Consider the following 72,089-nt stretch of genomic DNA (forward strand, 5'->3'; position numbering starts at 1 on the left):
AGGGTCTAAAGCTTTGCATTGTCACCCAGCTGGCTGTCTGTACCTTTTAGCAATTACTTAGAGGTAACTGTTACACCTCTGCCAAGTTTCACAGGCTGTATGGTTATTATGTTTATCAAAGAACACATCCTATGCTAGTAAAACTTATTACCACAGTTAAACCTATGGCTAAAGTTTTCAGTGAAACATTTCATTTTTTTACTTGCTTTTCTACAGTTGGTTATTTATGATAGTGGCCCCTAGAGTGTTTAAAGGTTTTAAAATGCCTTTTGATTTATCTTGACATCAAAGTTCATCTTTCTTCCTATTACCATCCCTTCATCTAATGGGTGAACATAAAGAAAGAGTAAACAAGGCACTGGATCAATATCTAGATAGCCATGTCCCAGACTTTAAATCGAACATGATTGTATATTTTCCCTGGTCAGTATACACCAAGAACAAACATACAGTATCTGTGCCTGTTACACTTTTTATGGTACCTTATACAAGGGCACAGTTTTAGTGACTGTTATCTAGAGTACAAAGAAAGACTGAATAATCCTCCCGAAATTATAAAATATTGTCTGTCTTCCTTTGCCGTAAATATCCAGCACGAGAACTTCATGAGATTGTGTGTTTATCCTCTAAGGATTTTCAGTTAGGCATTAGTGACATGCTTTATAAAGACAATGTAAAGATGTAGGTGGTCTTTTGCATTTTCCGAGGCATTGTTCAGCAGTTTCAGATTTTACCATTCCTTTTTATGTTTGCCACTGTAAATCAGTACTGCTCTGGTGCTTGCCTCCAGGGCATTCCAGTTTACAACCTTCTTTCATGACCAGCAGGCACATAAAAAAAACACAAAACATTCTCATAAACATGCCATCGACTCACCTGGTTTTTGGCAGCAACAGTAAGACAAAGAAAACTGAGGCACAGCATTTTGTGCAAAACCTATTAGGCCCTATTGGGAGACAAAAGCAAATGAATGCAAATCATAAAAAAGGCACAAAAAACTGTCTCTAAAATGGCATCAAACAGCTGACCCCTCATGAATTTGAACAAACTGAAGCTATTTAATTACAGCAAAACTGAGAAAAGATTCACATATTCTGCTGAAGTAAGGAAACAGAGCAAATATTTTGTCCCAACTTACATTTCATAGCAGCCATGCATCTCGGGTTGGCTAACACTGGGTATGTCAAAATGGCTTTACAGAAAAGGCAGCACATCTTCTGCTTGCTGTTAACATGCCTTTGCACCACAATGGAGCAACAGTTGGCCCATTAGGACTGACATCTGAATCATTTCCAAAAGACAGGCTTTGACACTTTACTTAATCCTTGAGACCTGGCAACAACAACAACATTTATTTATATAGCACATTTTCATGCAAAAAGTAGCTCAAAGTGCTTTACATAATGAAGAATAGAAAAATAAAAGACACAAGAAAACAAAATAAGTCAATATTAATTAACATAGAATTAGAGTGAGGTCCAATGGCAAGGGTGGACAGAAAAAACAAAAAAAAAACTCCAGACAGCTGGAGAAAAAAATAAAATCTGTAGGGATTCCAGACCATGAGACCGCCCAGTCCCCTCTGGGCATTCTACCTGACATAAATGAAACAGTCCTCTTTGGATTTAGGGTTCTCACGAAAGAACTTGATGATGATGGTCACGTAGACTTCTGGCTTTTAATCCATCCATCATTGTTGGAGCATCATGATGCTTTGAGTAGGTGGTGGTGGCGCAGGCCACCACCATAAAGAAACCAGAAAAAGAAACAGAAGAGAGAGTAGGGGTCAGTATGGATTTTAGAGCCACCATGAATAGTTATTATGATGAATTGAACATACAGAGTATCAGGATTAAGTTAAAGTGAAGTTATAAAAAGGCCATGTTAAAGTAATCTGTTTTCAGCAGTGTTTTAAAGTGCTCTACTGTATTAGCCTGGTGAATTCCTATTGGCAGGCTATTCCAGATTTTAGGTGCATAGCAGCAGAAGGCTGCCTCACCACTTCTTTTAAGTTTTGTTCTTGGAATTCTAAGGAGACACTCATTTGAGGATCTGAGGTTACGATTTGGAATATAAGGTGTCAGACATTCCGATATATAAGATGGGCGAGATTATTTAAGGCTTTATAAACCATAAGTAGAATTTTAAAGTCAATCCTGAATGACACAGGTGACCAGTGTAGTGACATCAAAACTGGAGAAATGTATTTGGATTTTCTTTTCCTAGTTAGGATTCTAGCAGCTGCATTCTGCACTAGTTGCAAACGATTTATGTCTTTTTTGGGTAGTCCTGAGAGGAGTGCGTTACAGTAATCTAGTCGACTGAAAACAAACGCGTGAACTAATTTCTCAGCATCTTTCAGTGATATAAGAGGTCTAACTTTAGCTATGTTTCTTAAGTGAAAAAATGCTGTCCTAGTGATCTGATTAATATGCGATTTAAAATTCAGATTACAGTCAACAATTACCCCTAAGCTTTTTACCTCCGTCTTGACTTTTAATCCTAATGTATCCAGTTTATTTCTAATAGCCTCATTGTATCCATTATTGCAATCACTAAAATTTCAGTTTTCTTTATTTAACTTGAGAAAGTTACTATTCATCCATTCTGAGATACAGTCAGACATTGTGTTAGTGAATCAAGAGAATCGGGTCATCAGGTGCTATTGATAAGTACAGCTGTGTGTCATCAGCATAGCTCTGGTAGCTCATGTTGTGCCCTGAGATAATCTGACCTAATGGAAGCATGTAGATTGAGAAAAGCAGCGGACCCAGGATAGAGCCTTGTGGAACACCATATCGGATATCATGTCTCTTTGAGTTGTAATTACCACAACTAACAAAGAATTTTCTCCCTGTCAGGTAGGATTCAAACCAATTTAAGACCGTGCCAGAGAGGCCCACCCATTGACTAAGGCGATTTCTAAGAATATTATGATCAATGGTGTCAAATGCAGCACTCAGATCTAAGAGGATGAGAACAGATAAATGGCCTCTGTCTGCATTCACCGCAAATCATTTACTACTTTAACGAGTGCAGTTTCTGTGCTGTGATTTGTTCTAAAACCGACTGAAATTTATCAAGAATAGCATGTTTATTAGGTGGTCATTTAACTGCATAATGACTGCCTTCTCCAGAACTTTACTTAAGAAAGGCAGGTTAGAGATGGGTCTAAAATTTTCAAGAGCCGAGGGGTCAAGATTATGTTTCTTAAGAAGGGGTTTAACTACAGCAGTCTTAAAACAGTCTGGGAAGACCCCCGTATCTAATGACGAATTTACTATGTCAGAACATTATCAATTAGCACCGATACTTCTTTGAAAAATTTGTTGGTATTGGATCAAGGACGAGGTGGAGGGTTTTAATTGAGATATTATTTTTGTAAATCAGGTAAATCTATCCTAGTGAAAGAGTTTAATTTGTTTATAACAGAAGGCTGGAGTTTAGAAGGATCCTTAGTGTTGGGGAGATATACTATGTTATTTCTAATATCATTAATTTTTTGATTGAAAAATACAGCGATAGCCTCACAGGTTTTACTGGAAGTACTTAGGAGGCATTCCTTTGAGTTATGTGGGTTTAGCAGATGATTTATAGTAGAGAATAAGACTCTGGAATTACTAGCATTGTTATTTATAATCTTAGAGAAATAGCAGCACCTCTCAAGACGGACAGTGTTATTGTATGCTGTTATTTGAACTTTTAATATTTCATAGTGGATAGTTAGTTTAGTCTTCCTCCATTTACGCTCAGCTCTACGGCATGTTGTCTTTAAATCCGACACTCTTTGGGTCTTCCGTGGTATAATAATGCTAGAAGATTTTTTAAGTGTCTTTTCAGGTGCAACTATGTCAACAGCAGCTCTCACTTTAGTATTAAATCTTTCCACCTTACTATTTACATTATCCTCGCTATTATAGTTGGCACTATAAACGGACTGATTGCTTAGAATGTTTGTAAGTTTTAAAGCTGCTGCTGAGTCAAAGAAGCGTTTTTTAACAATATGCTTCTCATGGGTGTTTTTTATCATTATTTCTATATTAAAAAGTTGAAGAAAATGGTATGATAGTCCAATATCAATGATCTGCTTTATGTTAAATTTAAGTCCTTTAGTAATCACTAAATCTAACGTATGACCTGTTTTATGGCTGCTCTGTTTAATTTGCACTGTGCCTTTGTTGCTACTGTACCATTACGGTAATTATGGATCAGTATTAGTCTTCATGGACTTTACGATTTGCAAGCCACTTTGCATGAAAGCATCTGCTAAATAAATAAAAGGAAATGTAAAATCCTTTGTATTTTTCAACATTAGAAAAGCCCTGACATTCTAATGTTTTACTTATCATAAAGTGTCTCTTCTAAATAAATTTTTTTATTCAGGTAATTAAGTTTTATAACATGCAAATAAAAATCAATGCCCAAGTAGCAAATTAAAGATTTTAAAAATGAACGGATGAATGCAAATGTACATAAATTGTGATGGTTCACCTAGTTTTTGCAAGTCCTATTCCTTCGTATACTATACAGTAAATTAAGTTGGTAATAAAATGATCTATTGGGTCTTAATCTACCGTGTGCAATTTGCATGACACTGACTAAAAGTTGAGCATGTAGGTGTCTATTTCTGACAAGGAATAAAGTAGTAAAGGAATAATTGAGGATACGTGCATTTTCATGCAGAAATTAATGAAGAATGACTACATAAAGAAACCACATTTCAAACACAATGTATTGTTCAGCTAAACATACATAAAGACATTTTAAGTCTATAGTTAGATTAAAATATCTTCCCTATTGACAAAGTGGAAGATTTTTTACAGACAGACATCACAGGAAATTGTTTCCTAGGCACTTTTCAGTTTCTTACTCACTTTCAGATAACCATTCTGTTATTTGCTTTTATGATTAATGTTGTATTATATTTTGGGAATATTCTGTCTCGTAGGAATACTCAAAAGCTTTAAAATGAATTGAATGGCAACATTTATTTTTCAATATTTTACTGTCTGTGTGGTTCTCATTCTCCCAAGTCTAAATGGAGTTTTGCCCAAAAACTTGTGTTAGATTTAAGTAATCTAAACAGGACTCTAAATAGGCCCTCTCCAAAGAACAGAGTAAGACTCCATGACTGTGTCTAGTGATGGACGGGCAATTTATCCAGGTGTGATTCTGATGCTGGTGGATTATATCCTGAACTACATGATTTTGAAATAGATTACGTTGGGTCAAAAAAATGTATTAATGGGTGGATGAATTAATTGTTTGGCTAATACAAAGGAAAGATGTGAAATGGGGTGCAAAATGTATTTATGAGGGAAGAAAGAAAAAATAAATAAAAAAGAAAATATTTCTACATGTTGTTACTGTTTGTTACTTGATATAACCAACTGTATCACTTGTGATGTGATAGGACAACAACAAAAACAATTTTAATACTGCTACTGCTACTATGAATATTAAATACATACTACTACTACTACTACTAATAATAATAATAAAAAAAGTACTAATACTACTACTGAATGTGATTAATAAACTTACTTAATGCATTAAATAAAGGGTCAAAATGAAGCTGAATATATAGATATTTAAAAATGAACATGTGAAGATATCACCTACACTTACAGTGTGAATTTATATAAACTTCATTTTGTCTTTCCAATGACAGCCGATAGCAATAAGACATTAACTAAATCAGTAGTGTTAGCTGCCAATAAATGTAACCAAAAATTGAAGATAATCGGAGCTAATTGCTCATTGTGTATGTCAAAATTGCTTGTACAGTATGTTCCTTTCCTACAATTCAGCCAATCACTAACTAATAAGCTGAGAGCATGTGTGTTGGTGAATTTTGCAAACATGTCCTCAATGCAGCAATAATCAGAGCACTTCATATGTTGACTAACATTAGCAGCCTTCAACAATATGTGTAGGACCTGAGGTCTAGGTGGTGGTAATTAATAATCCTAAACCATGTGTCAGCTAGATACTGTAACATCATTTAATATCTGTTAAACACTCTATAGCAAAACTTTTACACATAACGCGACTCCATTTGTCCAGTAAGCCACTAGCTTTAGTGTAGCGGCAGTTGATGTAACCTTGTCTGGCTTACAGGGAGTTGGACAAATTTAGATTTATAAACACCAGTGCAAATACATCATGAGCTGCTTTGTCATGCTTTTGCTTATTTCATTTTTCTATTTCTTTTCTATGCTCCTGACTGGTGTTGTCTTGAAGCCATCTCTCTGCCTGGTAATGGAAATTATTGTATAATAACAGGTGACTGTCAAAGATACTAATGTTACAATTCATAAAATAACACCCCAACAGAATCAAGATACAAACCTCCAGAGCTCCATGCCATTGACGAGGTTGTTGCTTTACATTATACTTTACTGATGTTACATGATACGCATAGTTACATTACAATTAAGATTAGAATTGTGGGAGTTATTTGACTCAAGTCAAGCAAACCAAGCAACAAAAACTTACAATCCAATTGACTGTTCAGAATAGCTCCTGAATTCCAGCGATCTGGAAACCCCCATAGGGTTCCCCACATCTGTCCGCTGACCACAGTCTCCACACATCTTGCTTGATCTGTGTATAGGAAGGGGTGGCTCTGACAAGAGCATATCTATATATTTTTGCTGACCATGTGCACAATATGACATTTTTTAAATGAATGCATGAAAAACCTCAAAGAACTGCATATTGCTATACAGTCAGTCTTAATGTTTCGCGCAATATATAATGGCCACTAGAAGAGCCTAAATATGGATAAATAAATGGAAATGTAGCATACTGTTATACACTGGTGTCGCTTTGATGGATATATTTTAAGTTGTACCTGATGGTGCTAAAATATGCTCCAATGTACACACTTAATGTATGGCCTTGTTCCATGTTCAGGGCAGATAATTTCATTAAGATGACACTGACAAAACAGTAAGACACCATAAAGCTAAAGTGCATAGTAAAGACTTCTACCATCAACTGAAAGAAGCAAGCCAGCCAAGGACTGTTCTTGGGCAGTTCTTGGGATTTGACTGATAAGTACTAAACAGTGAGCTACAGTTCATAAAGCTAATAGTGTGGGAAGAAGCCATTGAAAATGATTGTTTTACAGCCTAAAAGATGCCCTGGAATACTCTTCAGTAAATGAGGAGAGGAAAGCAAGTTAAAAAAAAGGATTATTCTTATCAAAGTTGAGTGTTTAGAAATATAAAAATTGTAATAAGCATTTTAGGGAAGTAATAAATCCAGTGTTATAGCTTTTGTTATACATTTACTGTTGAAAGCCATAGATATAATGGAATGGATGTAATATTTTTGCTGATGTTAGATTAACTATCGCCAGTGATGCAGTGAAGGATGAGCTGCAGGTTCAGGTAAAATACTTATTCATCTAATCTTTTTATGTCACCATCTTTATCTATGGTTGTACATTATGGGATGTAACCCAAACAATAAGAATGTAGTTACGAATGGCAAACATTACACAATTTTTGGACTGACTTTCCATGACAGGTTGAGTAGTTCAGATGTTCTACTGGAGTGCTTATTGGAGAAGTCAGTTATGTTGGGTCACCTAGCTAGGATGCCTTCCACTGTCAGTGCAGCATTTATGATTCACTTAAAGGAAAGTACGAGTCAGACTCAAGCCATAAAATTAGACTTTTTGTATTTGAATTCTGATATTACTGTTTTCCCCATTATAGCCATAATTCTATATTAAAAACAATTGAAATGTAACCGTCAAATATTATCTTGCAGTGATCTACTTTTTTCTAGTTTACACAAGTTAGTTAATTTTAAATAATTATTGAAAATAATGGAAATGTGCAGTAATTTTTTATCAGATTAGGCATTGTGATAGACATGATGTGGCATAACTAACATAAAAGTCATAAAACAATTCATTCTTTTTATTAATTTTCTGATTTCAGCTGTGTGCTAATTTCATATGCCTTGTATAAGCAGTGTTCTATTTTTAACTTTTTTTAATTTTGTACAATTGAGTGGAATTCAATGTATATCTTTATAAGTTGCATACATTGCATTCTACTTTTTGTAACAAACAAGTAACTTAAAACATTTTGTGCAAAAAAACCCTAACCCTAACCCTAACCATAATCCTAAAATAATATGTCTTTGCTATATTTCCTTGTCTTATTTTACAGCTTTTAATATGTGAAGGATATTTATTGCTGTGTCTGCTTTTCTAGAATAATATTCATTTTAAATTCCAAGAGGGTACACAACACACAACACTCTGTAACTTCTTTCTCACAGTGTGATATGTTATATTATCTTTAATATTTTCCAGTAGCATTATTCTTTGTCTTTTGTGCAACTTTTTCTCTCTTTAATCCCCTTTTAGTTTCTCTTACCAGCCCATCATGTCTAAGTGCACTTTCCAGCTTTCTCCTTTGCCTCATTCAAAATGTTCTAATCAAAGCCCTTTCCTCTCCTACTCTCCTCAATACCTCCTCATAAGTCACTCCTTTCATCTGACCTATTCTTTCTATTCTTCTCCAAAACCACATCCCACATGCCTCGAAATGTTTAATATCTGCCTTGATTAAAGTAAACCAATCTATATTAGTGGTTCTGAAATTTGCTTTTACAGTTCTCCATTCAATCCTTTACTGAAGAGGACACTTATCTCTCTGAATGCATCTTTGACCATTGCTTCACAAAGCAATGCATACAGATTGCAGTAAGCCCCTACACATACTCTTTTGATTTTTATTTAATACAAATTACTAGGCTTACTCTTTTGATTTTTATTTAATACAAATTAGTTTTTTATATACTTTACTTGTGTGTACTATATTGGGGCATGTGCATTTTCTGTCATCATTTGTGTTTTACATCCAATTTTGTGCAACTCAGGAGTAAGCAAATGGAAACTCTTTTTATACCCGTGTTTGCAAGTAAGTTAGCTGAGATGGTAACAGCTTTAGAAATAAAAGTACAGTGAAGGCTTTCTTTTACAGTCTTTCTTTTTATACTGCAAATGTTCAGTCACCCACGGCCTCCTTTTTCATTTGTAAGATGGCTATTATGGGTTTTTAGTCACTACTTCACATTGCCACCTATAAAATGTCTGAAATTCACATTCTTGTCAAGTAGGGCTATTTTAAAAGTTCTAAGAATCATTCAGGCAACATTAAATACACAATTGAAACGTTTTTACAAGTCTAAAATTTACAAAGTAACACAGTTCTACAATAGCCCTTAATTCAGTATGCTCTTCACTTTTCAAGTAATTTACATAATATAAGCGGCAATGCTGCAAGGAAGCCATAGATAAGGAGTTCAGTCCTTTGTAGGCTCACACAAGCTAAGGCATATACGCTTTCAAACTTGGGCAATTTTCTGTTCCTAGTCAGCCAGAAAGTACATTTGGATGTTTAGCACTGGTTTTACAATTATTTCTACTAATAGCCCTGTAATGAATCGATAATCAATATTGTTGCATGCAACTTTCTTCAAGAGTTTATAAGAACATATACAATATATGATTTTTACATTTTACCTCATGCCATTAAAAAAAGAAGAATATAGGATGCACGTTTAATGCATATTTGTCTTGAAAAAGAATTTGATCTTTCTAGATTTCCTCTGGTTGTAGTCATTACTACTAATACCTACAGAGAATGCAGCTTGCTGTGTTTTAGTGAAACATGGCTAACGTCTATCATCCCAGATGCTAACGTGGAGCTACCCGGGTTTAGCACAGTTAGAGCGGACAGAGAAGCAAGTACCTGTGGAAAGAAAAAAGGAGGAGGACTCGCTCTCTATGTCAATACAAAGTGGTGCAACTCAGGACATGTAAACGTTAAAATCTCCACTTGCTGCAGGGACATCGAACTGTTGGCCGTAAGTCTGCGCCCCTATTACTTGCCCAGAGAGTTTGGACACGTGATTGCTGTTATTGTTTACATCCCCCCTCAAGCGAACGCGGAGATAGCGTGTGACATCATCCATTCCGCAGTTGCTAAGTTACAAACGCAGCACCCTGAGGCACTTGTGCTAATCGCTGGAGACTTTAACCATGTAACGCTGGATAAAACATTACCTGCCTTCTTCCAGTATGTGGATTGTAAAACTCGGGGAAACAGGACTATTGACCTACTATATGCAAACGTTAAAGACGCATACAGCGCCACCCCACTGCCTGCTTGGGAAAGCAGATCATAACCTGGTTCTGCTTCAGCCTCAATACAAACCAAGAGTGAAGGCGCTACCTACAACCACACGCTCATTCAGGAAGTGGTCCCCTGAGGCAGAGCAGGCTCTGAGAGACTGCTTTGGAACTACAGACTGGGATATATTGCTGAGATCACATAGTGAGAACATTGAAGAGGCTGTTGAATGCACAACTGATTACATCAACTTCTGTATGGACATTGTAGTTCCAGTAAGAACAGTATGCTGCTATGCTAACAACAAGCCATGGATTACAAGTGACATCAAGGGCCTTTTGAACCAGAAGAAAAGGGCTTTTAAAGGTGGTGATAAGCATGAGCTGAAGTGCGTGCAGAAGGAACTCCGAGTCCAGCTCAGGGGCGAAAGAGCAGTACAGGAGAAAGCTGGAGCAGAAGTTGCAGAAAACAGTATGAAGGAAGTGTGGGATGGGATGAAGATTATCACTGGCTGCAGCTCGAAGCGGGGTGCCGCAATCGAGACAGACGTGGAGAGAGCAAACCAAATGAACAACTTCTTTGATCACAGTAACGCACGCTCACCTCGGAGTACTGCATCCTCCAACCATCCTTCTGCTGATACCAGCATAGGTGAGACATCCCCACCCACAATTACAGCAGCCCAGGTGAGCAGAGAGCTGAAAAGACTTTGTGCCAGCAAAGCAGCGGGTCCAGATGGTGTATCGCCACGATTGCTGAAGGCCTGTGCGTTGGAACTGGGGAGTCCTCTACAGCGCATCTTCAACCTGAGCCTGGAACAGGGAGAGTCCCGAGGCTTTGGAAAACATCTTGTATCACTCCTGTCCCAAAGGTATCACGTCCTAGTGAGCTGAATGACTTCCGCCTGTTGCTCTGACGTCACATCTGATGAAGACCATGGAGCGGCTGCTGCTTCACCACCTGAGGCCACAGGTCCGCCACGCCCTCGACCCTCTGCAGTTCGCATACCAGGAGAAGGTGGGAGCGGAGGATGCCATCATCTATATGCTTCATCGATCCCTCTCCCACCTGGACAGAGGCAGTGGTGCTGTAAGAATTATGTTTTGGACTTCTCTAGCGCCTTCAACACCATCCAACCTCTGCTCCTTAGGGATAAGCTGACTGAGATGGGAGTAGATTCACACCTGTGGCATGGATTGTGGACTATCTTACAGACAGACCTCAATATGTGCGTCTTGGGAACTGCAGGTCTGACATCGTGTGCAGCAATACAGGGGCCGAGGGGACTGTACTTTCTCCGGTCCTGTTCAGTCTATATACATCAGACTTCCAATATGACTCGAGTCCTGCCAGTGCAAAAGTTCGCTGATGACACTGCTATTGTGGGCTGCATCAGGAGTGGGCAGGAGGAGGAGTACAGAAAGTTAATCAAAGACTTTGTTAAATGGTGCGACTCAAACCACTTACACCTTAACACCAGCAAGACCAAGGAGCTGGTGGTGGATTTTAGGAGGCCCAGGCCCCTCATGGACCCTGTGATCATCAGAGGTGACTGTGTGCAGAGGGTGCAGACCTATAAATATCTGGGAGTGCAGCTGGATGACAAATTGGACTGGACTGCCAATACTGATGCTCTATGTAAGAAAGCTCAGAGCAGAATATACTTTCTGAGAAGGTTGGCATCCTTCAACATCTGCAGTAAGATGCTGCAGATGTTCTACCAGACGGTTGTGGCGAGTGCCCTCTTCTACGCGGTGGTGTGCTGGGGTGGCAGCATAAAGATGAAAGACGCCTCACGCCTGGACAAACTTGTTAAGAAGGCAGGCTCCATTGTAGGATTAAAGTTGGACAGTTTAACATCTGTGGCAGAGCGACGGGCACTAAGCAAACTCCTGTCAATCATGAAGAATCCACTGCATCCACTTAACAGTGTCATCTCCAGACAGAGGAGTAGCTTCAGTGACAGACTTTTGTCACTGTCCTGTTCCACTGACAGACTGAGAGATCATTCCTCCCCACACTATGCGACTCTTCAATTCCACCCGGGGGAGTAAATGCAAACATTAATTTTATTGTAATTCTTTTCATTTTTATTACTATTTAATTTAATATTGTTTCTTTGTATCAGTTTACTGCTGCTGGATTATGTGAATTTCCCCTTGGGATTAATAAAGTATCTATCTATCTATCTATCTATCTATCTATCTATCTAATAGTGGCACATGCAGTTAGTGCAAGTTGGTGCTCTGTTATTTGTTCACTTAGGTGCACTTTATTAATTACTATGTTTTGGTTGAAAACATCCAGTGTCAAAAACTTGCAATAGAGGAAGTCAGGTAGGGGAAAATATTTTTTTCATGGCACAGTAACAGAAAGATCTTCCCCGTGAGAGAAATTATAAAATAATAATTACCTCATGCCAACTGGTTGGTAAATGTATTCCTTTAATTTGAATAAAATGAAGAGTAGCAACAAGCCAAAACCCTAAACCTTACTCTAATTTAACTGTACAATATTTGTAATCTTTTTTGTTTTTCTTTGATTTCACTTGTCTCATTGTCAGATAGATTGTCAGACCTGGCTATAATTAGGCATTCTTTATAAACTCTATCTTTTGTTGCATTGCATCACTTTCCTCTAAAGAGGGCCTGTAACGGCTGAAATGTTAGTTGGTTGTCCAGTACTTCTTGTCACAATAACTTTTTTAAGACTGCTAATATGTTTTAAACATTTTAAGCTTGGATTTAATAAAGTAATCATGTATAATTTTACCTGCTTTAGAAAACATTTACCAGTGTATTTCCCTAGGGGTTTAGGTTGCATTACCATAGACTAGTAAGTATTTTGTTTTTTATTTTAAAGTGTACTTCTTTTATCACAGATTTTTTCAGCATTTTTGCATACTGTTTATAAAAATTCACATTTTTTCACTTTAAATAACTTGACCTATCCAACCCGCGATATCCTAACTACAGGGTCACGGGGGTCTGTTGGAGCCAATTCCAGCCAACACAGGAAGCAAGGAATAAGCAAACCCTGGGCAGGGCACCAACCCACTACTGGACACACACACTCCAAGGACAATTTAGAATTGCCAATGCACCTAACCTGCATGTCTTTGGACTGTGGGAGGAAACCCACGCAGACACGGGGAGAACATGCAAACTCTATGCAGCCCACTTGACTTATTAAAGGACTTTTTCCTTTCACTTTTTGACAGGTCACTTATTTCATCCACTTTTTTGCACTTTAAACAAAATACTTTTATTCAACAACCTTAGCCAATCTTAACATATTTACTTGGAAATAGGTCCTCTCTTTTTCATCTACATATTGAGCAACATTGATAAACAATGATAAATGTATGTTTTTTTTATTTTGCCAGTTACAAATATTATTTTAGGTCCCTTATTTCTTCCTTTTTGTTGTCTTAAAAGTTTAAGAAGGAAGGGCAATCCATTTTTAGTATTTTTGTTATCCTTTTAGCAAATGACATTGTTTGTGTGACTAGACAAGGTATACTTTAAATTAATATAAGCAATTCATCACCTGGAGATGCTTCAAAGAATGAAGAAGCCTAAAGGTATGATAAATCAGATGCTACGAGTATCTTTCTTTATAAAGCCATACTCCCCAAATCCTCAACTTCCTAACTGAATTATGGTTAATACAGTAAAACAGATGGAGGGCATTTTTTTTCTCAAGGGTCATTGTACTGAAACTACTGACCTTCTCTAGGTTGATGAACTTGCAATGAAAAAAACAATTCCTTTGGCACATTCTAGGTACAGGCATAGACATAACTGCTGCTTCCATTATGCACTTTAAGTCTCTTATCAATGATTGCACTGTTGACAGAGCTGATTCAACTTCTCCTTCTATTAGGATTGGGATATAGTGATGGACATATCTGAAATTAATGCAGAATATTTGAAATTAATGTAGAAAGTGCTTCCCCTTATCCTTTTGCTTTGCTTTTTAAAAACTTTTCAGATGCTATGTTATATAATGTAGGTTGATGCAATTATAAGAATATACAAATTCATATTATACAGGATGCCATATTACAATTCATAAATTGGCTTAAGCACCTTATTTTGTGTACAAAAATCACCAAATTATTTTTGCTATCGAGGCAGTGGGCTGTTTGCAATAAAGGAATAGTTTTAGTGTTGTTACATTGGTTACCTGTGTCCTTTAGAATTGACTTTAAAATTCTACTAATTGTATATAAATCATTTTATAATCTTGTTCCTTGATATGTTTTGGAGTGCCTGTCTTCCTACATTCCAAGTTGTAACCTTACATCTTCATATAATGGTCTGCTTATTATTCCAGAACCAAGCAAACAAAGTGGTGCTGTTCTGCACCAAAAATCTGGAATACTTTACCATATGGTAGGCTAACATGGTGGATCTTTTCAATAAAACTCTTAATAACTTACTTTTTTAATTTGTTTTTTTTTGTAGTTACATTTTAGATCCTCTCCTAATAAACTAAATAATCATAGTATTATCATTGTTTTCAGTGGAACTGTAATTATTATTAATCTTTACTTTCCTGTGTTTTCTTTTCTGGTTCTTGTGTGGCTGTGTTCTATGCCACTAGTATCACCTAATCGAAATCCTGTGCAACCATCTGTGTGACTCACGCTGTCTCTCTCTCTCTTGCTCGTGCACTCGCGCTCTCTCTCTCTCGCTCGCTTGCTCGTGCACTCTCTCTCTTGCACTCTCTAAATGCTTCCTATACAATCACAACTCACGTCGTACACGGGGCAAAACGATTTTCGTGATTTTCTTTGCAAAAAATAGGGTGCATGTTTTACACGAAGGCACGTGCTACACGAGTAAAAATGGTATTTTCACAAATACTCAGTGTATGAGAGATAACCTTTTCAATTGACAGATTCCAGGTAATTGGCCTAAGCCTGACAGTTTTGTCATACTGAACAGGATTGTGACAATGTGGGTTCGACTCCATGCTCTCATCGGCTGTTCGGGAAACCTTGAACCCAACACCGTCAATAGTTATAACCGAGATGAGCTAGACAGTGGAGGCAATAACAATTGAGCAAGGGGATGGTTCAAAAGTGCAAAAGTGCTTTTATTTAAAACAGTCAACAAATCAAAAACAAAGTGTCCATAAAGTGCAGTGATTCAAAACTGTTCAAATAAATAATCCATAAAAGAAACGTGGAGATAAAAACAGAAACAAAAACAATCCTTAAAACCAGAGGTTAAAACTTTCCTTAGGAAGCATTCTTTAAAAATCAAAAATGACAAGCCTGGTGCTTCTTTCCTGTTAGCATTAGCGTCTCACCTGATTCTCCCAACTAGGCTTTGCAGCAGGCGAGACGCTCTCTGCAGCTGCCCTCTTCAACTCACACGCAGGTCTGGAGACCTCCCGATCCTGGCTTCAAGTCTGGCACTCATCCCAAGCCTGAGACTTGGTTCACCTCCAACGGCCAGGACGCTCACTTTGGGTAATCCACCACCAAGCCTCCCGACTCCCGCTGCCTTTCCGGCCTTCCGCGGCCAGTCGCCTTTCCCTGGTCACTCCCGCTACCTGATCGCTCAGCGAGAGCGACTTCAACGTCAACACCTGGGTGTCGGCCTAACACCCAGCTTCCTCGCAGCTGCCCACGAGCGCTCGTTTGCCCGCCCACACACACTCACCATGTGTCTCTCTCTTTCTCTCTCTCTTGCACCGACTTGCTCCCTAGCTCCCTGTAACCTCCGTCCTTTCTTTTCCTTTTTATTCTGACCCTTCTCAACCAACTCACACTTCTTTTTATATTGTATGGGGCCATAGCAGCTGCAGCACATTAGCCATGGGAACAATCACAGATGTAGGCAGCCCCTCACCTATGCACTAGGTGAGAAACGCCCACACTGCAGATCGCCCCGTGATTTGCTATGGCCACCACGCCCCCTCACTAAGCCGCCGCAATTGCGGTAATTATTTAAAAAACGGCCTTTGCTCAGCAAGCTGTGGACCCATAATACCACATTCCACCCCTCCATAAGACTCCAGTTGCACGGGAAGGCTACACACCACTGCCAACCCAGTGCAACTGGAGCTCAGGTCCACAGCTCGGCCACTCTACACTGCACTAAAACAATAAAAGCACTAAAACAAATTCCACCTTAAAACCAACACAAGCCCCCTTCATTAAAACAGGACATTAAAAGAATAAGAACTTTCTAAGAGACAATTAAAAACCAGCAATAAATAAATGTCCTTAAAAAGCTCAGTCCATAAAATGTCCTCCTCCGGCTTGGGTACGTGGGTTCCTCAAAGCCTGGTACCAATCCCACTTGCTGCTCTGTCTCCTCTTCTAGCCCCACTGTTAGCTCATCCCACTGCTGCCACCAAATGTGACGATCGCCGTGTGGCTTGGTATGGCCACCACGCCCCCTCACTAAGCCGCCGCGAGTGCGGTGATTATTTATTTAAAAAACGGCCTTTGCTCAGCGAGCTGTGGACCCATAACACCACAAGGATGCACTGCATTGTAGCAAAGTTGAAAGTCAAAGTTTGATTCAGAGTTTTTACATAGAAAGTGAAGCAAGACCTTAGAATGTTTTGTATACAGTCTATTTGCAGCATTTACATTTAAATTGATCTTGAATTTGAAGGAGATTAATTTACTAATATTGTGTTTTGAGAAACTTCTCATGTTCCCTCAGTTTAAAGCAGAATTGGGTCATCACATCCAGTCCCTTCTCTGGGAGGAGCAAACTTAGAGCATTCAGTCGCTCCTGATCCCAGTGTGCATTGCAAGATTGACTTCCTGCCCCCCTTTTGAGCATTGGCCATATCCTCCAAATCCAGGGAATCACTTCCCCAACTGCCTGTCTCCAGTCAACATTGTACAGGCTCCTCTCTGGTTGTGGCTTCTTCTTTGTTTTCGCCTTCCTTTTTTCCTCTGATCTTTCTGTTTCTCTCCCCTCATTGCTCTCTTTCTTGTCTTTCGCTCAGATCCTTTTTAATACCTCTACAAGACATCGGTGGTGCAATTACAGACTCCAGAGCACTAATGAGGAAATTAGCCACCATGTATGTCTGTAGATGAATGCGAAGTTTGCAAATATCCCATTCAACACTCTGGAGCTATTTCCCCCATTTGTGCTTTGTGCAGCCTGAGCACTCTGTATTAATTTATTTAAAATCACATATGTTACAGACTTTACTCACTATATCGCAGTTGAATGAGGTACAGTGTAGTGAAACAGCAAGGGCATGAGAGAAGAGAGACCTTATACATCAAAGCCACGTGTTCACCTTGCTAATGGTGGAAGCTGAATGATCAACAGATGTCCCAGCAGGCATACCTTTGGTAGTAACAAAAGGACTGACATGGTTTATTTGAACTCCAAAGAGAAACTGCAGTACCACCTGCAACAAGAAGGTGTGACAAAAGGGACAAGCTTCTTAAACAATGAATGAACACACGCCAAAGATTCTTCCATGTGTTTGGAGAAAGCTAACCAGTAAAACAATAAAGCTTTGCTTAGGCCAGACCCTAAATACACTTCCTTTAATTCAGAGAACTATTATTTGTAATTTAATAGATAGAATAAAGTCAATTAATGTAGTATGGCATTGGATTCACTTTAACTGAATGGTAATAACCTTGTAAAGGGTAAGTTCTAGCTGTTCTGAGTTTCTCATCCTAAATCCCAATACAAAGTACAAAGCAACATCTCACATGCACATATTCATGCATAAAAACTGCAGTTAGGGTGATATTAAGGCAATATGGGTTAACTGTGTGTAAGCCAATACCTCTTTAAGGTGAAGGCACTAGAAGCTTATAAATTTATGTCACACATGTGCACATAGGAGACAACTTCCGGGCTCATCTAATGGTAATAATACTCTGAGCCAGGGGATAGCAGTGTTATTTCATGCTTTTGCTCTTTCTCCCGCTGCACAATGGATAATTGACTGACAGACCACCTATGATCTCACTTCCAGTTTCCACCCTCCTGAACCCACCTCTTCCCATTGAACTTATCCATTTTGACCACATTAATTGAAAGATCAGATCTCTTCACACTTTCAGTTTCTGGTTGGGACACCAAAACAGATATTTCTCACTTGACCTATATTGATTTAGCATCCCCTTTGTTAGCATCCTATTAAGTGTTTTAATTAATTATCAGCATTGTTGAAACTGATTAATTTCTTTTTAGTATGGTACCTAAACACTAAAATTTAGCTTAAATGTCGTCTATACTCGCATTTAACTTAAGTCAGGGCCTAATTTTACCATATAATTTCCAGTATTTTATAATGTCAGTCGTATAAGTCGAGTGCAGAAAACTCATGCTTTTAGTTCAAGAGATTATGATATGCTACCACCCACCTTAGAGAGCAACCACGGAGCACACTGCCTTTTTTTCTATGCATTGTGCTTATGTGACCACATGGTAATACCCAAACTATTCCGAAGCAACATTTGCACTGTTTTGTGTTTTTTGTATGTCAATCCCTCATGTACCTTTATCATAAGATCATCTCTTATCTACGATGGAGCGTTTGATCAGAACAAAATATGAAGCTGGTTTTAAATTAAATGTCATTGAAGTAGCGAAAGAAATTGGTAACTGTGCTGCTGCAACAAAATTCAATGTGTCTGTGAAACTGTTGTGAGATTGAGGAGGCAAGAAGATGTTAAAAAAAAAAAAAGAAATTAAGTGTTGCATTTTTGAACGGGCATATAAGTCAGGGTCTGATTTTATGATTGATTGTTTGGGGTTCAAGACTCGACTTATACACAAGTATATACGGTAATACAGAATGATAAATAGTATTACTATATATATATATATATATATATATATATATATATATATATAAGAAAGACAGCTGATGCCAAGAAGGCAGATGATAGAAAACCAATAATATTCTAAAAAAATAAGTTCAACAAATATTCCTGAAACAAGACCATGGTATATTAGGTAACCAAAGCTCTTGAAGCTTCTGGATGAGGATGGGCATGAGAAATGGAACAGGGATTGTGGAACTGACATCTGGTGATTTAAAAATAAGATATACAATGGAAATGAGCACATTGAAAGACTTCAGTCATATCTTTAGATTATAGTTCTCATTTTCTGTGACTTTATTTTGAGTTTACCTCCTAGCTCCTTTAGCCATAGCATTCACTTTTTTAAAGCAGCCTCTAAAATGTATTGGTGAGTTTGTTTAATCTCATATCTAAGCATTTACTGCCTCAACAGTTTCATGGCTAGCATTTAAAATAAAATTTAGTGCATATAAATACACTAAGAAAAACTATAGGAAAGTTAAGATATTATTTTGTAAATTCTAACTCAGCCAGCCTAATTATCTACTGCAATATGTTTTCATGCTGCAATAGATGTCTGTTTTGTATTACAGCTCATTAATGCAGTAGACAACTGTTTTAATGTTTTGCAGAAGTGACTACACAAAGTTTTCAAAGCAAAAATGAAAACAGTGTGGCAAAGAAGCATGAATAAACGTGGAAAGGGTGGGTGCAGGTTAAACATCTCTGCTACCGCATAACTGTTAAAGTAGTAAAATCTGTAGCCTAAAAAACAGAATAATTCCACAAATTAAAATAAATTAATCTAGTGTTTGCAGACAGAAATTGTGGCAGACATTGTTTTTACTGTGATTGAATCATGTATTGCATGACTCTCTATTGAAGATATAAAGAGGGATAAATATATCAAAGGGGAGAAATATCTTAGAGTATCGCGTTAATAACATAATGTATTACTGTAATGCCTTGTTGGCTAAAAAGCTAATAATGAGATTTATAACAGCATGACTCTCAGGCATGACCTAGTGGTACTGAGTTATTCAAATTCCTCTTCCACAGTGTCTTTTATGGCTCCCACTGTATACTGTACCTTAATATATAGCTTGTACTTTGATGTTATTTGGATTCAGTGCAACATTACTAAGAGTGATGTATTAGCTGTATTTTCGTGGAGTACTATGTTGGCCATTTTATAGTTATGCTGCCTCATGCATTCCACCCATAAAGAAAATAAATGTTTCATGTTCTCTGTTGCACCAGACCGCTACTTTGTCAGAAAGTTAACATTTTCCAGTGTTATAGTGTTTCTCCTTGTTTGAATTGTGGCTTTATGGCAGACTCAATGAAAACTTACCAGTTATAAACCTTCACCATCTCACAGAGTTGCCATCCTTTATCAAACTGTCTGAGCACATCTAATTATCTCTCTAAACTTATTAATTAATATACAAGCCTTTTTTCACTTTTCCACAAACAGCAGCATCACCATTTGCAATTCATTTCAAATCCATTTTGCATTTGAAGGTATCACTGTTTCAATTAAGGAATCCAAAACCTTCAGAAATAGAGAGATTATTGTTCTGATTACACTATAGTCATCAGTTTTGCTTCATACTTTTAACAAAATTTCTGATAAGATGTATCTAAATTTCACATAAATACTGAGAAAGATGACAAATTTGTGAAAATAAAAGATAAGAACTTCCATCAATCCATCCATTATCCAACCCACTATATCCTAACTACAGGGTCACGGGGGTCTGCTGAAGTCAATCCCAGCCAACACAAGGTTCAAGGCAGGAAACAAACCCTGGGGTTGGTGCCAACCCACCACAAGATAAGAACTTATTTAAAAAAATAAAAACAAAACACTAATCTAATAAAAATAGGCTATGGCCTATCCTCTTTCCTGTCACCTGGCTGGTACTGAATCTGATGACTCTCGTCCTTTAACTGACAGTTGGCAAGTCCACACACCAACTCCTTGTGGCATTTTTGGACTGGGTTATATAAGTCGCTGAGCTACCAATTGTGAACCAGGCTGCATTTCAGGAATATATTCTTCTATTGTTGTTTTTTTGTTCTTTATTTCACCTTATACGATTTCTTGTATTAGTAATTAGTTTTCCCATACCTCTTGGGGTCAGAGCGCAGGGTCAGCCATTGTAGAGCACCCCTGGAGCGATTGCAGGTTAAGGGCCTTGCTCAAGGGCCTGGCAGAGTAGGATCTCTTTTGGCAGTGACGGGGATTCGAACCGACAACCTTCTGGATACCAGCACAGATCTTTGGATCTCTTTAATGGGTTTTTCTTTGTCTGAAGCCTTAGGTCAGCTTACCATGGATAACGGTATCAGAAATCAATGTCTTCAGACTACAAAGCTCTAAGGATCATTAAGGCACACAAGTACAACCACAAAACCAAAGTCACAAGAATGAATACCAACTAGGTGCATTCAGACACATCTCTATGTATAGCATTCGCTATGGAATCAGACTTTCAGATTAAGAGTGATTTTTCTTCTGTTCCGGATTTGCCTATGGGCAAGTACACGTGTAGATTTGGAGATACTCTAAACCCATTAGGTGAGTGCCAAATGTCACAACCAGTTAGTTTGAAAAATATTAACAAGTGAGTTTCTGAGTAGCTTAGTTTTTGACAGGGAAACAAAAACCTAGAGGAACAGCACATGGTCCCAAACCCTAACAGGCTCTAACACTAGCCTAAATGGCTTTTATTAGCTCATTATACTGTACATTTCACGCTGCAACATTACATATTCTGAACCTAAATAATCCTCTAGATTGTTTCCCTATAATGTTTAAGGAGTAGTTCTGCATTGTGTATCTTACTCTTAGACATGGTACTGCAGCACATGTGTATCTTACTCTTAGTGTCATGAAGACTTCTTCCCATTTTGTTTAATATGCTAACTCCTCTCACTGTTTTATTTTGTGAATCATATAAAGATGTCTTCCTAATTCAATTCCAGCCCCTAATCTCCACTAGCCCTTTAGCTTTTGCTTTACTAAGTGGAAGTTCTATAGACACGTTCATTCTTTCGAGAGCCTCCTTTGCAAACAACATTAATTTTCTCCAGTACCTCTGTAACCAGTATTTCACAGAAAAAAACCTATATTCCACTGTTTTGTAGATTAATCATTATGTGATTAACTGAAAAACCTTCAACATTTTACTGGTTTTGCATTTTACATCAACATAGTAAAATTCCTTCTGCACAAACTGCTCTACCCACTGTAAAGCCTTCATAATATCAGCCAAATGTGTAACTACAAACTAATAGATAATTGTAAAGCTTTTCTATATATGAACCTAAAATTCAAAACACATATACAGCTAGTCTAGTATGACATATTATGGGATCTTTGGCGCATCTCTAAACATAAGCTATCATACCGTAGTGCCTAAATGATAGACTATATACTATCATGTTTGCAGGTATGAGATGTTAGTTCTACTTAATTTTTATCTTGTAATTCAAAATCAACAGATTTTGACATTTACAAAACCCAACATTTAAAAAACCCAAATCCAAAACTAACAATACTTTGTCTATGATATTTAAAACAATCCTCCCACACAGTTTTAACAAGATGATTACCTCTATGACATTGCAAATTTAGCCAGTAAGTTACTATAGCGATGGGGCCTTGAGGCTGCCTGCTGCATAAAAGGACGCCCTTGCAGAAGCAGTTAATAATGCTCTTTCTCCGTTGAGCAAAGGGAATTTCCTTTAGCTCATTTGAAGAAACCAGTGCCTTTGGACTACAAGGCTCTATTTTCATGATAATTAATCATTTATATAAAGTAAAAAAGCAGAAACCTCAACTCTAAACCATGACTGACCTTTTTTGTTCAGTAAGCTACCAATACTGTGCTAACCCAGTAGGATAAATTATCATTGATCAATTATCATTGATAATAATCATAAATGTTACTTGAGTGGCAAAGGTAAAGCACCTAAATGCTTGAAAAAAAAAAGTCAGAAAGAAAGAAAGGAGTCTTTAAAACAAATGCTTTCTGCAAAAAATCAGAGCACCTAGAACATATTTTATAACATTCTTCTTTATTGCAATGCCAGAGAGTGGTGAATTGTTGCATGGTTAGACAAGCAAGTAAGAATTTTATAGTATTCTGTTCATGAGACAAAACTACTACTACTTTCAAACTCTATTTACAAATCAACTCTTTTTCTCTGTTGTACTAATCTTTGTATATACACGTATTATATACTAGCTGTGTTACCTGGCTTCAACAGGGAATGTTGCTAGGCAATGGTCATTAGTTATAGTGTCATCAGTTGATTGAGTGTAACAAAACGAGTATAACAGACTAATGCTTTTCTGCAGACAACATTCATACTTTTTTTTTTTTTTTTACCAAGGGCTAATATTATTAGCATGCAGTGTGTTGTAGTAGTTAAGGCTTTGGACCTAGGACTTCAAAACCCTGAGGTTATGGGTTGAAATTTTGGATACACTGGGTTCAAATTCTGGCTGCTGATGCTGCGCAAGTCACTTTACCTGCCAGTGCTCCAACTGTAAAAAAAAAAAAACTTCAACCAATTGCATCTTAGATGTTGTAAGTCAGCTTGGATAAAGGTCAATAAATTCAAATAATAGGTATTTATAATAATAGTATTAGGTCACTGGGGCGACTTATTCTTGAACATAATGCACACAATTGTCCATGAGCAAACCATTCTTGCATTAGATCTGTTCCTGCTTTTCCAAGTGACTTGGCTTTTGTTGTTATTTAGTTATTGCAAAACACATTCTTTCTTTTTTCTTTTTTTTGAATTGAAACAGTTAATCAGCCATGTTCCCTCTAAGTCAGTGCTTCCCAAACTCTCCCAAACCATGGCACCTTTAGTGAAATCTTTTCAGCTAATGGCACCCCTTCACTCTGATATGTAACTACTCAAATTAACAATTTAATCTTAATTCATCAGTTGAGTAGAATGAGATTCCTATTTTTATAAGGCATACCAACTACACATTTTTGCATTTACAAAGGTAACAAAAATAAATTGCCAGTAAACCAGTCTCAAATGAAAAACTTGAACACAACACAAACATGAAAAGTGCAATAAGTCACAAGGCACAAAGCAGACTATAACGTCATAATTAATGCGAAGGCTGGATTCGAAGAGAATTTGAAAGTTTGTCAATACGAACTCGAATTGCAGTTGACAAACACACTCATAAGTCATTTTCAACTGACAATAAACATCCTCTGTGTTTTGTCTTCAATAGTGTCAATACCAAGAATGCCTTTTCACACTGATAAGTGGTGCAGAATGGAATAAGTATGCCGACAGCCTTAGCAACTAACACAGGACGTTCCTTTTCAACCATAATCCAAAACTCTGTTAAATTCATGTCCTTAAACTTCAGCTGTAGTGTTCGGTCACTCGCAATGTCAAGTAGCTGTTCTTTCTCTGTCATATGTAAGTTAGACAAGTCCAACTGCTGATGGAATGGGTTCCTTATCCAGTCATTGCCAGGGATTTCTAAACTTGGAAAGTAATGTTGCAAATTGTTTCCCAACTGTGACAAATGCTTAACAATGACATCATGCAACACGACAGCGCCAGGATCATCCTGTACTGCACGAGAAAACATGCAAATTAAATGGGTTGTTTCTATTTCACTTGTCCACATCAGAAGTTTACGATGAAAAGCTTGCAGTTTGTCAGTACCAGACATTATGTTTGAATCATTGCTCTGCATGCATTCAATACTTCAAAAATGTCAACGAGATATGCAAGTTTACTGCACCATGTTGGATCAGCCAACAGTGTTACAAACTCATTGTTTGCTTGTTCATTAAGAAAGAACTGGTGGAGTTCATCTCTCAGTTCATACACCCGTGACAGAACTTTACCTCTTGACAGCCATCTGACTTCTGTATGCATTAGCAGAGTGTAATGGTCTGATTACTGCAGTTCAGTTCCCAGCGTCTTGCTCACAAGTGCTTCTCTATGTATGAAACAATGGGTGGTGATTTTGTTCGGATTTTCACGCTTAGCAAATGCCGTGAAACCACGCATTTCGCTGGTCATAGAAGGAACACCATCTGTGCAAATAGCAATACACCATTCCCACAACAAATCATTCTCACTGAAAAACGTGCAAACATGTTTAAATACATCTTTACCCTTCGTTTCAATAAGTTCCTTGCAAAACAGAAACTGTTCGAACATTTCTGTGCCGTTCAAAAACCTTACAAAGGCCAGCAACTGGGATTTTCCACTAACATCTGTAGACTCATTGATCTGCAGAGAAAATCGTTTACAGGTCTGAAGTAAAACGCACACATTGTTGTTGATGTCAGATGACATGGCTTCTATCCTCCTAGAAACGGTGTTGTTTGACTATGGCATTTTGGATATCACTTTTTCTGCATCGTCACCAAGCATCGTTTTCACCATTATCTTGCATGCTGGCATAATCAAAGATTCGAGTATGGTGTGTGGTTTCATTACCATGGCAACCAGTTCTGCGACTTCAAAACTAGCTAACTGGGCTTTGTCTAACACCGACACAGTTTTCATAAACAGCTGTGCTTGCTTCTGCTGGGTGTCCATTAAACGCCTAAAATATGCCGAGTTCTTGTTATTTGCATTCTGATGCTTGGTTTGAAAGTGACGTTGCATTTTGCTTAGAACCATGGCTTCATTTGCAAGGATATCACCACACAACAAACATCGCGGGTGCTGAATACCTTTTTTGTCAACAAATGTAAATCCATAGTTCAAGTAACTGTCCTGATAGTATCGTGATTTCGTTTTTGCAACTTTACTGCTCCCCGCATTATCATTTTCATTGAGGTCGTTGATGCTGCTGTTGTTTTTACGTTTACGACTTTCACTACAGTCAGCCATTTTCAGCTCAAAAAAAAAAACCAAACAGACAACAGGAAGCAATGTCACTTACTCTGTGGCAAGTAAGTAAATTAGAGCTAATATTTATTAATTCGTCCGACTGCAGTTGAAATAGGATGCATGCTGGACTGTATTAAAGAACACAGGTAGCATGACTTTAGTCTTGAAGTGTAACTGGTATTATTATTATCAGTTCAAATCAAATTTTTTAATGTTCTGACACCTGGCAATGGCACCCTTAGTCCGTGCTCACGGCATACCAGGGTGCCACGGCACACGGGTTGGGAAGCACTGCTCTAAGTGGTGCCATGTTCCCTTCTGAACTACAGCTGTGACTGCAACTTTCACCCTTTGATAAAGCACCTGCAACTCATGAAACTGTACCAGTCCACCCCCTGAGGTTATCATTTATGTTTTTGTGCTTCACAGTGCTCAATACTTTATGGTGATTCAGCTCCCACCAACCAACCACAAAGCCTCCCCACACCTGTTTGTGTGAGAGTGCTTCTTGGCATTTGACATTTCATAGGGGTTGAGCACCCACCCACTCCCTTCCACCCTCTCACCATTCCTGGAAGAGTGCTTCAAGCCACCAATACTTCAAATCTGCGGGTTTACAGAGCAAAAAAGATAACTAACATCAGAGCAAGTATGAATTTAAGATTGCTGTTTGTTGACAGCCATCAACCAACCATTGCAAGTGAATCTGCAAAAAATAAATAAAACATTTCTCACAATAGCCACATATTTTACACATAATCGAAGGAGCCCATGGGTACTTGAGCCAATACAGGAAATTCTAGTGCTATTCCTTTACACTACTAAATTAGCTTTTATCCCTAAATAGCATATTGTTCCTTGGCATGTAATATATGCTTCCATTTTTGTTTTATTTTACAATATATGTATGATATTCTTTATAAAAATGCTGGTGGTTTTATTTAATATGAGGTAGACTTTTAAACCTTTTTCAATGACTAGGCCACACTGCCTAGCAGAATCAGACACAATACAATCACTAGCACAGTGTAAAAGTCTACTGTGTGACGCTTACAAATATGGCTATTGACAGATGCCAATCAACTTCAGTTGTCTTTGGGATTCAGGAGTAAACTGGAATACATAAGGAAAGTCATCCGAGACACAAAAATACCATACTGACTTCACACAAAACAGGCTTGGAATATGACTCAGATTCCTGAAATGTTGAAGCAGCATTACAAACTGCTAAACAATGGTGTTGTTCTTGTTTATTTCAGGAGACCACTAACTATTTATGTTAGCGTAATGCAGAGAAAAAAGGTAGGCGACAATTAATCAATTTACATTATTGAAGTACACATCATTTTAATAACACCAGCATAGTTCTGTAAATCACAATATCATTAAATTACCAGTGTAACATTTTATGGTGTACATTAACAAATATACTAGGTATTGATTTTCTTTAAATAATTTAAGGATCATTAGCTTAATGACTTTCATTTACAAAATAACAGATTGCCGTTCTTGGAAGCTAATTAACTAACTAAATTCACCTTGATAAACCAAAATAATGAAATGAGAAGATATGCTTCAGCTCTTGTGTGTGCACACAACCATATCAAGACCTATAATGTCTATAAGTGGTACATTTTTTTTAACATTGTCCAAATTACCAAAACACAGATTAAGACCAAAAGAAACACTATTGTTTTATTCAGCCTATGTGAGTATCTTCAATTTACAACTAAATGTTATTACAACATGTTATGTGCTGTACAACTAGGTATTGATAAGAACAATGGTTTGCATTCTGAGAAAAACAGAGGAAGTGTACTTGAATTTGCCCACTGTTAGTCCAGATAAACATGTAAAAAATAAATACTGTACTATAACATGTTTTCTATTTTTTTATACCGCAGTGTTTCACAACTTTTTGCAGACTATGGAAGTCAAATACATAATAAGATATCTTTGGGATGGAGCCCAAGTATAAGCACAAAATTTACTTACATTTCATATGCACCTTATACACACAACCTGCAGATAAATGTTACATTTTTAATAATTTTGTTCATGAAACAAAGTTTGTGCACAGTAGCATTAGTAGAATACCTATATCAGCTGTTAAACAACAGCAACAACAAATACATGCAGACTACAATGCTGCTTTGATTAAAAGATACACAAAGAATTATCAAAAACCAGAAGTGAGTAACGCACATAGGTCTAGCAGTGGTGAAGGTTTGGTACAAACTGGTGCCACCAGAGGGCACCAGTTTCATCTAAACTGCACCCCATAGAACTATTGAATCATGCTGCTCATTTCCCCTTCGGTGCAGCAGTTTGGAAGTGCCACACAGCTGTCATTACAACTCTCACTCTTAGGTAATGCACTGATAACTCTCAGAACTCCACTAGGTTAACCTCCCCTCCTTAATCATTTGTGTTTTGGTGATTCGTTTAAAATTCAATGTTGGGATTGAAGAAATTGGAAGGTACCACCTCATGTGTTTCACATCTGCTCCTCACTGAAAAAAAAAATGATGGAAATCTGGTCAGTGTCCCACATGGCCGGGTGAGTTCTGTTGTGGAATTTTTCACTTCACCTAATAGCAGTGCTGAAAATGTTTTGGATTTTGAAGCATTTTGGATTTTGGAATTTTAGATTAGGGATACTCAACCTGTACTAGTCTGAAATGTTTTTTCACTAAATGCCTTACTTATTCTGATAATACATAAAAGATATATGTTCTAGCTTCAAAATATTTCATCTTTGCCAAAAAAAAGTTTATTGAAGTAACTTTCGAAGTAACATTCAGTGTTCTGCTGCTGCATGATACATAGAGTAGTTCACAGCTGTAATTTTCATCATTTACAGTTTTTGAAGTTTCAAGTGGCAGCACAAATTACATTGCTAAACCTGTTTTTTATCATTTCATTACACAAAAGCACCTTATTTTACCCTTTGCATGGTAGCATAAAGACAAGGTATGCTAGACAAGTAAGAAAAAATAATACTGGCACTAAACTCCTCATTGGACAAACATATGATAGTCCAGGATGTATGCCCCCTCTGATTTTTTTTTCATTTGTTTGTCTAAACAATGAATATTGTAGCGACCTGGGGTCGAGTCTTGAAGTTTTTCAAAGCCGATCGCTGCCGTGCACCTTTCCCAAGCTGTCGGCTAGCGGATTGCCAGCGTTAAACACGCAGCGGTACCCAGCTCTTTAAGTAACGAGCACTCGTGTCCCATACACCGCACGACTACGAGTGTCTCGGCAGCACGCAGCTGTACCCAGCTTCTCAAGTAACGAGCACTCGTGTCCCATACACCGCATGACTCCGAAGTGTCTCGGCATTAATTGCTTAGATAAAATCTTAGCAATGAATAACAGCTCTGTCCTGTTATATCTCTTTATTCACAGATAGCCAGAAAACAAAGTTCGACATTATTGCACTGCCATGGTCAAGGTCATGCACGAAGACACATTTCACATAACCGGTACTTTTTACAAAATAAATAACCCCGGACGGCGATGACCCAAACCCACCCAACTAATTGAACACAAACACAACAATTATTTACAAGTTAAGACATCAATAAATACAACAGGAAAAACATTATAAAAAGCAGTGAACATACAACCTTCCCACAATGCATCACTCCGGCAGCGCTGACTGCCGGGTCGTTACAATATTGTATGAATAAATGTTTTCAGTATGTACAAGAGTGCAAACCCCAATCCTTTAAAACACATCAATGACAAATGTCTGCATTAAGTCCACCTTTAATAGATTGCATAATTAAGCAAACTTTACAATTGCATATAAAAAACCACAATCATCCATCCATCCATTTTCCAACCCGCTGAATCCGAACACTGGGTCGTGGGGGTCTGCTGGAGCCAATCTCAGCCAACACAGGGCCCAAGGCAGGAAACAATTCTGGACAGGGTGCCAACCCACCGCAGAAAACCACAATCACTTGTATCCAAAAAAAGTTTGATGGCTTACAAAGATTCTGACATTTTATGTTTGAGTGTTAAAACACATATAATACATTATCCACTGTAACAATCTAGGAACACTGACACAATTCCTTCAATAGACAGAATGTTCAAATGCAGTACATTGCATTAAACTTTTCTCTTTTTTATTGTAGAGAGTTTCTGATGTATATTTTAATATTCGGATACATTGCGGTTACACTGCTGTGCCTCTCTGCAATGCATGTAATATTGTTAAAGTGGTCTTAATTAGAAATTTCTGTCTGAAACTGTGTGCTCCCTGGAAGATTGTTTCATAATTTGAATAAGGTTATAGGTGCTTAATCAGCCAATTAAATCACCTAATTAAACAAGGTGTATTTCATATGTACTCTAAAAAGCTTTTTAGTAAATGAAAATCAGATTAAAAGGTAGACTCAGAAACAAGAAAACTTATATATTTATTGTGTTAATTGCTCAAAATATAAATGTTCTATGAAAGGTTTTATTTTTATTATTATTATGTGTCATACAAATAATTTAGTGTAATAAATACAGTAATTCTTAAATAAATAAGTTTTGCTCACTAACACAATTTTTTTTTAATACGTATATATTCTTTAAATGTTAACAACTTGGATTTAATAATCCTTTTATACATATGTCAATGTAATAAACACTATAGACTAGTTTCCTTAACGAACACTCTAGTATACAAAGCTGGTTCATTGTGGCGACATTTCCTCACTCTCTCATCTAAAAACCGTATGAGATTTCTTTGAATTGTAGGTTTTACGTTTACAGTCTCATAATAGGAGTTGAAATTCTGTATATACAATTCAAATTCTTCCATACTATAATTCCAGATTCCCTGATATATCATCCAGATATATATTGCATAAACAGGGGGCAAACCTTCTACCTATCACCATTCTTTTTATTCCCAAGAACCCTTCTTACAGTTTTTCCTCCTTAGGCTTATTTACAACTGTACAATCTCTGTCACTTGTTATCTACTTATGAATTCTGATCTAAATATTCTCTTATCACTTCTAATCAAGGGTCAGTGTCTACTGCATAACAGTAGAAATATTTTCCATACTTAGGGAAACAGGAAGGGTGTTTCTGATATCTTTATACTTTGAACTTTCCCGATAAAATCAAGTATCTTTGATATGTTTTATGCAATTCAGTAATTGATAGTAATCAATGAATTAGCTATAATGTATACATCGATCATACAATAGTGAATTATAGGTCTTCCCTTTGGAAGGACTCCAGGTATGGTTTTGGTTTATGTATTTTTGAAAGGCTATAAAAATGTCTTGGTCTGTGATCTTTTGATAATGAAAATTGTTCTGCTTGTTTCTTTTATCTTACAATCTCACTTCCCCACACTTTTATTATTAAACAGCTTTCAGACTCATCGAAAACAGGTAATAAATAAATACAAATGGATATCCATTTTAATTAATAAACATTCAGCATCTGGCTTTATAACTGATTTTTTGAAGAATTTTCAATGCTTCCATATCTTCTTGTTTGTGATTCTTTATTTCTTTTTTAAATTTTCATCTTAGTCTGGTGAAAGTTTTTGAGGTATTTATTCAGAAACATGGTATATATTTATTAATCACAAGAAATTGTGTTTTAAAGTGCACTGTTTTCTGTGTAGTTAAAAAAAACCTCTTGCCTGCATTGGCGCATTTCAATAGAAGCTATAGGGCATGAGGCACCAACAGAAAATAAAAGCCTTAAAACTTAACAATGAAAATTTCCAAATAAGAAACGTGCCTTCTGTGTTTCTGACACATATTTGTGACAAAAACAGGGATCTGGAAATAATCATTTTATCACATATTCCTGGTAGTGTTTTTGTCCTGGTAGGGATACGTTTTACTATTTGCTTGTGTGAGTTCTTGCATAAAAATGGAAGTTAATTAAAACAAAGCCACGTGGCATTAAAAGTATCCTGCAATTTTGTCTTTCGAAAAGGAACTCAAGCCCCGGGGGGAATGAAAGGTTATAACGGAAGAAGACAAATGCTGAGGTGGCATATACCGCTAGTCTTCTTTGAAAATGGCTAAATCTTATACTATTGGTGTTTTTTTGTTAAAAAATTACAGTACAGTGGAACCTCGGTTCACGATCATAATTCGTTCCAAAACTCTGGTCGTAAACCGAGTTGGTCGTGAACCAAAGCAATTTCCCCCATAGGATTGTATGTAAATACAATTAATCCATTCCAGACCGTATGTATGTAAATATATATGTAAATATATGTAAAGATTAAGCACAAATATAGTTAATTACACCATAGAATGCACAGTGTAATAGTAAACTAATGTAAAAACATTGAATAACTGACACAAAACACCCAGGCTCCCTGATCAGCTACACGAGCAGGCTCGCTCGCGCTCTCTCTCTCTCTCTCTCTCTCTCTCAGCAGTACGCACCCTCCCCCTGTCAGCAGCACGCGCTCGCTCTCTCTCTGAACAGAGGGGAACATTTGAACAAATCCGAACTTTAATTTAAAAACCAACCACAAGCAACCAAAAAAGTAACATTGCCGGAGTTCATGCTAAAAGCCTTACAGCCCGATCGCAGTAAACACTTTTTTAAAAATGATTTTTAAGCACAGCGGAAAAAAGGAACATTTGAAAAAAGAGAAAAGTAACATTGCAACAAATCATGCTATGAACTGAAAAATTAACTTTTGAAAAATCCGAAATACAAAAACTACCAAGAAAACTAACCTTGCATGAATCGAGTTCTTGCATGAAGTGAGGAGGAACTGGGTGGAGAGAAGGGAGAGTCCAGCTCCACAATGGAGGGATGTTTTTTCTTCAGGTGTTTTCTCTCTTGTGATTTCTTGGGTTTCTGGTGTTTTTAGCTGTTTAGCTGGTGGGAGCGAAAGCCTCATGCAGCCATTCCAAAAACAAAGTCCTTGTGACCCAACCCTTCGTGTTTGCCCTCCACATTACTGGCAGTCTGACTTTGTTTACATTGTGCTGCTTGAAAGCACGAGGGTTCTCATATTGGTAAATTAGTAAACTGGTAAACAGTTTTTCCACCTCTTCCAGCACTTGAAGCCTCTGCCTGGTTAACGCTGTAACTCCTTTTGCAATATCAGCTGCTTTAATAGATTTTTTCTGATTTAGAATAGTCGAAATCTTAGATTTTGACTTCTTGTACTCGGCGGCAAGATCAGTAACACAAACGCCACCATCAAACTTTTCAATAATTTCTTTCGTAACTTCGATTTCAATTTTTTTCAAAACTTTCTTCTCACCACTCTTCACTTGCTTAGAAGCCATAGTTAACTGCAAAAGTACACGAAATAATGTACTATAGAGCACAAAGAGAACGCAGATTAAAGCACGCACGTCTGAGTGAGAACAATGAACAGGGAGCAGCTCTGCTTAAATACAGTAATCGGTGCATATGAACCAGCCAGGCAGGCACGCACATGCAGGTTCGCTCTCCCCCTCTCTCTCAGCAGCACCCACCCTCCCCCTCCCCCCCTCTAAGCAGCAGGAAGGCACGTCTGACTGAGAACAATGCAACATGTGCGGAAATCATCAGCACACACAAACCGAAAGGGAAACTGGCTTGTTCGTATACCGAGTGTATGGTCGTGAACCGAGGCAAAAGTTTGGCAAACTTTTTGGTCGTGAACCGAGTTGTATGTGTACCGAGACGTTCGTGAACCGAGGTTCCACTGTATAAACTATTTTAAAATTTAAATACTTGACAACAGTTTTAGACGTATCCAGTAAATTTTTTAACTTTTATTTTATATTGGTGCTCATTGGTCCCTTCATTGTAAAGTGCCAGTGCAGGGTATTTAAAAAATTTTTTTAGAATACACTTACTTTTTGAACACGCTTTCAAATGCATATATACCATGTTTGTGAAGAAATAACCCGAAAGATACTAAGATACCAAGATTTATTGAAAACAATATTTTGGACAAAAACAACTTTTATATATGGGTTTACTTAGCATCCAAATTAAATGACAGTATTTTTGTGTTGTTTTTCAGTGTGTGGCATCAAGATTAAACTATATCCTCCCATTTATACAACTCCAATATACAAAACAAAATAAATGACAGTAAAACCCATTTAGTGTGCTTCTGGGGTGCAAGTCTTTGTCTTAAAGGAGAAAACAGGTTTCCAGGCTTTATAAGTATTTAGAATATATTTCATGTTTATTTTGACTTCTGCATGTTCATGTTATTCTCAACAGCAAAAGGTGGCTAATAAATTGTTATGGTTTTTGTTTTAAGCATGTTATGGATATTGTGCATCTATTCTTGGCTCTGCCTGGTTCATTGTTTGGGGTAAAGCAATGAAAATATTCTTACTTAGAAGATTCATCTAAAAATAAATGTGCAGGAAGGCTAAAGGTTTTCCTTTATTGAGATTTAAACCAAAGTAAAAGTTTTGGTTGCGCTAGCCTGTTTAAATCTGTTGTTTTGGCAGTGGCTAATCGGCTGATAAGAAATGATGCAATAGCAAGCCAGACCGTGGTTAGCTCTGCTGTTTAATGTTTATTATCTTGGGTGGTCTTTCTGGTTAACGGGAACGCCTCTAGTTCAGAGAATTTTGAAGTTACTTAGTTACTTGAGCTCAACAGCTAAAAAATGCCATTAACAATCCAGCAAACATCTGGAGGTAAAAATAGTGTTTATTTTTCTGTTTTACTTAATGAAACTGGTTGTTTAGAAGAATTACATAAAATAAATATTTTCTATGGCATTTTGTAACATCACACAGTTAGAAGCAGAGACCAAATATACCTGTAGTGGCTGAAATAATTACATAGACTCCAGAGTCCAACTCAAGTGATGTGAACTTTTTTGTTTTTTGTTTGTTTAAGAGGATTTACTACTAATTGTAGTTTAAATCTAAATTGAAGCTTTAATCTAAATTTGTTAGCTAAGGGATAACAGGTCATCATGGCACATTCCTGATAAATGATAGTGTCAGAGAAGTACTGAATGATTATAATCTCAAGAAAATGAAGTTGCAAGATTGCGAGTGTAATGTAAATACCAAGTACGTGCTTATTTAGTTTATGCATGACAGCTTAGAGAGCTATTCTTGGAACACTACTTACTTCTTTCATTTATTTCTAGGTAATGTGACTTTTCCTTCTTTGACCATTGAACTGACCTGGCAACTGGATGTTGCAGTGTCTTTCCTGACATTTCAATAACTTCAGCATTCAGCAATGTACTTTGATGGCAGGAGTGTTTATTGGAGAAATAAAAGAGCAAAATACAGAATATTCAGGTTGAACTAGTCAGTATCTCTGATGGTAAATTTGAAACATTAAATTCATTAGTAATTGATGTTACACAGAATATTTCTCTGTTTTAAGATGGACAGTTTTGAAAATTTTCCAATACTTATTTATGGGGTTTTTTAAATTTTCAAAAACTTGAACAGTGTGCTGTATCGAAGACATCTCAGCAAACACAGATCTTTCTAAATTAATTTTCTTGAAGTTGCCACGAAAGCTTGCATATTGTAATCTTTGTAGTTAGCCAATAAAAGGTGTCATTTTGCTTGACTTCTCACTACTTGAGAATAACTGTAACAGCTTCAACAAAAAGGATCCCATGAAAGCTGAGTTGTTTCATGCTGAGAGACACATATGTAGGTGCTTTTTACATTACATCTGAACACACATAAAACATGGTTTAATGCTTCCCACTAGTGTCTGGGGCACCTTGATTACATGTATTATGTTTTATGTAAAAACAGCTTCAAATAAAGAAATTTAAATGTGACTTTATTTTTGAGAAGCTGGGCAGAAGAGTGAACCTTCTAAATAAAATCTAATTTGATATTGATTTATATTGCCAAGAAAGAGATTCAAGTGTACAAAATACTTTCTTTTAGAAACATTAAAACATGCATCAGTTTTATAGATTCAGGCTGAGATCCGGGTGTAAGCTGTAGTCTTGGCTTTAAATTATGTTTGTTCTTCATCATTTATAGTTTCTCAACCACAACAGTGCAATCACCTTATAAAGAAATAATATATCTCCAAGGGGGGGAACTAATAGTGTCTTTTTTGTGAGATCTCTTGTCCTCTGCCACAGACTACTAATACAGTATATAAAACAATATACTCATTTGGTGTCGAGTTTTCATTTACATTCAGTAAGTATTCATTTTCTCATTCATGTTAGGATGTTGAGTATTCCACATGAAAATTGTAAGCGTACTACACTAATAGAGGTAAACACTGAGTTTGTTACACTAGATTTAGTTTAAGCAAACAATATATCTCTTGAATGCATTCTCTTTTATGTTGACAGACAGTGAATAAATGGATACACCTTGAGAAAAACATATACAATGCTCTAATCAGAAAAAAAGTTTATAATAATTTTATGGGAAAAATTGATACTGCAAGATAATTGTGAATAAAGAAAGTGGAAAATGTAAAATTGCAAAGAGGACTAAGAACATTTCCACTTATTTTTAGAAGCTAGATGATCTTTGAGCAACCTTGAACTATTCAGTCCAAAAGATAACCACAAAACAAAGAGAACAAATGTCTCTGTTGTGATATGATCACTTTGTGCCTCTCATACAAGAAAACATGACACTGGGGAGAGTGAGAGAAATCATTAACGATCTTTAACAAAAAAAAAAACACAAAGAAGTGACTACCAAGCTTTGTTGAATATTTCTCCTGTGAATAAATAGCAAAATCAACATCTTTGCAATTTGATAGGGTGAGTTTTATAAAACACTGCAATGAGAACAATGTGCAGTAGTTTTCCTATAATACATTGGTATTACTAAGTACTTTTTATTTAAACATATCGGTAATTATATTTTTTTGTTAATGCATACTACAAAAGTTTTTATTAAGTGTTCCAGTAATGAATTTAGACACAAAAAATGCTCTCTTTCACTTAGGTGATATTAAAGCAACCACATTTAATTGTTCACATGTTTAAATTGCAGATTGTTGTTGCTTGTTGGCATATTTACAATTTACATTGTTGCGAATATGTATCCCATTAATATATACTGTGTAAAAGGACTCAGACCGCAAAGAAAAAGATTTGGGGGCAGCCACCTGTACACTTGAAATTGGCTGTCAAAAGTGAAGAGTTGATTTTTGCAAGTCTTTACAGATATCAGTCCAAAACAAAACTGGAATGCAGACAAAAACATGGTGGTTTTAAAGCCAGGCAGGGGAAATTACATCATCCCGGCAGGACATAGAGGCAATGTCATCCGGGCAAGGACCAGAAGTGGTGTCATCAGGCCAAGGATCAGAAGTGATGTTATTGGGTCCGGAACTGGAAGTGGCGTCATCGATTCCAGGCAGAATTTACTATTTCGAGCTGGAAAGGAAAAATAGGATAAGTGCACTCTGCCATACCCGTGGTGCGCCATGGAATTGTCCTTTTTTGAACCCTTTAGCTGCCTCTCATGTGCACGTGTGTGACAACAGTAACTGTAAATTGTCGAAAGAGGATAGTCAAGAACTTTAGAACATTAGAACAATCTAGACAAGAACAGGTCATTCAGACTAACAAAGTTTACCCACTTAATTCTTCTAAAAAACGTCAAGTCCAGTTTTGAAAGTCCATAAAGTCTTACTGTCTACCATACTACTTGGTAACTTATTCCAAGTGTCTCTGGTTCTCTGTGTAAAGAAAAACTTCCTAATGTTTGTGCGAAATTTACCATTAACAAGTTTCCAACTGTGTCCCCGTGTTCTTGATGGACTCCTTTTAAAATAACAGGCTCAATCCACTGTACTAATTCCCTTCATAATTTCAAACACTTCAATCATGTCACCTCTTAATCTTTTTTTGCTTAAAATGAAAAGGCTCGGCTATTTTAATCTATTCTCATAATTCATCGCCTGTAGCCCTGGACTCAGCCTAGTTGCTCTTCTGTGGATCTTTTCTAGCACTGCTATGTCCTGTTTGTAGTCTGGAGACCAAAACTGCACACAGTACTCAGGATGAGGCCTCACCAGTGCATTTAGTTTGATGCCCAACCTCTCATGTGGCACCTTATCAAATGCCTTCTAAAAGTCAAGATAAATAATATCATATGCTCCACTTTGATCACATCCTTTTGTTGCTTTCTCATAGAATTCCAGCATGTTAGTAAAACACGACCTCCCTCTTCTGAACCCTTGCTGATTGTTCCAAAAAACTCCTGTGCTTGCCATGTGCTGCTCAAGCTTATCCTTAATTCCTTCCATTCATTTTCATGTGATGCATGTTAAGCTTACTGACCTATAATTGCTTGCCTAGTCAGGGTTTATATAGAAGTGCCACGAGAGAGAGATTCTGAAAGCACTTATGCAGAGTTTACATTGTCTTAAGTTTTTGCATTATTTGTCCTTTTACCTGTCAGTTGTTCTGGTACTTATGTACATCATAATCATGATTTTAGATCATTTTAAGACTTTTGGTGTTCTATAACAATCATTTCCTGATTCATCTAATCTTACTACTTTTTTATTCTCTTTTACCTACCACCATAACATCATAACAGTACATAGAAGATGTCATTGGACTTACTGCCTGAGAGTGTCTTCTTTTGCTGCAGATGTCTTGTGATGTCTCAGTCACTATTATGTATAAAAGGAAGTGGATTATAGTTCTTACTTGTCAAATTTTTATGTGAACACAAGGACACTCTCCTGATTTTCTAATTAATTATATCAGGAAAAAAAACTTAACTATACTAATATTTTCTATTGTGGGAAGTTAAGTGGTATTCAGGTAGCTCCCCATCATGTTGGGAGGCTCATCAAAGATATGTAACACTGTTAAAAAGCATTAGCTGTAGGCTTCAAAGGTTAGGAACTGTGTTTTTGGCTGTTATTTGTATCGTCTTTAATGAGAAAGAAATTCAGCTCTTGCCTGCTGTGATAGATGGTGCAGTTCTAGTAAAAAGCCATGGATTCAGTGTTGCAGAACAATAAGTTTAGGATGACAAAAAAGCATTTAAGTCAGCTCTTGACACAAAATTAGGACAAAGAGCAGAGACTTGGATACAAAAATCTGTTCCAAAATACAGTATATTGTGAAAGGGTGTTTAAAAGGTAGAAGACAGTCAATTACAAAAATGTCGTTACAAAAAAAAGTGTTCACTTTTATTAGATAGTCCTGGAGTGCTTACAAATACTAAAGTATGTTTATACAGTACAGAGTATTTAAAAATGTGATTACTTTCTGTGGTAATAAGAAGAATCTTACAACTTTGGGTTTAGTCTGCAATGAACATTGAAGCATTTAAACGTGTACATTCTTAAAATGCTTGATGAAGGAATGTGAATAGTCTTACATTTCATGCAATGTATAAAACTCACCAGCTACATATAAGTTACTAACCTTCAGTACATTTTTCTTTAGAAATTCATTTGTTATGATAAACATGGCTTTTTTAGTACTTCTAAAATCTAGCATGTAAATATACATGACTGGTAGAGTGGGCTATCTTGCAAAATTTGTATAATCACTGGTGTATTGCAATGGGAACAGTTTTGAAAGCACAAATGTAAAGTAACCAAGAAGTTATCCATCATCCATGTTGCCTACCCTAGGCAAATGGTGGCTGGTTTAGCTACAACAATCAACAAATGAACAAATCATTTACATTTTTAAGGAGTTCATAGCAGTCTCTCTTGATTGATTTCTAGAAAGTGATTAAATCTTGCCTGAAGAAGGGGCCTGAGTTGCCTCGAAAGCTTGCATATTGTAATCTTTTTAGTTAGCCAGTAAAAGGTGTTATTTTGCTTGGCTTTTCTCTAGAAAATAACAGAAACAAATCAAATGAGAACATAATCCTTTAGAGAGGAGATGATAAGGCAAATGTTAAAACCTAGATATATTTTTGTTACAAGTTGATAAATATTTTGTATGTCTTTATTTATAACTAAGGCAAAGCAATATTAGTATTTCATTAGTGAGAAACATTCATTATTAACCCACCCCCCCTAGAACTAATTCAGGATACTGAATTTTATGACAGGGTTGGGAGAAGTGCCTCAAACAAGTTTGGCAAGTGATTCTTTGCAGGACTCTCTCAATCAACCCCCACAGGAAAGCCACACTGCCGGCCTGACAAGCTTTACCATAACAAACGGTTTTGGGGGCAAGTGAGAAGGTATTCTATGCACTATTGGTCTGAAGTATGGCTGTTTGGAATTGGCTTGTATCAGAAGCCTTTAAGTACCATGATGCCCTATTGGGCGTAGGGTGTGGACCAAGAATTTATAAATTTGCATGCTTTACCCCTCCCTCTCTCTTACAAACATCTAATGAAAGACCAGTTCTGAAGAAAGCTGACCAAAAATGAAGACTTAACTAGAGACATTTTAAGTAACTAACAAGTCTGTGTGCCGCCTGAAATTACACATCAGCATTTATCAGGTTGTATGGTTGACAATATTCAAATGTACTTTTCTTATTGTTATTATTTGTGAATATTATCAATAATACATTATTTAAATTGTAACTTAACTCCAGCTTGTTGTTTACTACACCTAATTGCCTGAGGTTATAAATATTAGAAGGTGGGGAGAAGTTATATGGCACAATACCTTAAACAGTGGAAAGTCTGTGAGATTTAAAGCATTCTGACAAAGGCTACATATTGATAATACAAAAGGAAAAAGCAGAGTAATATATTACTCTATCAAGATAAAACATATTTTTACTGAAAATGCCTGCAGTTTTCATTTATTGATATTTTTCATTATCGTGATCTTGCGTGATATGCCTAAGACTTCCCAAAATTCACATATGTCTTAATGCCTGTGGCTGCCTTTTCTTCCATGTTAACCATGGTGAAATAGTTTGCATTATATATGCATCATGGGCCTACCAACCAATGCTAAATAACAGTGACCAATAACAGAAAATGGCAACCCCCATGAGAAACAACCAAACCAAAAGGCAACTAAATGGTATTAATGAAGTAAAAAATATAGTAATGGTAATAATAACTTAAAAGATTAAGTGAATAAGAAGCAAATAAATTGTGAATGATAGGGGGCGCTCTCGCTCCCTTGAACCCCTGTCCACGACTCCAGACACCAGGTAAAAGTCCTCAAGTTGACTTTATTTTGTTGCCACAGTGCACAAAGCACACTCTCCACCACAATACTCATATAAATCACTAATACAATCAATAAACAATCCTCCAGCTCCCAGACGCGTTGCCACCCTTCCACCCAGCTCAGCTCATTGTCTGGGAGTTCCCATAGTCCTTTTATACTCCCTGACCCGGAGGTGTTTCTGCCCAACAGTCCACAAGTCCTTATTCCTTCCGGGTCAGGGTAAATAGTCCTTTTCTTCAACCCGGAAGTCCGTCGCTCTTCCTATGACGAACCTCCGGGTCACAGGGCACAAAGAAGCCCTCGGTCCTCCCTGCAGCTCCCTCCTGTGGCCCCCACGGCATCCAGCAGGGCTTTGCATAAAAACTCCATTGTCCATGATGCCCTGCTGGTCTTCTAGGGACCTCCATGCTGCAAGGAGGGCTCCACTTGGCGGCTTGGGGGTATTGGCTGGGATAAATGCCTGGGCATCCTTCACAAAATCTAAAATAAATCCTCACACTTTGGACAACGCACTTACGTAATTCTTTTTTGCAATATTTAAACATTATAAGCTATAAGGTTCACAATGTCCTTTACAGTAACTGCCTAAAGCTCTCCATGGTGCAGTTACTGTCCTTGAGCAAGTGCCAAAAGTGTATCATATTCTGTAACTGAGCCTTAGACTGTCTTAATATTCCTTATTTGGGATGTTTCTTTGTGATTTCTGCGTGTTTATCAGGTATATGCTAATTGAGCCATTGTGTAATCATTACACCTTACAAAATCTCTGTACTTGGTGAAAAGCTGAGATAAAAATAAAAAAATTAATAATAATAATTAACCTATCAGTAACAAAAATGGATTTTTATATATGCATTTATATATATATATATTGTAAAAGATTCAGCAAGAGGCAACAAAAAGGTTTGGGGTTTTCCGGCCCCTTATATTGTCGACACTCCAGAATTCAAGAAAAAAAACATACGGTCAAACATAAACAATAAGTGCAGGAATGCTGGGAAGGAGTGTGATGGATGATGGGAGTAATGACGTCATCGAAGATGGCGGAGGGAGGGTGGAAGTAGCCGTACTGCGGGCAAGGTCTTTATGGCGGAGCGTCTTTGGGTCTGGAAAACAAAGAAATAAGGTTAGTACCCCGCCATTCCCCACCGGCGAACATCCTTCGACGTGTTTTAAGATCCGTCCGTGATCTCCTACTCGAGCATTCGTGACAATATATATATACACTCACCTAAAGGATTATTAGGAACACCACACTAATACGGTGTTTGACCCCCTTTCGCCTTCAGAACTGCCTTAATTCTACGTGGCATTGATTTAACAAGGTGCTGAAAGCATTCTTTAGAAATGTTGGCCCATATTGATAGGATAGCATCTTGCAGTTGATGGAGATTTGTGGGATGCACATCCAGGGCACAAAGCTCCCGTTCCACCCCATCCCAAAGATGCTCTATTGGGTTGAGATCTGGTGACTGTGGGGGCCATTTTAGTACAGTGAACTCATTGTCATGTTCAAGAAACCAATTTGAAATGATTCGAGCTTTGTGACATGGTGCATTATCCTGCTGGAAGTAGCTATCAGAGGATGGGTACATGGTGGTCATGAAGGGATGGACGTGGTCAGAAACAATGCTCAGGTAGCCCGTGGCATTTAAACGATGCCCCAATTGGCACTAAGGGGCCTAAAGTGTGCCAAGAAAACATCCCCCACACCATTACACCACCACCACCAGCCTGCACAGTGGTAACAAGGCATGATGGATCCATGTTCTCATTCTGTTTACACCAAATTCTGACTCTACCATTTGAATGTCTCAACAGAAATCGAGACTCATCAGACCAGGCAACATTTTTCCAGTCTTCAACTGTCTAATTTTGGTGAGCTCGTGCAAATTGTAGCCTCTTTTTCCTATTTGTAGTGGAGATGAGTGGTACCCGGTGGGGTCTTCTGCTGTTGTAGCCCATCCGCCTCAAGGTTGTGCGTGTTGTGGCTTCACAAATGCTTTGCTGCATACCTCGGTTGTAACGAGTGGTTATTTCAGTCAAAGTTGCTTTTCTATCAGCTTGAATCAGTCGGCCCATTCTCCTCTGACCTCTAGCATCAACAAGGCCACATACTGGATGTTTTTGCCTTTTCACACCATTCTTTGTAAACCCTAGAAATGGTTGTGCGTGAAAATCCCAGTAACTGAGCAGATTGTGAAATACTCAGACTGGCCCGTCTGGCACCAACAACCATGCCACGCTCAGAATTGCTTAAATCACCTTTCTTTCCCATTCTGACATTCAGTTTGGAGTTCAGGAGATTGTCTTGACCAGGACCACACCCCTAAATGCATTGAAGCAACTGCCATGTGATTGGTTGATTAGATAATTGCATTAATGAGAAATTGAACAGGTGTTCCTAATAATCCTTTAGATGAGTGTATATATATATATATATATTATATATATATATAAATATATATGTTTATATTTAAGTAGTATGTTAAGATTGTATCAAACACACTGTAGGTGAACATAATAATTTGTGGCTTACCTGTCCCTGGAACAGAGCATGATCAAAACTTCTGAGGACTGTGTCTAATGATTTTGATTACTGTAATATAGAAGAAGAAAGAGTTTCCAGATAAGACAAACCTTGGACCCTGAGTAATTTCAGACCATGTCTTCATCTGAATACAGTATAACAACATTCAGTCCAAACCTGTACCTACACTTAAAAGTTCAGTAATGATTACTGTTCTTTTATAGTCTTTCCCGGGGCCAATTCCTCAATCAAACAAAGCAAGACAATCATAACTAAATAGTTAAACCGAACTATTCATAGAACAAATATAATCTTAAACAGTAAACAATTGGCCGCACATATGACTAATAAAATGATCGCCCTTTATGAAAATGATGACCTTTATGAACTTGTTTAATTATCTGAAATATTTGAGTATCACATTCATATAGTTTCAGCATTAAAAAAAGAAATGTAATCATGCCATAGCTTAATTGCCAGACATGGATTAGCCACGACTAAGAAATGGATCACAACGAATCAAGAACAAATTACAATTTCAGTAAAATACTCATATTTATGTGTCTGTGAACATTGCCAACTGAATAATTTTGTCATTCTCAGTGAGCAAAAAATGTTCATCATCGTTTTTCCCAGATACTTAAAAACACATTTAAGTAAGCTGTGTGCCAAATAATATCCACAGTTTAATTTTTCATATTTTTATTCACTTGTACAAAGTAATCAAAAGTACTGCAACATTGTCATTAATGATAACTGATTCTTTTTTACAATCAGTGAGTGTAAGCCACAAAACATTAGTTGCTTTGAATTATGCTAGTATAAAACCATGTCATAATATATTTATGTAAAAAGACATCTTACACGGCACAAGAGACCTGTCTCTTTATGCTCCATTAGTGATACTCTTCAGTCTAATTCATAGAGAGGAAAATAATGACTTTTGCTTAAATAAAAAGACTTTTTAAGGCAAACAAATAACAGACTGAGAATTGGATCTTGTTTCATGTAAAATACATAATTTATAATGTAAGGATCTTTACTTACTGGACATAACTGTATATATGGGGGGGGGATAGTAGCAGGGACAGGGTTCTTCACATTGCACAACAAAAATCACTTCTGTCAATAACTTTGAATTACTTCTGTTATTAAAATAAAAACCTCACTCTTGAGATTAGTGGAGGTGAAGCATGACTATGCCTTAAATATATACAAACAACAAGATAAATATTTGATGCTGTTTTAGAGTAAAAAAGTAAGTGAGTGAGACTTAGAGACTATGCAATCTGGTGAAGTATGTTTATTAAAGAAAGGGAAAAACTTAAGCTACCTTTAAATATACCTATTGCCCTGCCCTAAACAGACCTTTAAGAACACAGATGATTCAGACATTACTGAGCAGCAGGTAAATGATGAAACACTGAAAAATCTAAAACATATAAGTTGCAGGTGAGTATAAATAAATAAAAAAACAAGTGTAGAGCATAGTCAATAACTGAGGCATCACTGTTAAAATATAAGGGAAACATAACAATAAGAATGAAATTGTTTGATAAAAGATATTTGAGAAGGTTGTAAAGGTCACAAAACATTGAGAAAGCCTTAAAGTCAAAGGCTTGCTAGACTTAATAACTTACATTAGAATTATAATCAGGAGTTGATATAAATACATTAGTAGAACAAAACGTGTTCCACTGACTGCCAGATTATAGTTGTGATGCAGGTTAAAGTGGAAGGTACTGTATTGTTAGAGTTAAACTGTACACAGTAGGGATGAGAACATGAATACTGCATGACTGGTTGTGTCATAGGCAAATTGCAGAAAATGGGACACAAAGAGAAATGGTGAGACACAAAGATTGTTCTGTATTTAGAGGAGCTTAAAAATCTCACTGCTTTAAGAGGAAAAATTTTGCTCAAATTTTTTGTGGATATATTATCAAAAATTAAGTATGTTAAAAAGGGAAACTCAGTAGCACCAAAACTATCATCCATTTCTAACTATTCTTATCCTTCAAAGCAGAAACAGCAAAATGTACTCACAGCCATTTAGGGAAATAGTATTGCATCTTTATGGAAATAAAAACATGAAAAGTGCATGGAATCTACAATCATGATAGAATTACCAAAATTACAAAACCCCAGAAATCACAATGTTTGAAACAACATTCTGTGAAAATGAATTATTAGGTTCAGGATTGGAAATTGTGTGCAGTGTGGAGGACTTCATTAGTATTTTCTGTTTCACTCCCTTTTTTATTTTGTAGTCTTCATTATTATACTTGGTTCATAAAATTGTGCATGTTGTATTAAATACTAAGAAAATTCTAGCCAGGAGAATAGAAAAGGTGTATAATGTACATTGAATGACAGTATTTTCATTTTTATATGAAATGTGGGACTTTTACAAGGTATTCATTTATACAACACTGAATGCTTTTGCAAAAGTGCAGAGTGATATAAGGGTGTTGAACATATAATTATTTTGTTGTATATACAGCAGATATGTAGCAGGGTTTTTGAGTGACTATTCTAAAAGTGTCCTCTTTTAGGTTTTAATTTTTATATGTCATATGCCACAATTTTTGAAAAGGCTGCTCTCTGTTTTCTGACCATCTTAAAGCTGCCTTGGTCACACCTGTATAAGGTGCTGGAAGTGTGGACTTTCGCTGACAACTTGATGCCATTCTGGAGAAAATGTTCAGCCACAGTTAGATGGAATTTACAGTGTTAATTGAAGGGATATATTGCTTACTAAAACCATCAGTACAAAGTTAAAGATAAGAAAAAGATGGCTCACAACATGAGGTATTTCTGCCAGTAGGAGATAAGACAAGCTGTAATCCATATCTCCAGTGCTAGGAGGGGGCAAAGATGCCATGAGACAAAGCCATCAGTGTGATCATACTACCCTCACAGGTACCATTGAGGTACACCAACATATGTTTTGTGAGAGGCAAAATATTTCAAAAGAGCAGCGACTAGCTCCTCTCTCAGAAAAATTCAGATGCATTGCTACAGTCTTAATGCATCATAGGATAGTCAGGTTGGCAATAGCATTAATCTAAACTAAAGCCATCAGAACTTGCTCTAGTTGATGGAATAGAAGAGGTCTTTTGACACTAGCAGGAAGCTTTTAGTAATTAGTAGTTTTTGTTTAATAAATTCCACTCCTTAATTTGGAAAGCATGGTAAGGTAGTTTACTATCATCATCAACATCTTTTTTTTAGCTGGTGAGGGTCACAATATCAACATGCTGAGCTGGCTGACGAGGCTCCCTTATTACTAACAGCTTCCTAGCAATTTCATTCAGGCCTTCTTAGTGAATACAAATGCTTTCAGGAATGTTGTGATCCCTAGTGTGTCTTAGGTCATCCCTCAGTCTTCTCCCAATTAGAGGATGTGATAAACCACAGTTGGTTCGGAGGAGCAGCAGTTTTACTTCAACATCAAGGATTTTCTTCATGAGTGAATGCATAGGTAGTTAATAATTTCTGCCCTTGTTGAAGCTCTTATCATTTTAATATACCTCACAAACGTATTGTGACAAGCATTTTATGCCACACTATCAGGAAACTGACAAATTTTTTTTTTTAAATTTATGAATTCAAACCCAATTCATGCTTGTACATAGTGCAATAACATTATTTAATTCATAGTGAATTAGTAAGAATGAGATCAAAGGATCCTTAATGTTGATCTTTATGGTTTTCCATATGGTTTTCTGGAGATGTGAATGATCTTCAAAAAGTGTTATAAAGTAATAGCCTGTGTTACTTGTGCATGGGAGGCAACTAAAAGGCCCGAAAAAGGGTAATTTCATGCTGGACCAGGGGGTGGCAGAATGCACTGATCCTTTCTCTTTTTTCCTCTGCAGACCAACTATTGGAAAGTCTGATTTAGCCCAATGATGTCACTTCCGGTTCAGGGCCCGACGACATCACTTCTGGTTCATATCCCGATGATGCTACTTCCCTTGTCCGGCTTTAAAACCGCCATGTTTTGTCTGTTACTTCAGTTCTGTTTTGAACTCAAGTCTGTAAAGACCTATCACTCATATTTTGCCTTTTTTTCCAGACCAGTTTTCAAGTGTATGGGGTGGCTGCCCCAAAACCTTTTTGTGGTGTGTTTTGCATCATTTTGCACCAGTTGCAACTGAATTCTATCCTAACACCTTAGAAATCCATATACCCCAGTAAAAGGTCATACAGTAAACTGGAAGGAGACTATTTACAATAAAAAATAATAGATATTTCAACAGAAATGCAGTAGGTATAGGCAATGAGTACAGAGAAGAACTGAGTGTAAATGAAAACATCTAAGCAAGGTGTACCCCTCAGAGGGTCTTGTTATATTATGTAATGTAGTTGAAGAACTTTATGTTGCCAACCATTCCGCACTTGAAGACTGCACACACAAACAGGTTGTTTAGGTTCTAACTGATGTTTTTCTTTTAATCATGTGTACCACACTAATTCTAAGAATTCACCCAGTTCCCTTGGTTTGCTAATGTTAGCTTCTGTGAAGTTTTGCCTAGAGCTTTTAAACTCCAACTCCTCACGTAAGATTAGTTTCTGCCCTGTGCAGAGTGCTACTAGGGTGTGCTCCAGCCCATGTGACCCTGAATTTGACAAGTGAATAAAGGTAAATGAAGGGTGGGTGGATATCCTGGGCTTTATTATGAAATGATTTTGGCAGTTGATGATTGCAATTTTTATTATCTAGCCTGATAACCAACACAATTATCAAAATAGAGTATAAGTACCTCAATGTATAGAGTAACATTCATTAAAAACATATCAATAATGATCATTTAAACCCCTAAAGTAAATTGTTATGTGTGTGGTAAATATATGTTTCTGATATATATGTGTGTCTGTTCACTTTCTTTTAATGTTTTCAGGTCTATATGAGAACCAGGCTCTTCTCAAAAGCCGAATTTATAAGGCACAATCTGCTGCATGTGTTTTGCACACAAAATAGATTTGTTGACCTAAAAATAAGAGTAGTCTTGAATTTTGTTGTATGCATTCAACTGTTTTTACAGAGAAATAATAAAAACATTAGGGAATAGAGATAATGCAACACCATTTTAATATTCTTGTTATTACCCATTTCAGTAGGCCTTCAATTTCATGGCATTAGACTAAAGAGATGCAAGCGATTTTTTTCTGTGCCTGACTAATCACATAACTCATATAGTCTTGGTTAAGTAAAAATGGATATTCTGTAGCAGATGAAGAATATACATGTCATAATGCTCAACTTTATTAAAGTGTGAAACAACCTTCTAGTAAGCATCAAACAAACCCAATCAGGTACAACTAATCAAAATGATTTAAGGCATTTGCAATATCTTCAGGCAATTTGCAAACTGTTTCATGGAGAATTCACATTAGATGCAACGAAAATATGTTACACACTTGATACTCTAATTAGCATTTTGTTTGCAAACTTGTATGTCTCATTCAAACTACTGTATTTAGTTTGATTTATTTTTGTCTGACACTTTTATCCAGGGAGATTTACAACATTTGATATACAATTGGTTGCGTTTCTTTTTCCAGTTTGAGCACAGGCTGGTGAAGTGACTTGCTCATGGTCAAATAGTGTGAGAAGATTTGAACCCACAACCTCAGGGTTTGCACTTTCAATGCTTAACCACTATGCCATACTGCCTTTTTGTGATTTATTTTATCTTTCTCCTGTACGACCCTATCTGGAGACTGCATGGAAAAGCAGGAAAAGACATTATTGTGAATAATGAAATTGACCCAGACTATGTACGCCATGCTTCAATCATTTCATGACGAGTAGAAGAGGCACCAAAGTCAGAATCAAGATACTGTAATCATCGACAGCAACTGCAGCACTTAGACCAAAAGGTTACAATAAAGGCAAAAAACATAACACTGCGGTGGGTTGGCACCCTGCCCAGGATTGGTTCCTGCCTTGTGCCCTGTGTTGGCTGGGATTGGCTCCAGCAGACCCCCGTGACCCTGTATTTGGATTCAGCGGGTTAGAAAATGGATGGATGGAAAACATAACAAGATATATTTAGAGAATAGAAGATTTTTTGAAAGGGTCTAAAATTAACTTTTTCAAAGAAAACTTTTATTTTTTTTGATACTATACATAATAATATACAAAACTGAATGTGATTATTTAAAATCTTTGAAATTCTTAGAATTCTAAGGCTTTTATGTGTACAGAATTTTATTATGTATGTATTTTATGGTTTTCTTTTAATTTTGAAGTTGTTATTAATTTATATTGTCATTTTAATAGTGTTTTATGGATGTAGCAAATTTTATATAATGGAGCAATATTTTAAAATTACCTCTATTTTATTAAAGTGATGCAAGATACAATAATGTAAATCACAGAATAACAATTTTGTAGTATTCTCTACTGCATCCAAAGAAATATGACAGAGAAAGGTATGATGCCTAAACCTAGAGCTGTGAAAGTCTGTGTGTTTTATCCACAGTTTCAAAATTGCCTCACCAAAAGACAAGCTTTATTAACCAACCTTACTTTGCCCCCACACCACTGCAAAACCATTCCTGGACTATTTGGAACATTCTTGTAAACGGGAAAGCAAATGAACAGGCTCCGCTAATGACAAAAGTAATTTAAGGAAAGTATTTCAGAGGTCTTCCAGCAATCTGCATGCACATTTTCCTTCCTTTTAGACATAAAATCCAAACAAATAAGGAGGCCTGAAAGCCTCTGGTATAGAACATGAGCCAATTGTGAAGTGTCATGGGGTGATGCTTCTTGGGAAAGTACTTAAATTAACTAAATATGCCAACTTTTTTCATCTTTACATTCCCATCTGATGACTACAGCAATCATTCATTCTTTAACCATTCTCCATTCCTTAAACCTGCTTTTTTAATTTTGGGATTGCACGGATCCATAGCATGAGCTGACATGAAAGTGCATAAGATACTGTAGAAACCAAACTCTGTCGATCAAACAAAGTCTATTTCAGAGAATACTGATGCATGCGCTAATGTTAGGCCAAATCAGATCCACAAATCCATCTTTAAGTGGTGATGTGTCATATGTTGTTGAGCAAATGCCAGTAAGAATTTCACATTACTATGTACATGGAATAGTTATGAGGCTATAAACATTTACTGCCTTAGGAGGGCACCTATATGAACATGAGGGGGGCAATCAAACTGCATAGTGGAAATCAGGACCTAAACCAGGTGGGCGACCTGCTGCAATACTGAGTTGTGATTCAGAACCATTAACTCAGATGTCTGAAAAGCTAAGCATTTATACTATATTAAGCATTTGACTGCTTTTCAGTTTACCTCCTGCTTTATCAGAAATCATGAACTTTAAAAACCCATTAAAATCCCAATTGTGTAGTTACTGGATTTACATGAAAACAGCTTTGTCAAGGAAACTGTTTATTAAACAAAGTGACGTAACCTCATATTTTATCCAAATACAAGCATCACATTGGATTAAATTAAAGGCTACTGTTTGTTCACCCTGAAAACAATAAGTGGGAAATGAGTTTATTGATTAAAGTTAAACAGCATCAGAGTTATGATGCCATTAATTTTTCAGCCAACAGTCATAGCTCTGGTCTTACTCAGTTGTCTGTGGATCAATTGTGGCAGGAATGGCTACCTAAATGAATCAGTTCTGGACATGGCAATGTTAACACTAGTGTAGAAGAGCCTGTTGAATTCTGTGAAAATGAGAATTAATTACATTTCTTCAACCAGTTTAAAATATCACTCGAGCCTATTGCTATTTTTCACAGAGGAAAAATAAAAACCTTTATTACTTGTAAACCTCTCTCCTGAACTATGCCTGAAGCTTTGCAGACTGCAGTTTTTATCTCAGCAGTAAGAATAAAGAGACACATTTTTCTGTGCTTATTATGTACTGTATGCTCTGCTGACAACTTTAAGTAAAATTCACACAACATTCCAATTATAAGCCTAACTGTACAATATTAAAAAAGAAAATAAAAGTGTACAGTAATTTGCCAACTCCTTCATAAATGTCTAAATGAAAGATGGGAATAATAAATAGAAACTAATTTTGTTTTTCTTTTCATTTTGCCTGGATTACTCAAATATTATACAGCAATTAATATTTAGTCCATTAAAATACATGGCGATTAGTTTAAAATTTACACTACCAACCTGATAACCTTTAACATGCCATTCTTAAACAGGATATAAATGTTACGGTTTTACAGTACACTTGTTTTGCTTAATTCAATTTCGTTCAATTTAGTAACCGCTAGTACACGCTTTACGATGTTCATCTATCTCTTAAATTCTTTGTACATTTTTTTCACTTACTCTCACTGTCATGTTTTATTTGGCTAAAATATTTTCCTCTTTCATTTTGATTTGGACTTTCTGTTCTACTGTCGTGTTACTCAAAGTGCTTTCCATCACCACCTCCTCCGCAACATACTCAAAAGGCTGGCCTCTTCTAACGTTAGATTCATCTGCCAATACGGAAAAAGCCCACAACTCTAGTCAGGGTGGTGGTCTCTCCGTAATTGTCATATGTGAGATGAATATCAAAGAAATATCTACAATATGTTCAATGTTCTTTTAAGTGCACAGCGCTAAAACTGATAATGAATTCTGCTACTAACTTGCTCATTATTCTTTATTTACTTTGAAAATAAAATGGGACTTTTTAAAGTGAACTAATCAACTTTGTAAGGCTCAGGCTCTCTTTCTCTGACTGTTATTCTTCTTGGTAATGCTGATAACTACATTGACATCCCTACTTGTAAGCTTAAAATTGAATGCTTATGTCTGCTTTGACATGGTCTGTTCAGGTGGCTTATCTGCTGGCAACACTTAACAGAATGGATTTGGGCCTCTCGAAATATAAAGTGGTGCTTTTTACATTTCTCTTGATGTCTTTAGCTGAAATGTCATTTATTTCAGAAATCTTAAAAAAAATCTTTCCCTGTAGGCTTACTACATCCATTTCTGATAACTGAGCCCTTGCCATCCACATTAGGAAAATCTTAGTGACTACTAAAACCCTCTGTTCATCTTCAGTCAAAAAAACTACTTTGAAACATGCAGAAGTCTCCTTTAAGCATTCAACTCTGTTGTATAACTCTGTGCCATCTTTGGACTGGTTTTGAGCTGATAAAACAGCTACTGAAGATGGCATAACCAAGAATAACAACTTGAGGTTGAACACCTGAAAATATTCAATATCAGAGATTTACAATGTTAGAGGAAATCAAGAAGGAGGCAAACAGCAGTCAGCACATAACATTTGTCCTGTTTAGTCTGCCGTGGCTCCCTGAGTATTCCAGGATTGACTACAAAACCCTTTTACTAATTTTTAATAGCACAAGACCCCATCTGTAACCTCCTGCATCAGTACAGTCCTATCCACCCACTCTGGTCCATTGATGCAGGCAGTGTTATGCTGCTCTAAGCTAACGTATGCTCTGTAAGGGAAAGAACCTTCAGTTCTATTGGAATGACCCCATGAAGTAATTAACACTAGAATTACCAGAGCCTACGAAAAAACTCGTAGATCCGGCCCACCTTAAATCCCATCGCACCTCTCCCTCAGCATCATCTTTTGTCCTGTAAATGTGCTGATAAAGACAAGCAGCCATCAGACTGCTATTTCATCTCCTCATAAATATATTTTATTTATATAGCACCTTTTCCATGCTGAAGGTGATTCACAGTGTCTCATAATGAAACAGCAGGTATATGTAACATTGGATACAGATGTTTTATTATTATTATGTTATTTTTCTTGAACAATAACAAGCTTAAAATTATATTTTACAGATACAGTGAAAATTACATGGTGTATTGCAAACCAGAACACTGGAAATCAGATATGTATGACCATGGTGTGTTATAGTATTTTTTTCAAGTTAAAGCCTTTTGATCTGTAGCAGACATAATCTCTTGAAGGGTCTTTTGTTTGTCTGACCTCTTTTTATGTCTGCTCCTGGCATACCTGGAGGTTCTAGCTGGGTGCAGTTGAGCATTATCTACCCATATGTGAACTAAACTGGGTCTTTTAGTTCATGGTCTTACCAACCTCTGGATGAAGATGAGACAGGAATATCCTGATGATCAGCTGGTGTATCTTTTATTCTTGGTGAGAAAAGTGGTGAAAAAGCCTCTAAAACTTTTAACAGTGAGATTCCTCTTGGTAGAGATATAATAAAAGAAATTGTATATCCTCTCTGACTGTGCCTTCCACTTTAGTTATTTTTACTTAAGGTGTTGTGACTACATCTCTATGGTATTAGATTACACTCTTTCAAATATGTTGTTAAATGCAATTTACATCTAATTTGTTTGAAGTAAATTTTTGTACTGTGAGCCATACAATGAACTACATTTCATACTGTAGGACTTGAATTAGTCTGAAATTATGTCTAGGCTGTAACTTTAGTACATCATGGTTTTCATCCTCCTGTTTTATCCAAAACATCTGTTTCCTGGCAGAATTTGTGAGTAACCAAGTATAACAAATAAATAATATGTGACATAGAGGAAGTAATTAATATGCATCATAACATAATATTACATAACATTCTCAGCTCTGCTTAATACATATGTTTAAAAATACCTTCTTCAGACTATGTATAGTGTACAGCTATACATTTTATTATTTTTGTTATATCTTTTATTTTAGTATCTTTTTAACATAAACTTACATATACTTGGATAAGTGGAGTTTATTCTATGTGAATGAGAACATTGTATTTATACACCTTTACATTATTTCCTATAATAGACTTTATCCACTCATCTATTTTCTAACCTGATTATTCAGTCTAGGACCATGAGGAGCCAGGACCCAGTAACACTGAATGGAAGGTGAGAACCAGCCAGTCCACTATAGGGCACACTGATGCATATAGGCCCCATTTATAATGCCCTGTAAGCCTCAATGCACACACATCTTTGTGATGTGGGATGGTTTATAGTAAATTTACCTCTCATGTAATTCTATAATTACTGTATTGTATATTGCTGAATTTCTTCTTCGGACAGATAAAGTGCTATCTATCTATCTTTTTATCTATCACTTGTGAACAACAGAAAAATATATATGGTTGTATTATGGAGGATCATATGAAATAATGCCAGTACTCTTTCATCAGAAGTAAGGCCATTTTACCAAAAGAAACTCAAAGAAAGGAATTGTGAAAACATTCATGTATCAATTTTCTTATCCAGCTCATCTAGTTTAGAGTCACAGTAAGTTGAAGCCTTTACTGGAAGCACTTTGAACTGGACATCCACTTTATTGCAGAGTTCACCAATGCACACCTCCAGTTAAAAAATGATCTGACATTTCAAAATTATGCATAGACACAAACAGTACCAACAGTACCTACCATCTCAAACATGCAGAGTCTATTTCAGGGATATGAAGGTCCAAAGCCTGTCACAGCAGCACTGGGAGCAAGGTGAGAGACAACCTGGGACAGGGTGCCAGTCCATCACAGAGCCCAAAGATGTACTCACTTAAACTGCGACCATTTTGGAATTGCTGGTTAACCTAAGATAAACATTGTTGGGGATATAGGAGGAAAAGCACCATACCTTGTGAATACCGTATGCAGACACAACATGCAAATTTAATACATGAAGGCCCAGGATGCTGGACTACTGCATTTCTCACTTTAGTGACGTTATGTGTGACGTATCAACAGATCATAATAGGAATGGAATGCTGCTGTCAGTTACTGATTTAAATAAAATGCCATTACTCACTAGGTTGACTCATCTACACTGACTGCCTGTCTGATATTGAACAGACACATTGAAGAGTATATAACACATGGATAAACATAACATTGCGAAAAGTGTGGAATACAATTCAGGGTTTCAGTGGGTTACAGCTTATCCAAGCAACACTGGGCACAGAGTAGGAAACTACCCAGGACAGGGCAGTAATTCATCACATGGCACACTCACACACTTTCCCTCTCACTAAGAAGCCAGTTTAGAATTGGCAGTTATCCTGACATGCACTTCTTTATGGATATGGGAGGAAAACTGAAGCACCCAGAAACATCTCCTCACAGACACTAGCAGAACATGCAAACTCTACATAAAAATGTCTCGGCAAATGCAGGATACTAGATCCATGACACAGTATCCTGAGTTACAAGAATGCTGTACAAAACAAAACTATAATGATGTTTACTTTAACATTCTGTAATGCCTGTTTACTCAACTTATGCCATATAAACTTGTTAAACAGTTGATATTTTCTGAAGATGACCTTCTACTGTTCCAAAACCCTTGTGTAGCTTGACTTATTTTTTGAAGCATTATCACTAGGTCTTGAATTTAAGTCATGTCTGGCTTTTTTTCCCTACTAGTAACACTTAGATCTCCAGTCCTCAAAGAAAGGTGGTTCATTCACCTCTCACAAAAGATGGTGCCAAAGGTCACTCCGCCAAGGCTAATAAAGTGTCTTTCAATGCAATCTGATGTCTCAGCAGACAAACAAGTTGTGTGCTCATGTGGCCATGCTATGCAAAGCACCCAAAGCTGAATAACGTGCGAGATGAAGTCCATACATCCGAGTCTTTGTTCATATATGACTTTCTATTGCATTCAAGAGTGTCTGACTGGTGTGTGTGATAAAAATGATCAGCCAGCTTCACTATCAGCAGAGCTCGCCTCAGTTCTTTTACTGCCAGCAAAGTTGCGTTCCCTTGTCCCTTGTGTTTTACTGTCAGCCTTGATGAACACTATGAGAAGGACTTGAATCCCGGTTTCGTGGCCAAGAGAGCCAATTCATGGTTTATGTTTCGCACATTATAACTGTATATTATTATATATATATATATATATATATATATATATATATATATATATATATATATATATATATATATATATATATATGTGACAGTAATAAAACCACTGCACTCCACTGAACCAACTTGGATTACTAGCTGTTTAAGCACGAAAGCCTGAAATCTGAAACTCATGGGCTTCTCCAAGTCTTGGGTTTACACTCTACTGATGCTTTGCCAGGCCTTTACTGCAGCTGCTTGTTTGTTGGACTTTCCACCCTCAGTTTTGTGTTCAGCAATTGAAATGCATGTCCATTTGGGTTGAGGTCAGTTTATTGACTTGGTCGTTGAAGAATACTCCACTTCTTTGCCTTGAAAAGCACTGAGTTTGCAGTCACAGCATATTTTGTCTCATTGTCCATCTGTACTATGAAGCGTCATTGTATCAGTTTTGCAGTATTTGTCTGAACAGTCAGTACAGCTCTGTATACTTTAGAATTCATCCTGCAACTTTTGTCAGCAGCCATATCATCAATAAACACCAGTGACCCACTTCCATTGGCAGTCATGCATGCCCATGCCTTAACACTACCTCCACAATGTTTCACAGATGATGTGGTATGCTACAGATCATGAGCCGTTCCTTCTCTTCTCCATAATCTTCTCTATCCATCATTCTAGTACATATTGATCTTAATTTAATTTGTCCAAAGAAAACTGTTCCAAAACTGGACTGTATTTTAAAATATTTTCTGGCAAAGTCTAATCTGTCGTTCCTGTGCTTGAAGATTACCAATGGTTTGCCCCATGTAGTAAAACTTCTGTATTTACTTTCGTGAAGTCTTTTCTTGATTGGCAATGTAGGTCTACCTCCCAGAGAGTGTTTTTGGTTTGGTTAAGTGTCGTGAATGGTTTTTTCTTCACCAAAGAAAGAATTCTGTGATCATCCAGCACTGTTGTCTTTCATGGTTGTCCAGGCCTTCTGGTTTTGCTGGGCTCACCAGTACATTCCTTCTCTTTAAGAATGTACCAGATGGTTAATTTGGCCACTCCTGGGGCCTCATGCATAACACTGTGCGTAGAACTCACACAATTAACAAGACGTAAACACAAAAGCTGAAATGTGCTTACGCGCAGAAAAATCCAGTTGCATAGATCTGTTCTTTCGCCAACTTCCGCGTTCTTCCGCTATATAAATCCCGGTCAGCGTGAAAAGTAACACTTGTGCACGCGCCTGCTGTCCCGCCCCAACTCCTCCCAGAATTACACCTCTTTGAATATGCAAATCAATATAAATAGCCCTTAAGCTCAGTGTTCTGTGAAAAGGCAATGGCAAAAGCACGGGGGAAAATGGAAGTATTTCAGTGAATACCAAGTGGAGGCAAGGAAAAACGTACTATTTGTTGGTTTAAACAGTGGTATAAACAACAAAAGGAAGCTGATTGACTGACATAGCGTGTCGGAGAACATGCACAAAATAAAAAAGAAATTGTCAGATATCAAAGTCGCCGTGAAAAGGTGAGTCGTAGCGCACCATCTGAATGTCATATGAAAGCTCAGTGTGATGATTCTGGAAGTTTTGCAGCCCATCCGAACTGACTGGGGCCTCTGTCAAAAAGTCCAGGATCCAATTGCAGAGGGTGGTGTTCAGGCCCAACCTGCTCAGTTTTACAACCAGCTTTTGAGGGATGATTGTGTTGAAGGTGGAGCTTTCCTAATATAGAGCCAAAATTATGAAACTTGTGTCACTGTCCAAATACCTATGGACCTGATTGTAGTTTTAAATTTAATTACATTTGATCTGTAGGTTCTATTGATGGATGTTACCCATTTAATTTATCACAGATGTTCATGTCTGCTAGTAAAATAGATTTTGCTTCATTTGCTTATGCTTTTTCCTTTTTAAGGTATTGATTAGTGTAAACCCTTTAATTCTGAATTGACTTAAAGGGGTTGAAAATGAAGTGGATAAATAAATGGATGTTTCATTCATTTTTGCTTTGGGATGGTGCATCCTGGTCGATCTTTTATGTGTAAAACTTAAATATTCAACACTTCACTTTCAGTAATGCCAAAAGTCAAAAGCTTATCTCTGTTTATGTACACAGGATGGAAGAGAGGTTCCAATTCAGCACAGAAAGGACAAACTCAATTTTCTGTTGAAAAAATGCAAGTACTCATTCACAAAAGGGATCAACAGTTAATTGCCCCAGTGTCAGTGTGGCTATGCATTTTTTTTGCAACCTTGTGATGGAGCAGCATTCAGTCTTTACTAACCTGAATCTGTCTCCAGCTCCCAGTCACCCAAAAACAAATAAAAAGGTGACACAAAGGATAAAAAGGAAGACAACTTTTTAATAGTAAGTAATGAACCTCAATGTCACTTTAATATTGTATAAGCCCTATAATAACTGGAATAAACAAACTGTACTAGGTGCTGTAAAAAGAGAATTAAAAAATACTTTATTTATTAAGCAAAATGTGCTCTGTTTAAAACATAAAACACATACTTGTATACTTAATATATAAGGTAAGCATGCAGATAAACTGCATTGTTCTGTAGTGTAGTAGGTTTGCTTAAAACAGGGTTAAATAGAATGTCTTTGATGGTGCTGAAATAATTCTTAATTTGACAGATATACTCCTTCTCATCCCACTTTAATAGATTTAATTGCATGGCCTATCTTGGTGTAATGAAGTGAAAAGGGATTGTGATATGGGGGTTTTCAGAAGAGTGATGATTTAAAGCTTTTTTCCTGGAATATATGCTGTATTCATTTCATTGAAGCTGACATAGATGGAAGAGCATGAAGGGCTAGAAAAAAAAGCCAATCATGAAATTATTGATAAGAAAATGGTTAGGATCAGAATTTTAATCAGCAGCTATGTTCTCAGTAACATACTTGTGCTTAAAGATTTGCAGGGCTGCGGTTAAACAATTGGAGCTGCTTGACAGAATATCCTTGTAATGGAAATATATTCTATACCAGTTAACAATCGATTATTAGCTGTGGAACCTGTCATGTCAAGAATTTATTTACACATTCATATCCATCATTTTTCTGATCTCACTCTATTCAGTAGAGGGTTACAGTGTGTCCTGGTGTCACTGGATGAAATTAGAAGTAGAAAAATTTAAGTAATTTCCATTGGGATTAATAATGTTACATCTAGGCACAACATGAAAGGCAAATATAAAAAATAAGCATATAAATTAAAATAGAATATACATATCAAAATAAACTACAATAAATCCTCATTTACTATGCTCTGCAGGTATGCAGTGAATTCAATATAATAGATACTCTATATCTCAGTCTCTTGCAAAATCTCTAGTTTACTAAACAGAATTGCACATTGAACAGGAAGTATTTCACATAAGATTGCACATACAGGTGAAATATTGCACATTTTGAGAACAATAAAAAAAGTTAAACGTTATTCACATGAGAAGCAACAGATGGATTATTGCACACCTAAGTACCTGAAAAAATGTTCTGTTAATGATAGAGGAAACTAGAAGAGTAACTAGAAGTGGAGTTATGTAGTCTGATGGCTGTGGGGAGGAAGGATTTTCTGTGACATTCAGTGGAGCACTTTATTCTAGTCAGTCTACTGCTAAAAACATTCCTCTGTCCACAACACTATGAAGTGGGTGATTAGCATTTTCAATAATAGACTGGTGTCGACAACTTTCTTTGATCTGCCACAGTTTCCAAACTGTCCAGTTTCTCTCCTACCACAGAGCCAGCCTTCTGAACCAGTTTGTTAAGCCTCTTAATGTCTGCTACCTTCATGCTGCCAGCATGCCACAGTGAAAAAAATGGCACTGGCAACCACACACTTATAGAACATCCACAGCATCATATTGTAGACACTAAAAAAGATGGGTCTGTGTAGGAAATACGGCCTGCTTTGAACGTTCTTATACAGTATATGACCTGTGAGTTCTTACACCACTCTAACTTATTGTTCATATTCACCCCCAGATACTTGTAGTCCTGAACAATCTCCACATCCACACCCCTAATAGACAGGGGAGTAACTGGGGATCGTGTTCTTCTTACATCCACTGCCAGTTCTTTAATTTTTATTGGTGTTTACCTGCAGCTGATTCAGCTCACACCAGTCAACAAAATTGTCCACTACCCTCCTATATTCCATCTTTTTACCATCCCACTACTGCAGAGTCATTAGAGAATTTCTGAAGATGGCTACTCAAAGCATCATGATGCTCCAACATTGATGGACTAAAAGCCAGAAGTCCACGTGACCATCATCAACAAGTCCTTCCGTGAGAACCCTAAATCCAAAGAGGACTGTTTCATTTATGTTAGGTAGATTGCCCAGAGGGGACTGGGCGGTCTCATGATCTGGAATCCCAGCAGATTTTATTTTTTTTCTCCGGCCGTCTGGAGTTTTTTTTTTTGTTTGTTTTTTCTGTCCCCCCCTGGCCATTGAACCTTACTCTTATTCGATGTTAATTAATGTTGATTTATTTTGTTTTATAATTGTGTCTTTCATTTTTCTATTCTTTAATATGTAAAGCACTTTGAGCTACTGTTTGTATGAAAATGTGCTATAGAAATAAATGTTGTTGTTGTTGTTGTTGCAGCTAATGTTACACTGTTGTAGAAATGCACAGCAAGGTACTTTCCCACAAACACACCCACACTCACTTATACCAGACATTTAGAGTCAACAGTCTAACCTGGCCATCTTTGCAAATTGTAGGGCCACTCTGATATGGAAAGAATGTATAAATTCTTTTTACACAGTAACAAGGCCAGAGGAATTGCACTGGTGTAATTGCTGTGATGCTGCAGTACTTCACTTCGTGTAACTAATTCTTCATAAAGTACAATTATACGGTAGCTTGGTTTAAAAAATACAGAATGGTGAATGATGTATACTGAAGCAAGGTGCAGGTTTGATTAAACAAATTTTTGTACAGATCTTTGATCTAAAACATGTTGAACTGTATTGTTTTCCCACTTATGCATGAAATGTAATTTTACATATTGCTCCAACGAGATGGCTTTTTATATTCTACTCCAGGAGGGCACTGTACATTATTCTTGTTACTGGCACATAAATACCATTTACTATGCACAAGAAGTCCTCCTTTCTAAATGTGATGTCAGCTTCACATGACTGAGTGTCTATACTCCATTAAATCACACATTTATTAAAAAAAAAAAGAATTCAGCAGACTTGCCTGATTCCCTTCTAATATTCTGTTTTTGTTTTGTATAATGCTGTAAACCTAAGGCATGTCCCTTGAATACCAACAAGAGTAAAGAGACATCACAAATTGTACAGAATGAAGACACCTCATTTATAAGACAAACAAGAAAGAATCACAGTAAAGGAAGCTAAAGGAAAATTACAACTAATATGTTCTCCCTGTGTCTGTGTGGGTTTCCTCCGGGCGCTCCGGTTTCCTCCCACAGTCCAAAGACCTGCCGGTTAGGTGGATTGGCGATTCTAAATTGGCCCTAGTGTGTGCTTGGTGTGTGGGTGTGTTTGTGTGTGTCCTGCAGTGGGTTGGCACCCTGCCCAGGATTGGCTCCTGCCTTGTGCCCTGTGTTGGCTTGGATTGGCTCCAGCAGACCCCCGTGACCCTGTGTTCGGATTCAGCGGGTTGGAAAATGGATGCATGGATATTATTATTATAAGGTTGACTTATCAGACTGTCAGTCTGTCTGTCTGTTCTCATGAAACAACTCGGCTCCCAGTGGATTTTGAGTAACTTGTATTCACACCTTGAAGTGACCTTTCTCAAAGCACATCTGAAATTTGGCACTTGTTCTTTAAGGATAGTTCTCAGGAAAGTTCAATAATTATTGAGTCATCTTGAATAAATTAGTAATGTCAAAGTTCCTTATTGAAAAGCATTGAAAAATTAGCAAACTCGTCTATCTTAAAACAGAAATGTTCTTCATGATTTAGTTTGTTATTTCAAATGCACTTCAAAATGTGAATACAAGTGATGCAAATGCTGGGGGAAGTGCATACTCAAAGTGCACCGCTGCTACACCATCTCACTTCTACTGCTGCTCTAGTTAAGTTTAGTGTAAAAGTTAAAAAAAATAAATAAAATTATTATAAGTGGAAAGGGGTTATGTGCACCCATCTATCTGTAAGTGAACAAACAGAGTGAATACTTATGTACTTAGTATTTTCAGTGCCTATAATAAGTATTCACTCACTTGGAAGTTTTCACATTTTATTGTTGTACAGCATTAAATCACATCAGATTTAGTTTGACTGTTTTGACACTGATCAACAGAAAAAGATTCTTTAATGTCAAAGTGAAAACAGATCTCTGCAAAATAGATTAAATTAGTACTATGTTTAAAAAACAAAATAATTGATAACATAAGTATTCACCCCTTTAATTTGACACAACTAAATCACTGGTGCAGCCAACTGGCTTAAGAAGTCACCTAAATAGTTCATGAAGATCAGCTGTCTGTAGTCAAAGGGTTTCAGTTGATTGCAACATGCATACATCTTATGTGGAAGCCCCAACTTGTGGTGAGACTGCATCATGGCTTGATCTACATAGTAAAGGCAATAATAACACTCTGAGAAATTCTGTAAAAAGTTCATTGAAAAACATAAATAAGGGGATGGAGTTGCGGAATATCCTCTTGGAGTATTGCTAAATCATCAGTGCATTATCTGAATATTTCAGTAAATCACCTATTCTCGGACACTGCTGTATATCTGCAAAACTCCAGACCTGCTGTCCATCACAGACTGAGGCAGCAAACAATTTTACCTTGAAATTTCAATTTTACCCCAACTACTATTAGGGACTAGTTTAAAAATATTATGCTTGTGAAGGTTTAACTACAATTATTCACAAAATCTACACAACCAGTAACTAACAATAGTACACCAATCAGTGCTATTTTTTTACTTGTTTGAAATCTGTTGACTACTTTTAAACTACATGACATTGTTATAGGCATATATTCAATATAGTATACTATTCATCCATCCATTATCCAACCCGCTATATCCTAACTACAGGGTCACAGGGGTCTGCTGGAGCCAATCCCATCCAGCACAGGGCGCAAGGCAGGAAACAAACCCCGGGCAGGGCGCACACACACTAGGGACAATTTAGAATCGCCAATGCACCTAACCTGCATCTCTTTGGGAGGAAACCGGAGGAGACCCACACAGACACAGGGGGAACATACAAACTCCATGCAGGGAGGACCCGGGAAGCGAATCCGTCTCCTTACTGCGAGGCAGCAGTGCTACCACTGCACCACCGTGCCGCCATGTAAGTATACTAACACATGTAATTGTATTCTGTTATTACTGTTATTTTTGAATATGCCTCATTGTTACAAAAATACTAAAATGAAAACATGATAACAATAAAATGCAATACAATTTAGTTTTGAATAGCCCAAAATCACACAAGGAATGCCGCAATGGGCTTTTACAGGACATGACTTCTGACTCTCTAAAAAAAACTTAATGGGAAAAAAAATGTAAGAAATCTCGGGAAAGGCAATTCGAAGAGAGACCCCTTTCCAGGTAACTTGGGCGTATAGTGGGTGTCAAAAAAAAGAGGTAAATACAATACAATACAAAGAACAGAACACAAGTGATCCCCAATGCACTACTGTTTACCTAACACCCTAATCCAAGGCAATGTAGAGCATCAAGATGCAGCAATTGGCGTTTATATGAATTACTTGTGAATGCTTTGAAATCAATTCAGTTGTCCGTATCCTCCTGACTCACCAGTACAAGAAAACCCCTACGTATGATATACCTTTCAACTTGTCTTGATGTCTAGTTAAACAAGACATATAAAGTGTTTTGGGGTTCCTTACTATTATTGGCCCTCTAAAACCAAAAAATCCTAATTATTAGGCCATCTTTGATCCTTCACTAGGGATCTAGCCATCTATGGACCTCTGTCAAGGGAGTGAAAAATGACCAAATTTCTATTTCAAAAAGAGAATATTTAGGCTTATACAGTTAAATGGAAGCACACATTTTAATATTTCAAATATCTGATGCAGCTATTCTTGTTTTTTATGTACTTCTGCTTCATGAAGTAAATCATTACATTTCTTATGAACACCCTGATTTTGGGCAGCTTGCGCTAATTTTGAATTTTTTGTGTAGATGGAGAACAGGGAAGTTAAATAACTTGCTCAAGATTGCATAGAAATGCAAAAGCAGGTATTGAACAAGCTAATGATGTTTTAGTGCCCTGTACCAGCCATTAAACCACACTGCCTGTCTACATAGAGTGTTTTTGCACAGGTTCTTATGCCTTATTATTAGTCAGTCAGTCAGTCAGTTTCCAACCCGCTATATCCTAACACAGGGTCACGGGGGTCTGCTGGAGCCAATCCCAGCCAATATAGGGCGCAAGGCAGGAACAAACCCCGGGCAGTACGCCAGCCCAACGCAGGACACACCCACACACCAAGCACAATTTAGGATAGCCAATCCACCTAACTTGCATGTCTTTGGACTGTTGAAGGAAAACGGAGTACCGGAGGAGACCCAAGCAGACACGGGGAGAACATGCAAACTCCATGCAGTGAGGACCCGGGAAGCGAACCCAGGTTTCTTTACTGCGAGGCAGCAGCGCTACCACTGCGCCACCGTGCCACCCACCTTATTATTAGCTAGAACCTAAAATCTTCCTGCTAACCTATAAAGCTGAGAAAGTTTCAGTCACCCTTTGAACTTATTAATGCATACATATTAATGTGTACTTTGTCATCTGAGGGTGACAGCAAATGTATACTGTATTTTTGTAAGTACCATAATTCTGCAAAAAGTTCTTTAGTTATAGAAGTCCTAGACTTTAGTCAAATCTAACAATAAATGCAAGCAATATCTTTTTTGACTTTGAATGCTAATTTCAAGATTTTTTCTTAATAATGTCCACATTATTCTATGGGTGATAGTATAGAGAAACATAGTGCATTTTGGTGTCGCTTTTAAGGACAGCAGTGCTGCCTGTAGTTTATTGCCTACCTTGGGTTTCTTGCTTATCTTAGTTGACTTTCTCTAGAGACTCTTTTTTTAGGTTGACGGACAAACACAAGTCAGCTTCACAAGGATGTGTATTATGAATACTTGTCTGTAATGCACCAGAATCCCATTAAGGTGTTTCCTGCCTTTTAAGCATTCTTGCCAGAATAAACTGTTGCTCTCTGTATATTTAGATTAGGATCACTCAAATTTAGTAAACAGAAGGAGGGAAAGATGGCAGTCTCCAATAGGTTTCAATTTTTAAAATTTCATTCTATTTTCTTGCCTTACAGGCAATATGTCAACCTTTGGCAAAATTATGTTTAACTATTTTTGGGAAAATAAATTCTACTGCCTAAGAGCTAACCAGAATAAAACAAGTTTATTCAGATGGACAGTTACTCATTATAATTCTGGCTATCTCCATTCACTTTATCTTTTTTCATTTAACTCTCTCCTCTGTCCCACCGGCAATATGTCAGCCTTTGACCAAATGACTTCTTCTAGCTACAGGACACAGCTTCACAGCAGATGTGGCATCATTACAGACTTGTGCCAGAGATTAACCTGTTCTGTTGTTTCACATGTCACCATATCATTTTGGACAGATGTTTAGGCAGTTATTCAGATGGCCTGGTTTGCCAGATTTTTACTTTGTGTAACAGATGCCAGCCAACGGGAGTTTGTTTTGCTCCAGGATCCAATTGAAATCAGAGTTTGTGTCCAGTGCCAGCAAGCCTTTGGTCTTTGGCATATGCTGTATATTTGTAATTTCTTCTTTTATCAAGTCTCTAGATGACACTGTGGTGATAGAAAGCATTATCTAGAAAAAAAACATTACATAAATTAAGTGGACGTTTTAGTGATTTGGTATAAGGGTAAGTATAATATTATACTAAAATATTAAAGAAACTATATTTACATTTTGAAGATAAACCCTATAGTACTGTATATTTTGTCTCATTTTTTCTGGAAGATGAACTTGAAGTAATAAATTAACATAAATATTTTGGAGTCTACATCAAAATAATCTAAGTTTGAATTAAAATACCATTTCCCTTTTGTAATATTAGATTTTTCAAAGCAAACAGGGGAATCCTGCCGTGATTTTATTGCATTATGATCTGTCAAAGCTTCCATTGTCTGGTAAATTGTCTTAAATCAACATTTAAAGAAACTCTGGCTAGTAACGAAACAGAGAGGACAAGTTATTAGAGCTGGGGTCTTGTTCTGCTGTGGGTTTTGTTTTTTGGCTCTTTTGTATTTTACTTTCGAATGTTTTACAACTCTTTTGTTTGGTTATTTTTGGTAATTGCCTCATTATTGTTAATCATTTTATTTCAGTGTTTTATATTAAGTTAGTTATGGCCAGCCAGCCTTTTGTTAATAACAATAATTATTTTAGTTTCTTTGACAGAGGTGCGGTGAGATCCCTAAATAGTCTACAAACTCCATGTGCTTTAGGTTTTGTCTGTGCACAGCATCTGGGCACTACTTAAAAATGTTCAGACATTATTTGATGCAGTAGCATTAACTTTGTTTTTTGCTTTTCTGTGTCCTTTTGCATTTTTTTTTAAAATTTTGATGTACTTTTTGAAATCTCTGTACTTTTTGTTTTAAATTGTGTGCTTATTGAATTTGGGATCTTTTGTATTACAATGTAGGTATTTGGATTCAGGACTTCTATTTGGCATTTGATCAAAGTATTTTTGTACATTTATATTTAGAATCATGGATTTTCTCTCTTTTTTAATTTAATAACTTTAGTTAAAAAAATTAAGAGTTTGTAATCAGAATTTTATGACGGCTTTCATCTCACCATTTGTCTAATAACCATAACTCCCAGTAATCAATGAATATACTGTAGATGCCTTAAAGATTCACACATACTGCCACTTTTATATTGATATTTATTGGAATTTTCTTTCAGTTTGAATACAAATTTCACATTTATTATTATTTCAATAAATGTTAAAACATTTGTTTTGGTTACCAAGTCTCAGTGCCATTTTATTATCAGAAGTGACACAGTGTGTGACATCCTCAGAGTTCCACTGTAAAAAGGGGGTTTCCAACACTATCAGGTATCTATATATATAATTCACTAAGGCAAGACGACCATGGAAAGCATGCCGGAAGGGGCGTGGATTCACTAAGCCGCCGACAAGTGAGACACCTATGGCGCACGCAGGAAGGAGCCACGCCCACCAATTCCAAGACCATTGGATACGACAACAACTCACAGACGACGACACAGAAAAACCGGCGTCATTTATATTTGTCTGTCGTAGAGGTCACATGCAGCTCCGACCCATGTTGACTGTTAATAGAGGCATGTTTCTCGCTGAGGTGAATCGCCATATGCGGCGTGTAAAACTGTTTGCGAGGGGTATCACATGGGATCCTTAAAACGTTCCTTTACAACTGAGGTTAAAACACAATGAAGTGAGCAGTCTTTAAAAAACGAGTTTTCGGTTACGACGCACGACCGTGTGCACTATAGCAAACTGTTTTACACGCTACATACAGCAATTTGCATCCGCGACAAACATGCATCTTCTTAGATACTCCTGCACTTTGTACACACCCCCCTCCCACCGTGGTTGGGTATCTTGGTGGATTATATATAGAAAGGCAGCCAAAACGGTACAGAGCAATGAAAAGTCTACGTGAGTCACAGGTGCATCTGGACTGTACAAAGACGACAACGACTCAGGTAGGGAGTTGGGGGTTGGGCAGTGCGTACTGAACGAGCGCCGTTCAACCCCGTCCTTCGCTTTGAAGGAGAAAGCGCGACGGCGCTCCTCCGGTTTTCAGTCACGGACAATTGTATGTTGGTTCATAGCGTGCATTGTTGCAATGTTACTTTTCTTGGTGGTTTATTAAATTACGGACTTTTCAAATGTTTATTTTTTCCTTTGTGCTTAAAAATCATTTAAAAAGCGGCCTGATTATGCGGCGTAGGCTAGTCTGTTATAGTTTAGCCAGGGTTTCTACCCTGGGTAGTGCTCAAATTCCTGTTTAATATATTTCTTATTGAATTTGATACTTTTCTTTAGGTTAATAATGTTACTTCTGTTAATTATTTGCATTGTTTTTTTAATTAGTTTATTATTTCATTTCTAAGTGTCTATGCTTGTTCTAGTATGTTCCATTTGTTTTGTGGGAGGTTCCATAAGAGGAAGAGGAATGGCCACCTGTCTATCTCCAATCAAGGGAGTACCCTCAACTCTATAAAGACTGAGGAAATGCACTGTCCTTTGTGGCTCATTGAATGGGCTTAGTGATGTTGATGAGTTCTTTTACAATTATGTATTTTTTTAATTCTAATTTGTTTAATTTTTAATTTTTTTTTGACATATATGCTCTGTTTATTACTTTGCCTTCTGGATTTGTGTTTGTTAGATTTGTTTGCATTGGATTACTTTTGTTGTTGTTGACAACTGCCTGTGGGCTTTTGGTGCTCTTCGACACTTCCCTATATCAGAGGATTTCTTGAAAATAAATATTTTATTTATAATGATTCTTTAATTGCCCCTTTTTGCTTCAAGTTTGACAGATTCTTACACTTTTTGCAACAGTTTATAGGATGTTTATGCTTAAGTAATCCTAGTTCATGATAGAATGAACAGTCTTAAAAAATCCACAGAATCATCCATCCATCCATTATCCAACCCGCTATATCCAGACTACAGGATCGCGGAGGTCTGCTGGAGCCATTCCCAGCCAACACAGGGCACAAAGAAGGAAACAAACCCCGGGCAGGGAGCCAGCCCACCGCAGACCACAGAGTCAACAAAATACAATATTCGAAAAAGTCCTCACCAACAACACTAAGTCAATTTAATGAACCACAAAGGACTGTGTGTTTCCTTAGTCTTTATAGGGTTAAAGGAAGTCCCATGATGGAGATGGACTGGTGGTGCGACCTCTTTAGAACATAGCCACAAAACACATGGAACATAATAGAAAAGGCTTAGACACATTCTAAATAATACACAAAACTAATAAAAACAAAGAATGCAAATAATTAGCTAAAGAAACTATATTAATATAAACAAAAGAAACAATAATGAGCCAAGAAGACATTAAACAAGAATTTAAACAACTGTCTTAACCATAACAGTATCCCACAGAGTATCAAGGAAACATCCTTGAAAGATCAATAGTTATTAAGGAAAAGGAATTCTACTTCATAAAAGGTTCTTTCAGTTTTTGATACTTCATCTATGAGTTTTGTTTTGCCCTTTTGAAATCTTGATTTTTTTTTTTGTCCTTACCTATGCTTGTTTTCAACCAAGCTCTGCCTGTCCCCTTACTATCTTCATTGTGTCCCCTTGCTACCTTCATTTCCTGGTTATTTAAACATTGCCTCATATTTTTTCAGGTATTGTGATCCTGCACATAACAGCCTATACAGTATGGCTTTTCAGCATAAAGCATCACTCCCAGCCTATATGCTATGTCTACTCATACATGGCCCATGTTTCTAAATGAAGCATTTGAAACTTTTTAAAAGTAATTATCAAAGAATTTTGATTTTTTTTTAATTGATCTTGAGCATCGTTTTTAAATACTTTGAAATGTTTCTTTGTTTTTTTCAGAAAAATGCTTAACCCTTAGCATGTTGTCCCTATGTACTTTTTGTTTGTCCCTTTGAGAATGGAACTGCAAAAAAAGGTAAACATTTACTTTCACATTATGAATATGACTAAATAAAAACCTCAAACTGTAATTGGTTACTTTTTTTCTAAATGATTGATACTCATCACTGTTAACAGTTTTTCCTTCAGTGATTTGTTTAATATACTGAGCTTGATCATTGTAAAGGCTGTTGTATACAAATAATTAACTAATTATGCTGTGGATAATAATTAAAGTACATTTTCCTAGACAGATATCTCAGAATATACTGCATATTTGCAAAAAATGCACCATTTTAAAACATACATTGCCCCAAATCAATGTTTTGTTTGAATACTTGACTTTTTTTACCCTAAAGACACTTCCCACCACAATCAATTGCATGAATCCAAATGAAAGAGAGACACATATTTTTACCCAATGAGTGATTTAAAATTATTATCACGGTGAACAAATTGTTATCAAATTGCTTCACTTGACGCACTGCTGATAACCCTGGACTTTTTTTTTTCAAATTCATGTCTGTTTTTTATACTTTGTAGGTTTTTATATTGTGTCATTCCACTGCATCTTTCAGCTACACCTAATGACCTCTAAACAGTTGCCTTTTAGCATGATAGCGATTATTCTATGTTAAAAGACTTTCCTGCTCCTTTTATCTAGAGTAATGAATTCTGAGCAGATAAATGTTTTTACTTTGAAGACTCTGCTTTTCATATGCATTACCTGTGCACATGGTCAGTGAAATGCATGCACTTGTCATTGATTTAACCTACATGCTCACTTTACCCCTTCAAGGATTGCCTTTTCCTTAATCATGCTTTTCATACTTTGAATGTCAAGGGATTTAATTTGCCTTTATTGCCTTATTTTCACAGTTAAATTGAGTTTCATCTACTTCAAAAGCAAATTACTATTTACACCTAGTGCAAATGCAAAAACCTGTCTGCTTTTACTCATAAAAGGCTAATTCTCCATAGACACTGCAGAAAACTGAGATATTCATGTCCTTTAATTGGGTTTAAATAAGAATTTAAAAAATTGTTAAAAGGGAAATAAAAAGTGCTACAATATAGATAATTGAGATTAATCAAAGAAATTCATCATTCTTTTAAACCACCATCTTCAAAGCTCGGAAGTATTTTATAATTAAATATTTACTGTATAAAGCTACCACTACGTTATTACCCATTCAATACTCAATACCCAGTTCTTACTTTGTTCTGCTGCTGAAGAGAGCATGTCAAAACAGAACAGCATGCTTTTACAGTGCTAAATGTTCCACTGTCTTGTTCGTCATAACTTGTAATAATAATGAATAACTGCACTTGGAACTGCCAACCTTTTATAGTTCCATTTGATATAAAATATAATCATACAAAAAAGAGAAAAATTGGTTTGAAAATAACAATTTGAAAGAATAAAGAAGCAGAAGTCAGCTATTATTAAGCTGAACCCCATGCCTTTTCCTGTGATCCTGCTTTATGGGTTGATAGGTCTGGTGGCAATTGATAAAACTGCAAGCATTCTAATGCTGAAAGAGAACCAACCATAAGCTGACAATGTCAGAAAGCACAGAGCCAACTTTTATGTACAGGCTGTGATTAAGCAGTTGCCATCAACAATGACTATGAGCTATGAGTGGAAATTAGATGTACTGCTGTCAGTGGTGAACCACTTGGCAACAGCTGATCAGTATGTGATCATATTTATTATACATGAAGTTAAACCATATTCATGTAATTCGTTAATTTGCATAGTTTCTTGTTAAAGGCTGCAACTGTGTTAACAACTGTTAAGAGAGAAAATCTAGAGGTTTTGAGGAGGAACTTAAGACCATTAACTAAACAACCTTTTACAAGGTTTCAGTAAAAAAAATATAAATATATATATAATAATTTAATATATATATTAAAATCTTTTTTAACAAGCTGTGAATACAATTCTAAAACAGCAGTTTGTATTCCTTAAGTTTTCTTTTAAATTTCCTTAACAGTTTATAATTTATAATGTTCAAACCTTATTGATATATGGGGGTGGCTCATGTCAGCCTTGAGTATCAATTAAATACCTGGATATTGACATGGTCTTAGAGTTACATGTGT

This window comes from Polypterus senegalus, chromosome 8 (genome assembly GCF_016835505.1).
Source record: "Polypterus senegalus isolate Bchr_013 chromosome 8, ASM1683550v1, whole genome shotgun sequence".
NCBI lineage: Eukaryota > Metazoa > Chordata > Cladistia > Polypteriformes > Polypteridae > Polypterus > Polypterus senegalus.